This window comes from Archocentrus centrarchus, unplaced genomic scaffold (assembly GCF_007364275.1).
Source record: "Archocentrus centrarchus isolate MPI-CPG fArcCen1 unplaced genomic scaffold, fArcCen1 scaffold_33_ctg1, whole genome shotgun sequence".
Lineage (NCBI taxonomy): Eukaryota > Metazoa > Chordata > Actinopteri > Cichliformes > Cichlidae > Archocentrus > Archocentrus centrarchus.
Genome location: NW_022060261.1, coordinates 3,240,088 through 3,312,176, shown reverse-complemented (window position 1 = coordinate 3,312,176; position 72,089 = coordinate 3,240,088). Strand labels below are relative to the sequence as shown.

General features: G+C 42.6%; 1 protein-coding gene across 1 annotated transcript; it reads right to left on the bottom strand.

Annotated features, from left to right (window-relative positions):
- Positions 1 to 13,398: 13,398 nt before the first annotated feature.
- On the bottom strand, positions 13,399 to 33,186 carry LOC115776570 (alpha-2,8-sialyltransferase 8F-like). The gene is made up of 7 exons (XM_030724294.1): positions 33,086 to 33,186; positions 20,517 to 20,567; positions 20,338 to 20,412; positions 14,891 to 15,035; positions 14,178 to 14,290; positions 14,011 to 14,103; positions 13,399 to 13,933 (listed from the first exon to the last, which is right to left on the bottom strand). Exons 1-7 carry the CDS (start codon positions 33,184 to 33,186, stop codon positions 13,456 to 13,458), a joined length of 1,056 nt encoding a protein of 351 aa, XP_030580154.1. The 3' UTR covers positions 13,399 to 13,455.
- Positions 33,187 to 72,089: the final 38,903 nt, after the last annotated feature.

Sequence of the window (72,089 nt, the reverse complement as noted above, 5' to 3'; positions counted from 1 at the left end):
TATTTTTATTTTATTTATTCTTGCCAGATCTGACAGGTAGGGAAAGAAAAAGAGATAAAGAAGAAAAAAAAGAAGATAAAAGTTGCACATACGTACACATACACACACACACTCTTAAGGCCTTTACACAGCGGACGCGTAAATTCCGTGCGAATGTTTCGTGCGTTAAAAATATTTTTCGGACTCGCCTGTACTTAATGCCATTCACACCAACCGCGTCATTTCACAGGACAAATTTGCGGCATTTATTTTTTCGGATCAAGCTTGATTTTTCTGACTTTCATAAGCGAACAAACAGGTCTGACCAATCAGAGTGCTGCATTTAGCAACATGTGAGGTCAAAGCTCAAAACGCGCACCGATGTACTGAATATACAGTGATGTGGGAACAAAAAAATCATAATAGTTTTGAATATCTGCTGATGCAGCAGTGATTGTGTCCATATTTCTATTTGTAGGCTGCAAAAATTTCAAATTCTGCAGCCATTTCACTTCAGAACGACTAAGGATGTATTTGATGATTGGCTAAATGGGAATTTTAGATTAATTATTGATAACAGTTTGATTAGAGCTTTTTCACACAGTTACAACTGTGTACGTGCATATTATTGGATCTAGGTAATATAATGCATTTGATTGACCTGATAACTATCTAATAGTAGCCAAATGTTGCATTAACCATTTGAAACTTGCCTTTTCACAAATAAACTGAGTATGAACATGGTGTGGTATGCTTGTAACAACCTGCTTATAATATTCTTGGAGATATGTAAATATACCTGTATAGTGTTGCTTATGTTGTGTATCACTTTAATTTGTATAGATCATGCAAACTATTAAAAAAACGGGCACTAAATGATATTATTTCAATCTGTATGGATTGCTAAATTTACAAGGTGCATCTAAAGGGACGATGGGTTGAACCACATATACTGATGTAGATGAGCACATTTTTTAAAGCGTGGATGGCGTGACTCCGGTGAAAATCTGTCATTCTTCACGAGTAAATTCAACAACGTGAAACTCTGCAGCTACAAACAAACATCGTGCACACGAGTGTCTGCTGTGCGCGCTGCTGCAGGTTCACGCTCTTGTGAGGAAACTGAATTTTACACCTGTGAACAAACTGATTTTTGAGCGTTTTGGCGGAGCCCATGTAGCCTAAAGTAATTGGTCACTTTGATGGATAGTTCAGGTTACTGCATTAGAGCGAGGCATACAGTGGCCCAGAGGTCACAGGTCAAACACAAAAGCCACAACACAAATACAAAGGCCTTTTGCATTTGTGTTGTGGCTTTTGTATTTGACCTGACACCTCTGGGCCACCGTAGAGTTACACCATGGCAGCTGCTTTAAACTGGATTTGCTCACAGTCTGGAGAATAAAGTTTCCAGAATTATCAGTAGTTATTGTTTTCTGTAAAGTGACTTATTGCATAACACCATCTTTTTAATGTGATTAAAAAAAGTGAAATAATTTTGAGAATTTGAAAATGGACCTTGAAAGTGCTTAAAGGTGCTTGAAACGGACCCTGGAAAAGCTGTAAAATCTGTGTGTGTGTGTGTGTGTGTGTGTGTGTGTGTGTGTGTGTGTGTGTGTGTGTGTGTGTGTGTGTGTGTGTGTGTGTGCAAGGTTGCCGCGGAGTAGTAAAAGGTAGTAAACAGAATTTGACTTGGTAGTAAATTTTTCATCACCCCTTCAATATATTTTGACTTTTCCATTGATGCAGACTTTTTGTTTTAAGTTCGTTTAATTATAAGATCTGTATAGAAATATAACCACTCAGCAAGACCTGAGCTGACGTTGTTGACGAGCGGTTCCACTGTCCAATCTGCGTTGCGCATGCGCGGAGTCATTTTGCACCTCGTCATGGGAAAATGTAGTGTTCACAACTTTGGCTCGATGACCCGGCAAAGACTGGCTTAACCCTCCGGAGTGCACGAACGCGCTGGCGCGTCAAAATGACATCGCTCATTTTAGATGACGTAGCATCGGGACACTGCTGCCATAAATCGAGAGTGCAGACTTCAAAATTACGTTGATAGGCCAAGTAGAAAAATCAACCAATCAGAAAATTATGCGGTAACACGATGCATTTGGGTGCATTTGGCTGCTGAGGAGCAGGTGGAAAAGTCGTAAAAGAGACATTATTAGCAAGTTTTGCCTGTGATGGGCCCCTCAGTCTTGTGGAGGACAGAAACTGTATTTTGAGGCGGCATAAATAATTTGTGTAGCATCTTAATGTGAGCTCCTCCGTGAAACGCCACCTTATCGTGGTGGAGGGGTTTGTGTGTCCCGTGATCCCAGGAGCTATGTTGCCCGGGGGCTTGTCCCCCTGGTAGGGTCTCCCATGGCAAATTGGTCCTGGGTGAGGGTCCAGATAAAGAGCGGTTCAGGAGACCCCTATGTCTTTAAAAGCAAGAGAACAGTTTACCCTGCCCGGGATAGGGTTACTGGGGCCCCACCCTGGAGCCAGGCCTGGGGAGGGAGCTCGAGGGAGAGCGTCTGGTGGCCGGGCATTAGCCCGTGGTGCTCGGCCGGGCGCAGCCTGAAGAGGTTACATGGGCCCGCCCTCCTGTAGGCCCACCACCCACAGGAGGTGTCGTAGGGGTCGGGTGCAGTGTGTGTCGGGCGGTGGCCGAGGGCGGAGGCCCTGGCGGACCGATCCCCGGCTATCGAGACTGGCTATTGGGACATGGAATGTCACCTCTCTGGTGGGGAAGGAGCCTGAGCTAGTGCGTGAGGTTGAGAGATACCAGCTAGATATAGTTGGGCTCACCTCAACGCATGGCCTGGGCTCTGGAACCAGTCTCCAGGAGAAGGGCTGGACTCTGTTCCAGTCTGGAGTTGCCCTCGGTGAGAGGCGGCGAGCTGGGGTGGGTATTCTTGTATCCCCCCGGCTTGCTGCCTGTACGTCGGAGTTTTCACCGGTGGACGAGAGGGTAGTTTCCCTGCGCCTTCGGGCTGGGGAACGGGTCCTGACTGTTGTTTGCGCTTATGCGCCGAATGACAGTTCAGAGTACCCACCCTTTTTGGAGTCGCTGGGCAGGGTGCTGGAGAGTGCTCCATCTGGTGACTCCATAGTCTTGCTGGGAGACTTCGACGCTCACGTGGGCAATGACAGTGAGGTCTGGAGGGGAGTGATTGGGAGGAACGGCCTGCCCGATCTGAATGGTGTCTTGTTATTGGACTTCTGTGCAAACCACAGTTTGTCCATAACAAACACCATGTTCAAACATAAGGATGTCCATAAGTGCACATGGCACCAGGACACCCTAGGTCGCAGGTCGATGATCGATTTTGTAATCGTATCATCAGATCTGCAGCCGTATGTTCTGGACACTCGGGTGAAGAGAGGAGCTGAGCTGTCAACTGATCACCACCTGGTGGTGAGTTGAATCAGGTGGCGGGGAAAGATGCTGGACAGACCTGGTGCACCTAAACGTATTGTGAGGGTGTGCTGGGAATGCCTGGCAGAAGCCCCAGTCCGGGAGATCTTCAACTCCCACCTCCGGCAGAACTTCGACAGCATTCCGAGGGAGGCTGAGGACATTGAGTCCGAATGGACCATGTTCTGCACCTTCATTGTTGAGGCTGCTGCTCAGAGCTGTAGCTGCAAGGTGGTTGGTGCCTGTCGTGGTGGTAACCCCCGAACCAGATGGTGGTCACCGGAGGTGAAGGGAGCCATCAAGCTGAAGAAAGAGTCCTATTGGGCTTGGTTAGCCTGTGGGACTCCGGAGGCAGCTGACAGGTATCGACAGGCCAAGCGGAATGCAGCTCGGGCAGTGGCCGAAGCAAAAACTCGGGTGTGGGAGGAGTTCGGTGAGGCTATGGAAAAAGACTTTCGGACGGCATCGAAGCGATTCTGGGAAACCGTCAGGTAACTCAGGAGAGGAAAGCAGTGCTTCACTCACACTGTTTATAGTGCGGGGGGGGGGGGGGGGGGGGGGGGGGGGGGGGGGGGGGGGGGGGGGGGGGGGGGGGGGGGGGGGGGGGGGGGGGGGGGGGGGGGGGGGGGGTGCTGCTGACTTCAACTGAGGCTTTAGTCAGGCGGTGGAAGGAATACTTCGAGGACCTCCTGAATCCCACTGACACGCCTTCTGTAGTGGAAGCAGAGTCTGGGGACGAGGGGGATGACCTGGCCATCACTGGGGGTGAGGTCACTGAGGCAGTTAAACAACTCCTTGGTGACGGGGCCCCTGGGGTGGACAAGATTCGCCCTGAGTTCCTGAAGGCTCTGGATGTTGTAGGGCTGTCTTGGTTGACACACCTCTGCAATATCGCGTGGAGATCTGGGGCAGTGCCACTGGATTGGCAGACTGGGGTGGTGGTCCCCATCTTTAAGAAGGGAGACCGGAGGGTGTGCTCCACCTTTCGAGGGATCACACTCCTCAGCCTCCCCGGTAAGGTCTATGCCAGGGTGCTGGAAAGGAGGGTCCGTCTGTTAGTTGAACCTCATTTCCTGTGGGTGTTGGACTCCGTCAGGGCTGCCCTTTGTCACCGATTTTGTTCATAATTTTTATGGACAGAATTTCTAGGTGTAGCCAGGTGGCGGAAGGCTTCTTCCTTGGTGGCCTCAGAGTCTCATCTCTGCTCTTTGCAGATGATGCGGTCCCCCTGTTCATCAGGGGGTGGCCTCCAGCTCACAGTGGAACGGTTCGCAGCGAGTGTGAAACGGCCGGCATGAGAATCAGCACCTCTAAGTCTGAGGCCATGGTCCTCAGCCGGAAAAGGGTGGAGTGCCCTCTCCAGCTCAGGAACGAGTTCTTGCCCCAAGTGGAAGAGTTCAAGTATCTCGGGGTCTTGTTCACGAGTGATGGGAGAAGGGAGCGGGAGATTGACAGATGGATCGGGGCTGCTTCTGTAGTGTAAAAGCGAAGCTCTCGATTTACCAGTCGATCTACGTTCCAACCCTCACCTATGGTCACGAGCTTTGGGTAGTGACCGAAAGAATAAGATCGCGAATACAAGTGGCAGAAATGAGTTTCCTTTGAAGGGTGGCTGGCCTCTCCCTTTGAGATAAGGTGAGGAGTGCAGCTATCTGGGCGGGGCTCAGAGTAGAGCCACTGCTCCTCCACATCGAAAGGAGCCAGTTGAGGTGGCTCGGGCATCTGATTAGGATGCCTCCTGGCCGCCTCTTGGGTGAGGTGTTCCGGGCATGTCCCACCGGGAGGAGGCCCCATGGTAGACCCAGGACACGCTGGACAGATTATATCTCTCGGCTGGCCTGGGAAAGAAAAGAAAGAGCTTTATTTGTCACATACATTTACATGCAGTGAAATTCATTCTCTGCATTTAACCCATCACACACATGGAGTATGTAGTACACACAGCACAGCATGGAGCAGGGGGCAGCCAAAGGGCGCCCGGGGAGCAACCTGGGGGGGTGGGCTTGCTCAGGGACCCACAGTGATGCCAGCCCGAGGATTTGAACCAGGGTCCTCTCAGTGACGAACCCTCTTCTTCTCCCCTAGGCCACCACTCCCCCCGGATGAGCTAGAGGAGGTGGCTGGGGGGAGGGAAGCCTGGGCTTCTCTGCTTAGGCTCCTGCCCCCGCGACCCGGCCCCGGATAAGCAGAAGAAAATGGATGGATGGATGGATCTTAATGTGAGTCCTGATTGCTCTGCAAATAGTTGTACACAAAAACACCTGAGGCCTTTCCTGCATTTTAATGTGAATAGTTGTATTTAACTTTATTATTTACTATATTTTTACACAAGTTTTGCAAATTTACAACTTTTATTTGCATTTTAATTGTAAAAATAATTCATTAAGCATGTTTCTGATTATTACAGTAAAAAAAAAATCTAACTTTGTTCTACTCTGATTTTATGTTTTTATGTGATTGTAAGTCCAATGTGTTAATACAGTATGTCAAAATGAAAAATAACTATACAGCCACACACATGAGGTCGTGCTGAAAAACAATTATACCAAACAAGGCAGGGTAAACCAATTCTAAGGTCAACTATGAAGCTAAAAACAAAAGTAGTCAAAAATGGCCAAATATACCCTGGTCCCCAGAGGGTTAAGCTGGTCATGGGGAATGATCGAGAGGCGTTTTGTAAAGTGTGCAGAAAAAAATATAAATTTGACCTGAAACGGTTTGTCAAATCACACCGAGCATCCACCATTTACCAGCAGCGGATTCGCACGTGGGGAGCAGATCCCTATTTTGTTTTTTGGTGCTACACAAAGCACTGCGACTGCAACTCCAAGGTCAGCTATGAGCACAAGTATCACTGTCACACCTCAGCAACAAACCAGTATTCCAATATTTTATTGGGAAATAAATAATCGGCTTGTGAAACTTGAATTTCGTTGCATTTTGTTTGTTCTTAAAAAAACAAATTTAGATAGATAGATTCAACTCATTGTCACTGTGCGAACAAGGCACACAACGAAATGATCCAGAGACGAGCATCTGCGGTCATGCAGCCAGAGCCCGGCACTACCATTAGGCAATGTGGTTTAAGTGTATTGCCCAAGGACACATCGCAACACAGGGACAGGGACTCAAATCGGCAACCCACCGGCTGCAAGACAGGTGCCTACCTACTGCGCCACTTTTTGAAATGTGTTTGGAATATTAATGTTTATGAGGTCTTAGTCAAGACAAAGTCACAGTTACACTTTCAAGTAAGTGGGATACAGTTTTGTCTTTGGTGAGAGATGGGCGATCATTGTACATGGCTCAGTGCTGTGAATCCACCGCTACCCCAAAAAAGGCTGCTGCTCAATTTCGTCCAGGTAGTAAAAATATTTTAGAGGTAGTAAAAATAGGTAGAAAAAGGCAGTAAATTTAACTCTAGGATTCTTGTATAAACTCTGGTGTGTGTGTGTGTGTGTGTGTGCGTATGTTTATAATACCTTGTGGGGACAATTTTCCTGACATATACTACGTTGTGGGGACCAATTGCTCCTTGTGGGGACTGGAACCTTGTCCCCACAAGGGGAAACCCTGTTTTTGGGTCAGGGGTCAGAGTTAGGGCTAAGGTATGAATTGAGTTTAGGTTAGGGTTAGGGTTAGGTATGTGATGGTTAGGGTTAGGAAAAGGGTAAAGGTAAGGTTTAGGCTGTAGAAATGAATGGAAGTCAATGAAAATTCCCCACAAAGATAGCAAAACACACGTTATGAAGTTTACAGGAGAAACAAACCTCTGAGAGGCAGAAGAAGAAATCTGTAAATGAATGACTTTAATTATTGATGTTAAAGTTCATCAGTGAACTAAAGTGTCTCAAATCTTCCAGAATAATCGAGTGCATTCAAACATTAATGTGACCTTTAGGGTCAGCTGCTCTCAGGCTGTTTGTACTGATGTGTGACAGCAGGACGCTCTGACCCCTCACAGGCCTCTCACACTGGGACGGGGTCAGAGGTCACATTTGTCCTCCATCTTGTCTGCAAGTGAAAGTGAAACTGCTGAGCTCATCCTCCATCTTGTGTCTCCGTGAAGGGAGAGACTGATCCCAGGTCAGTTACACATATACTTTTATAGGACAGCTGTAAACAAGATAATCAATCCCTTCATATGAACTTCCTCATATGTGGCGTCTCCAAATGCTGAAGGCACAAACTCAGCAGGAGACTCGATCAGAAAGCTAACCTGCTGTTCAGAGTGTCTGAAGCTGAAGCCACTGTTCCAGCTGCTGTAGCATTTACCTGCTGTGTTTCCTCCTTTTACACAAACAGCTCAGAGTGGATGTTCTCTGATTGGTGGGAATGCAGAGTGCAGATGATTGGCTCCAGCCTGAGGACCACAAACTGAAGCTCAGATGGCTGCAGAGGATCAATTCCCTCCCTGTCAACCAACCAGCCACATCAGTAACTGTACCCTGTAGTAGTGATGGCAAAGTGGAAACTGCTGCTTATAGCAGACTATCAGTCATTATCACCTGAGTACAAATTGCTGAAGCTAACATCTGCTAGTTTCTTGCTAGTTTCTTATATGAATGGGTGAATGCAAAGATGTTGTACAAACACTTTGAGCGCTCACTTAGAGTAGAAAAGCACTATATAAGAACTAGTCCTTGTCTGTGTTTTTTCTTGGACACACAACACTGGTACTGCGACGGCTACTACTACTACTGCTCCTGCACAGGGTGCTTGGTGGGACAGACAGCTGTGAGGACACCTGGGACCTGCAGGTTGGGGGGTTGGGGGTAACAGCCTCATGTTGTAAAAAATCCACCATCCAAGTGCTGCAGGTGACAAAGAGTCATAAACCACCCCCTCTTTACTACCTTTTAGAAATGTTTGAGTTTTCCTTAGAGACAGAGCAACATCACTCTTTAAAAAAGGGGGGATTTCAGAGCTGCTGATAGGTGCAGCAGCCTTCATGGACACATGGGTCAACTCTGTTTTTGGCTTTGAGTGCTGAGATGTGACAGTTTTAATAGTGAAAGAAACCAAGGGTCACTGGATTTGTTGATGTGCAGTATCAAGTCTTTTCTAAACTCAGAGAAGGTATATAATGAATCTGATGACTAAATTAATTCATGTTAAACTAAGCAATATGTTTATTAACAAATCCTGCCGGGTTTGACGGTTGATGGGAAATAATATGGGGCCTCTTGGCCGGGGCATGTTTTGTAAATGAGAACTGGTTCTCAGACATTTTAGCTGCTAAAACAAAGGTTTAAAAACATATTGAGCCTTTTTCCTGTGCAGAGTAACAGGAGTCCTCTCACAGTTAGCACACATGAGCCAGTTTCACTGCCATGGAGTCATATGCAAACTCCTGCATATGTACAGGAGAGAAAAGAAGAGTTAGTGAATGCTTGTTATCCACAAAGACCTGCACACAAATGTGAAAGACACTGTGTTTGCAAAGCTAATGTCAACTTCTGAGAACTATAAGGCAGGAAGTTTCTGCTATCAACATTTCATATTGTTAATCCTGAATTTTTCTTGGTCAGGACATTTACACCCCCAGAGAGAGGGTCTGTTACTGCACACACATTTGGAAAATCATATAGTTTGACTATTAAATATATCATTAGAGCAGAATTCAAATTTGGGTTGCTGCAGCAAAATCATTAAAGAAAAATACACATCACAATATGACTGTGTTTTCATTTGAAAATATAAAATATAGAAATTTTAGATGTAAAGAATAACACAAGCTTAAAATGTTAAAGATCAAATTATCCATCCCTGCATTTTACTAGATTCATTAGTATTTTGATCTCAGAGTCTACAGAGGCTGATGTACTGTAGCTTATTAGAAATACTGGATTGTAGCAGGAGAAATGGTATATTTGACAACACTGACATCACACTAAGCCACTCCCCCTGTATTTGTTGGTGTTTATTTGGCCCCTTTATAAGCTTGATGCATAATTCAATGAAAAGGGTCCATGAGATGCTTCACACTGTCTATCAGATGATAAAAGCACACTTCCTTTCTGTCCTGCTGATTGTATCTTTATGACCTGAATCACTGTGAATTTAAGAAAAGCACCGTGACTGAAAAGAGGAGCACACATTTGGGTAAACTGTGCTATAACAACATATCGTCAAGTTTTGTGTCTATTGGTTCAGAAAAGAAAAATATAATACAAACTCCTTGAGATTATATAATTGATTTGTGCACTTCGCTCATACAGACATTATATGTGAAAAAGATGGGCTTAAAGATTACACACCTTGTGCTCACTTTGTCCTCCATGTAAGAGGACTGCAAAAACAAAACGTTAGAAAATACATCCAGAAATGTTAGTTAAGCTGTTTATTTTATTCTAAGCTGTAAAATTATTTTCTGTCCACCATTTTGGTGAATAACATTCTCACTTTAAGGTGTCACAGGTGAGGCGCCTGTTGTTGTGATTTGGTGCTACACAAACAAAACTGAGATGAATTGAACCTTATGCTGTCATGGTAGCATGCAGCGACACAACAAGAACAACTCAAATTTCACCACAACCCCCACTAGAGAAGGGCAGTTTAGACAGTTTAATGAGGCTCTGCAACAGTTGTAGTAGTTCAGTTCAATGGTTCAGTGTTACGAAGGTGCTTGTAAAAGCGTAACAACCGGATTTAAAACTGAATCCAATGTAAAGATTCTTGTCCCAAGAGGATATGAAAAATTATATCACAGGATGGATGTGCTTTAAAATGAGCGTTTCTCACTTCATTACAACAGCAAAGTAACACAACAAAGAAAAATGAAAGAATATGGAAGAACAAGTATGACCGCATGCTGCAGAGCAGAATTATCTGCTGACACCGGTCAGGGCTGCTGCTGCTCTCCTCTTATTCAAACGTTGGTGTCTTGGAGCCTCAAATTTTAGCACCCTGATCAACTTTATTTTCATCATCATCCCTCAGCCATCTGTGCTTATCACTGACATGTGTATTATTATCAGAATCAGAGTATTTGTATACTTGTATATTGTCTTATAGTTTTTATACTTATTTGTTTTTTTTTTTTCTGTAAGCACGAAGTACCGCAGCAATTTCCTAATGCTGTGAACCTGTTCACCCATATGGCAATAAAAACCTTCTGATTCTGATTCTGATTCTGATTATAATTACAATGTCACAAAGGGGAGAGAATCAAACATATGCTACATACAATTATTAGTTTTTATAAAAATTACTTATTTCCCAGCATAAGAAAAAACTGACAAATGCAAAAACTGAAGCATAAGACAAAAATGTCTTTTTGAAAATCACGTTTTCTTTTTACAAACAAGCAAAAAAGTTGTCACACATTTTAAAAGCATAAAACGGTAAATAAAGTCTTTATAAAATCAGCCAGTCTTAGAGCAGGTACACACCTTTAATTTTCCCACAGTGCCTCTGTGTCTCCTCCTTTATGGCTTTCAGTTTCAGACACACTATCTCACGATTTCTGTCCTCAGCATCGACTGCTTGTCATTCAAAGACATTTGCTGCCACTGCTCTGCTCCGCTGTGTCTGATCAGATCCAAATGGAGAGGTTTCTGTGCTCAGGTACAAAGGCCTCTGTGCCGGTTTAACAAAAAATATCTTAACCTGTTAACTTGCCGCTCCAAAATCACCAAAAACGCCTGAAAAAGCATACCCAAATGAAATCAGCTGCTGTTCCTGAACTCTTTGGAGTACATGCAAAAGTTTGGTCTCTTTGTGAAGAAGACAAGCTATATTTTTCATTTTTGCAGTCAGAAATGCTGTAACTGTAATGAGTATGTAGCTATTAAGTTTGGAACACAGAAAAATTAGACAGTTTTTGCCTCGCCTAGATTTTTCCTGTTTGTTTTCATGTAACTACACACTGATTGTAGAAGGTATGGACTGGAAAATATAATGAAGCTGTAGAATGAAGTCTTTTTACCATGTATTTCAAATTTTATCAAGATAGCACAAAAATCCACTGTTTTGTAAAGGTTTTTATGCATTGATGTCCAGCTGTGGTCTCACATGTGAGCAGCCTTTGTTATACAAACTTCAAATGGCTGTAACTCCTCAATGCTTCAACATACAGACATCAATGAGGCTCTAATCAAAGATACTACCCTGAGGAATCCTCTGATATACACAAAGTTACTGATAGTGTGAATCAATTACAAGTATAGACATATTTATAAATCAGAGGTTTCCCTAATTTGTAAAAGTCTATTTTCAGTGATTCCTTCACACACACAAAATAAATAAATTGTATATTGATCAAAAGTTACAGTAAATGTAAACACTACATATTCACATAAAATAAAAAACCACAGTCCTCTCAATAGTCCTTCTCTGATACACAACTTACAACCCCCTCCCAAAAAAAACGTACACAAAGCATAAAGCTTTTTGTAAAACTTTAGACACTTACTGTTCAATAAAAGCTCTGAGCCTTTGTCCTCCTCATCCTGCCATAATAAACGTAATAAAGACCCCGTGAAAGCCTCATCGAGACCTGTAACAACCTTCCCTGCCCCCAACACTGCTCTTGTAAATTTCCATATGCAAAGCACACACACATAATATAGGTGGCGTAACAACAGCGTACGGTGATATTTTCTGTGTAATGGGGCACGCCAAGCTCACCATTACATACATATTTACATCTAAACGGCATATAATACGAGGACGAGCTGAGAATAAAACATTACACGTACCATGGATCGCCTTCAGAGTAACAGCTGTTCATTTGTGGGTTTTTGCAGCGATAAAACCGGTCGAATCAGTGACGAAATCCTCTAATAAATAATAATCCAGTTTTGTGAGTCATTGAATAAATATAGTTTGTTTTTGATGTATTCTGACAATCCGTTGATGAGAAAAAGTATTGTAAACACTGTTTACGCACAATGACGCACACACTCTTACTTCCTGCTCAGTTTCACGCACTGAATACGCAGGGAGTTTATGGTTTGATGTGAAAACCCACCCCATAGCGCCATATACCCACGTGTCAGGAATTTTATTGGCTATCTATCTGTGGTTTTGGAATTTGGGTCAGACTCGACCAATCAGAACGATTGGAGAACATTTTGGGACAAGTCCAGAAAAGTCACATGACGCTGTCTGGTTATTATTGGCTCTGGAAAATCCATTTCATAACATGATCGGCCAAATGAGGTGTCAATCCAATTCTGAGGGTCTATTCTGTCATATAAAAGCATCATAAGGGCGAACTGCAGCATTACTGTGACGCTATGAGGCTTCAAAGTCGGAAAGCGCTACAAACGGCCCGCGGGCGGGCCGCTGCCAGGTTACAGGTCAATTTGTACAGGTCAAGGAAGTCCCTTGAGATTAACATCACGGCAGACCTGGCCAAGAAGGCATAAAAGCTGTGTCCAAATTCAGGGGCCACATCCTTCAAAGGAAGGACCCAACCTATGTAGACCGGGTCTTTCACAGCACATGAAAGACCGCAAAGGCCGGGAGTGGCATCTGATTCACTTGCCCTCACCACAACATCGCTCATGTTGCCTAGCAACTGTGACAATGCAAAACACAGCTGTGGAAAAGAAGCTGTTACAGTGGAGACTGAACTTTTGCTCCTTTTTTAAGCTGTTAAAACAAATATCACATATTTCTACATCAAAGAATACAGATGATTGATGTTTGAGCGAATGATTGATTTCCAAATATATTAACAGCTCTCTAGTAATACATTAATGTTGAATAACACTATCACAGTTTGAACGCTGTTGTGTGACGAAGGTACTTCAGAACAAGTTGAGACCAATTTTTCAGAAGGCATTAAAATGCTGAGAACAACGGCCTTACAAAGGCATCCCACTTATGCTGAAATACTTCCAGACTCCAGGTGGAACATCTAGGTAATAAACAGGGTTGAAGATCCAGTTTTTCAGTTAAAAATGTCTTGGCTGCTAGTAGTTATTTTCCATCTTTCCACTAGTCAAAAGTGATAGGTCATTTTATTCAAAAGCATATGAATTGATTTAAGTGATTGGTTTCATCTGAAGGCTACAGAGGTGACACTTTGCTTCGGTGGTGTTGTCTGTCCCTGGGAACTATTTTCCATCTGCTTTACAGTCTCCCAGGTGAAGCCTTATTATCCCTTGAGCGTGCAGCTGCAACAACTGGTCAAATTCAGCCGGCATTGAATGGAAGCCTTTATTAGCTGGTTTGTCATCATAGTAGTGGTTAGTCAGGGCGTAGAGGCCATATGGGTGACTACTGAAGGGCCAGAATCCATACAGGTGCACATTTTCACAAAATTCCAGGGCCATGCTAGCCATCATTAATCCGGTGCTGAGCCGTACTTCCTTCAGGCCCTGAGAGCGCCAGAACTGGGACAGATTCTGAAGGTACCGAGGGTTGAAGAAAACAGGCTGAAGAGGGCTTTCAAAGTCCTCTATTGCATAAACAGCTCGCTGACACACTGCAGTATTTCTACTAAAGGCGAAGGGAGGAAGGAGCAGCAAAGAGCTGCCATACTGGCGAAGACTATCTATGAATGGACGGCGACGTCCTATCAGCGAGCCAAACCTGCACAAAAGAAACAGTTTATTTGAGCAACAATACATACACAATGTAGACTGACAAGGATTCATTTTCTTGCTCACTTATGTAATAAGATGCTCGGATTTGCTGTCACAAGGTTAGTTTTGGTGCCAACATCTTTCTCATATCCATTGTCCAATGGAGGTAGGTTGCACCTGAACAACCAAACAAAGAGCAGTTAGGTGGAATTTCCGCTCTGATTTTGGTTTACGTTGGACACTTTTCTCACCTGACAACAAAGTCAGCCGAATCAATCATTTTTCCACAGCCGCTGTCAGACAGGATCCCACTATTCCCAACAACTGAACAGGTGTCCCATATTTTATTTGAGAAAGGATGTTTCTGGAATAGACAGCAACAGATAACCATTACAAAAACACCAAATTTACACTGTTGCTACTGTCGACTGTTCAAAAAGGAAAGAGAGATTTACTTTTTCAGATGTTTCCTCTTCACAAGTGTTTTCTATTTACTTTTTATGATACACAAGATCAATATTTGTTGCTTCTCTGGTTAAATAATGTTCTTTAATCATTCAGGAGATGAGAGAAATGTGTTTTATGTGACACACAGATTCACATCTTGGTGAGGTCAGTAGTTTATATGTTACTGGTTATGAATGTGGTGTATTTATTAAATATTTACCAGTGGTGCCCTTTATAAGGCAAAGTGAGGCTGTGTTTCTTAATATTTGGAAAAACTTTTAAATGGAAAAGAAACAATCAAACTGTTTCTTTCTAGAAATATGGATTTCAGAGGTTGTTGACTGAGTTCAACCACATTACTTCATACAGTAAACCATACAAGACCGTACATGACCAGACTTATTGAGGACAAAGAGAAATAACATGAAATAATCACTGTGATAAAATAAAACATTTGAGGAACAATCAGAGAAGCAGCACATACTGTATTAGTTTCCATGAATGAAAAATAGTCTACCTTAATAAACATGTTGAACAGGTCCTGATTCACCTCAATAGTCCTCTTCTGTTCCCCATCATAAACAAGCTTCGATCCCACCGGAGTGTTGCTCTGGGTAATGATGGCTTCATCAGACCCATTGCACTTAAGTCTCAGTTCAGCTCTGGGGGAAACATGTACAAACACTTTGTTGAAACAAGGGCTGCGCGATATATATCGTCTACGATAATATCGTAATTGCCATGTTAACGATGAAGAAGCTGACGTTATCGAGTATGCTAATGACTGGGAAAAAAATAACAATAGTCAAGACCACCTAACCTGAGACCAAGACAAGACCAAGACCAGTGCCTGATGCTACATGACACAATAAAATGTGAAACATGATGAAAATCTCTTGGATATTAAACACTCACAGCTGAAATAAATATAACCATCTTTATTTAATACTCCTGGGTGACTGCCATCATTTATTACAGAATGTAAAACAATTATTCATCACAATAGTCTTTACTTTTCTCTGCCTTTCATAAACAATACATAAAGTTATGTTGTTTTAAACCAGCAACAATCTTTATAAAAAAGGGATTCTATTTCAAAACTACATAGCTAAATGTGTAAATACACTGCACCAGGGGAAGAAATACAGACATCGCCAGCCTCGCAGTCTACTGCCTTAATTAATTCCTAGGCGAGGAGGTGGTTTAAATTGAAAAGACTGACACTGATCAAAAGACGGCAGTTTGCGGACTTTGTAAGAAAGCAGATAGCTCGACAGCAAACCTGCTCCATCAACGACGAGTATGAGGAATATGGAAAGTTTCGGGACAACGAAGACAAAACTAAATCAGGTAAGGGCAAAACACATGTTTGGAGCCTCAGATAATATGCTGAAGAGGTCTACCAAAAAGCAGGTTTCTGGTCAGATGAAGGTGTGTAGTTTCTGAGATTTATTTTGCTATAATGTAGGGGGAACCCCCCCGGACAGCCTCTTTTTCAATTTTTTTTTTTTTAATTCTCTCAAGTCTTCTGTATTGAGTGATTGCTGTTGAAAAATCGTTAAAGTTAACATTAAGACTTATATTTTAGGAGCTTGCACTTCTTTTACAAATGTATTTTTAAATAATGCAAAATATCATTTATTATCTTTTGAAACAAAATTACAGAAAATCTAATTTTTATCAATATCACACAACCCTAATTGACACTGGCTGGCTATTTATTATACAAGATGATTAACAGCTATTAACTGGCAACAAATTTATTGCTTTTTCAAATTACAAGACAGCTGGACTAGCACATAATTTCTTGTTATGCCTTTAAATTTGCCTATTTAAAAAATGACAAAAAAAATACATTATTAAAATGGAGCATTAGCCACTTGTTCATATAAAAGCAAGCAAATTACACATTTTTTAAAAATTTTTTAAAGCACGTGTCAGTTTCATTTCTTGTGAAAATTGCAAACCAACCAAGCTTCTATGAACATTACCTCACAGGTGGATAGAGCTGAGCTACAGCAAATCTGCATAAATCTTTGGTATTTTTTACTTGTATTTTGCATTCTTCTTGGGGAAAAAAATGAAAGGCTTTGAAAAGGCTTTTGTTCGGCTGCTTTCAGCACTGCTGGTATTTGTTTAGACTCTTTGGCTCCAGTTGATCTTTCAGAGTTAACTTCAATAGTTACTTCATCCAAACAGCAACATGTTTGTTAGATCCCATTCCTACTAGACTGTTCAAAGAAGTCTTTCCAATTATTGATGCTTCAATCTTAAAAATGATCAATCAGTCTTTATTAGTTGGCTATGTACCACAGACCTTCAAGGTGGCTGTAATTAAACCTCTGCTTAAAAAGCCATCACTTGACCCAGCTGTCTTAGCTAATTATAGGCCAATCTCCAACCTTCCTTTTCTCTCAAAGATTCTTGAAAGAGTAGTTGTAAAACAGCTAACTGATCATCTGCAGAGGAACGGTTTATTTGAAGAGTTTCAGTCAGGTTTCAGAATTCATCACAGTACAGAAACAGCATTAGTGAAGGTTACAAATGATCTTCTTAGAGCCTCTGACAGTGGACTCATCTCTGTTCTTGTCCTGTTGGACCTCAGTGCAGCTTTTGATACTGTTGACCATAACATTTTTTTACAGAGATTAGAGCTTGCTATAGGTATTAAAGGTACTGCACTGCAGTGGTTTGAATCATATTTATCTCATAGACTCCAATTTGTTCATGTAAATGGGGAGTCTTCTTCACACACTAAGGTTAATTATGGAGTTCCACAGGGTTCTGTGCTAGGACCAATTTTATTTACATTATACATGCTTCCCTTAGGCAGTATTATTAGAAAGCACTGCATCAATTTTCATTGTTATGCAGATGATACTCAGCTTTACCTATCAATGAAGCCAGATGACACACATCAATTAGTTAAACTGCAGGAATGTCTTAAAGATATTAAGGCCTGGATGACCTCTAATTTCCTGCTTCTAAATTCAGATAAAACTGAAATTCTTGTTCTCGGCCCCACAAATCTTAGAAACATGGTGTCTAACCAGATACTTACTCTGGATGGCATTACTTTGGCCTCCAGTAACACTGTGAGAAATCTTGGAGTCATTTTTGACCAGGATATGTCCTTCAATGCACATATTAAACAAATATGTAGGACCGCTTTTTTGCATTTGCGCAATATTTCTAAAATTAGAAACATCCTTTCTCAGAGTGATGCTGAAAAGCTAATTCATGCATTTATTACTTCTAGGGTGGACTATTGTAATTCATTATTATCAGGCTGTCCTAAAAGCTCCCTGAAAAGCCTTCAGCTGATCCAAAATGCTGCAGCTAGAGTACTGACAGGGACTAGAAAGAGAGAGCATATTTCTCCCATATTGGCTTCTCTTCATTGGCTCCCTGTTAAATCTAGAATAGAATTTAAAATCCTTCTCCTCACATACAAGGTCTTGAATAATCAGGCACCATCTTATCTCAAAGACCTCATAGTACCATATCACCCCAATAGAGCACTTCACTCTCAGGGGCTCGACACACGGGGAGCGACGTCGCTCGCTCTCCATTCATTTCCTATGGAGCTTGTGCGATGAGGCGACAATCGCTTGCCCTCCTCCAGCTAAGCGACCGGCGACATTCGTGCATGTGAAATTTCGAGCTCGTACACGTAGACGTGCACACGCGACCAGGCGACGCGACACAACAAAGTTGGAAAATGTTCTACTTTTGTCGCTGTCGCGTGGCACTAAACCAATCAGCAAGAGTTTCATTGACTGACCAATGAGCGAAGAGTATGCTACACACTGCAGTCTGCAACCACTTTCAGCAGGAAGGAAAGCATCGTTTTAGCTGTGTTTGACTTTCCTATATTATATGACACTTCACGCAGTGATTATCGAGTTAAACATAAAAGGCAGCCATATGAGAACGTGTTGGTGCAAGACTAACGTTAAACAGACGGATAGAGAGGACTTTTGTGCTAATATAGGATGAACCCGAGGTTGTCTTTTTCTTTTGTAGAGGAGACTTAACAGCAAGATTTCTGTCAGTTCAAATAAAATCTTCAGACTCCTCATCTTTATTGCCGTGTCTGACACGGACTGCTTTGAAAATGTCTAAATCCCTCCAGTTTCATAACCAATCACATTTCTTGGAGACGAGTGACGTAAGAGCGCGATTCGCAAAGCTGCCGTCGCTATCGCGTCCCGTGTGTTCAGTTTCACCCCAGTGGCGATGCGACCCATTCGTCGCTGTCGTTTGTCGCTCCCCGTGTGTCGAGCCCATCAGACTGCTGGCTTACTTGTGGTTCCTAGGATACTTAAGAGTAGAATGGGAGGCAGAGCCTTCAGCTTTCAGGCACCTCTTCTGTGGAACCAGCTTCCAGCTTGGATTCGGGAGACAGACACCCTCTCTATTTTTAAGATTAGGCTTAAAACTTTCCTTTATGATAAAGCTTATAGTTAGGGCTGGATCAGGTGACCCTGAACCATCCCTTAGTTATGCTGCTATAGGCCTAGACTGCTGGGGGGTTCACATAATGCACTGTTTCTCATTCACCTTATTTACTTTGTTTATACTCCACTCTGCATTTAATCATTAATTGATATTAATCTCTGGATCTCTTCCACAGCATGTCTTTCTCTCCCCTCAGCCCAACCGGTCGCGGCAGATGACTGCCCCTCCCTGAGCCTGGTTCTGCTGGAGGTTTCTTCCTGTTAAAAGGGAGTTTTTCCTTTCCACTGTCGCCAAGTGCTTGCTCATAGGGGGTCGTTTTGACTGTTGGGTTTTCTCTGTATTATTGTAGGGTCTTTACCCACAATTCAAAGCGCCTTGAGGCGACAGTTTGTTGTGATTTGGCGCTATATAAATAAAATTGAATTGAATTGAATTGAATACTTACTCTGGATGGCATTACTTTGGCCTCCAGTAACACTGTGAGAAATCTTGGAGTCATTTTTGACCAGGATATGTCCTTCAATGCACATATTAAACAAATATGCAGGACTGCTTTTTTGCATTTGCGCAATATTTCTAAAATTAGAAACATCCTTTCTCAGAGTGATGCTGAAAAGCTAATTCATGCATTTATTACTTCTAGGCTGGACTATTGTAATTCATTATTATCAGGCTGTCCTAAAAGTTCCCTGAAAAGCCTTCAGCTGATCCAAAATGCTGCAGCTAGAGTACTGACAGGGACTAGAAAGAGAGAGCAGATTTCTCCCATATTGGCTTCTCTTCATTGGCTCCCTGTTAAATCTACAATAGAATTTAAAATCCTTCTCCTCACCTACAAGGTCTTGAATAATCAGGCCCCATCTTATCTCAAAGACCTCATAGTACCATATCACCCCAATAGAGCACTTCACTCTCAGACTGCTGGCTTACTTGTGGTTCCTAGGATACTTAAGAGTAGAATGGGAGGCAGAGCCTTCAGCTTTCAGGCCCCTCTTCTGTGGAACCAGCTTCCAGCTTGGATTCGGGAGACAGACACCCTCTCTATTTTTAAGATTAGGCTTAAAACTTTCCTTTATGATAAAGCTTATAGTTAGGGCTGGATCAGGTGACCCTGAACCCTCCCTTAGTTATGCTGCTATAGGCCTAGTCTACTGGGGTGTTCCCATAATGCACTGTTTCTTTGATTCACCTTATTTACTTTGTTTATACTCCACTCTGCATTTATTCATTAGTTATTATTAATCTCTGTCTCCCCCCCCCCAGGAGATGACCCCCCCTCCCTGAGCCTGGTTCTGCTGGAGGTTTCTTCCTGTTAAAGGGAGTTTTTCCCTCCCACTGTCACCAAGTGCTGCTCATAGGGGGTTTTGACTGTTGGGTTTTCTCTGTATTATTGTAGGGTCTTTACCCACAATACAAAGTGCCTTGAGGCAACTGTTTGTTGTGATTTGGCGCTATGTAAATAAAACTGAATTGAACTGAATTGAATTGAAAATTTGTCCTTACCTCAATTTCATGTTATTCTCTTCCTGCTTCATCCAGGTTTGATTGTAACGTTGTTGTATTTTGTCAATGATTTTCCTGTGACACACACATCCAAACAGTCAGTACCATCATACCTGCATGGCTGACATGACTTTTTGATGATGGCATAAGGGAAAAACTATGACATTATGTTTTCTCACTTGCAGCCTTTACAAAGCTTTGCAGGGGCCGGTTGGTAAGTTTTCAAATTACTGGAAAAAGAAAAACAGGTGAGAAAGGTCAGAAAAATGCAGATAAAAGAGATTAAATATTACAACAGCATTTCATTACTGTTGTCGGCTGTTAACACTTCCTAGGTGGATATTCACAACTATGATCGTAAAGTGCTGTGTTACAGTACAGTTCTTAAAGATTCAGCATTGTTGTACTTTCCTTGAGTTTTTCCAATTTGTGCTGTTTTATAATTATATTACAATGTTACTGGGGTATGATTCAATATTTTGTGTTTCGGAGTTTTTCTTTGTTCAGTTTGTTTTTTAGGTTTTTATTATGGTTTCATTTCTCAACTTTGTATTTCTCTATTTATTTATTTCTGTGTTTAGTTTTCCTTGGCAGCCTCATGTCTCTCTGAGTGTCTCCATGCTTGTATTCCTTCTGTGTTCCCCATGCTTCCCTGTGCGTGGTGTCAAGTCTGTGTTTCTGTTTCCTCGTTTTCACACTTCCTGTTGTATTTTGCCTGTCTCCTGTTTGGTATGTGCTGTCTTTAGTTTTGCTTCCTTTGTATTATTAGTAGGGATGTGTTAGGGATTATTTTTTACTCAGTGAATAAAGGACATATGTTTAAGGTAAACTCCAGTAAATTAAATAATTAACAGTGGATCAATCAAATAATAAACAATTAAATAATACATTAGACAGAGAGCAGCTGATCAGAAAGTACTAACTTCTCTCTTTCAGAGCATCTTATCTTGAGGACCGGCCACCGAACGTACAATTAGAACATCGCCAACGTCACCATGTTCTGTCATTAATCTGGACAAGATTTCTCTGTATTGATTAAATTAGAACATCAGGAAGAAGATGTGCCTATGACTGAGAGGAATCTGAGTCATGAAAAACCAGCTGGAACAAGACTGAATGACGAAGGTCAACTCATAGCACCCAGAGATTGTTTCTGCTTAGATAACAACGAGCTGTATGAAGATGTTGTGGTTGGACAGGAACACGGCTCAGAGAGAGAGCACACACAGGCTGTCTCTTCTGAGTCCCCACATGCATGCATACTTTTTCTGATCCTTTAATACATTAAATGTTTTACTTTTTTAATTAAAGTGTTTCAGGTGTCTCCCTTCACAAAAAACCTGTTTACCTGACAGATGCCATGATACCACTTTTTTTATGTCAGATACGATTACATTTGGATATCTGCAGAAACTGATACAAATCTGATCTTTTTGGAAAACAATTGTTTTTAAATGCCTGGATGAATTTTACATAAGTCAACAGTCTCTCACTCAACAATTGCTCTGAAGCCTGCTGCTCCTATGTGAGATGGTGACACATTGGCTTATGGCATGTTGTAAGCATGGAGCACTTTCACTCCACCTGAGCTCACCATCTTTATGACGGCTCCGCCTCTTTGGACAGACTGCATGTAAACAGCTCCCTGCGGCTGATGTGTTATTAGTGTTTATGTTGATATATGTTGGGTGATCAGGACCCTACAACACCGGGCAGAAAGCGTTCTCTCTGAGGCAGAAGGGAAACAAAAGGAACACACACACATATTAAGAAAGCCCTCAAAACATGCGGTTACCCCAACTGGGCCTTCATCAAATCAGCTAAGATGCACAGGAATGAAGGCCAAACACAAACTACAGAGAATAAGAAGGACAAGAGGAACAACATTGTCATCCCTTATGTGGCAGCTTGTCAGAGAAACTCAGAAGAATTTTCTCCAAGCATGACATCTCAGTATACTTCAAACCAAGTCACACCCTAAGACAAAAACTGGTTCATCCCAAGGACAAACCCCCCAAACACAAGATCAGCGATGTAGTGTCTGCTGTCAGTGCAGTGAAGAGTGCTCGGACCTCTACATTGGTGAAACCAAACAGCCTCTTCACAAACGAATGTCACAACATAGAAGAGCCACCTCGACAGGACAAGATTCAGCTGTACATCTGCATCTGAGGGTCAAAGGTCACTCTTTGAGGATACCAATGTTCACATTTTGGACAGGGAAGACAGATGGTTTGAAAAACGAGTAAAAGAAGCATCTATGTCCACTGTGAACAACCATCATTGAACAGAGGAGGTGGATTACGTCACCAACTTTCCCCCGCTTACAGTGCTGTCCTGAGGCCCCTTCCCAGACATCTCAGCCCCCCCTCACACCTTTGTTCCAGTGACCTCAGTACATCACATGAAACAATGGAGCGAAGTCCTAAATTGGTTTCAACTGAAACCACTGATTGAAATGACCCACACCTCCTTCACACCTGGGCACATGTGTTTACACACATGAACAATAGAGGGTCATAACCACCTCCAGGGGACTACGCCCACAGGAGTTTAAATACCTGGGTCTCTCCACCTTTGGTTTGAGAACTGAAGAAGCCTTTGGGATGAGAGGAGGAACATCTTCAAGAAACAAAAAGAAGTCCAGTCGCCTTTTTTCAAGCTCCAGAGACTGTTTTTGGCGTGGTTGCAGCACACAGCAACATTTAATTGTTAATAAAAGGGCAACTTTTGCTGGCAATCTCTCACCATCTTCATCAACATCTTAACAGACGCTACAATATATTCTTTATTAATAAGGGTAAGAACAAGTAATTTCTTCATTTTGTATATAAGCCCTTCATAAATCCTGTGCACCAGTATATTTACCGATATAAGCAAAGAAAAAACATTAAAAAAAAAAAGGAAATCCCTTTTTGACACATCACCGGAAACCTGAAAACTCCGCTGTCACCGTGTTTTGTGTACATACAGCACTCGAACTGCATCCCTTCATATGCTGTGGCATCGCCCGGACCTCTCTTTGGCACCGAGGGGGACAGCACACACACCCCCGGACCTCGATTCGTCCTTTAGCAACTTTTGAGACAGCTGACAGCGAGTTTCTTTGCTCAAAAGTTGGCAACAATGCCGGCCGCCAATCACCAGATTACGCACGAATATCCGGGCCAGCATAAAAGAAAACAGGCCAAATCTGCAGTTTACTGTGTACAGTTTCTATTTTTGGAACAATGTTTCCACTTCTTGTTGAATTTATCTCCGGCGGCTTTGGCTGCTTTCCACACCTGCTGCTCTGCACTCGCAGCTTGTTCCTGTCTAATATCGTCAGTAGAGTCATTTTGTGAATCGATGATGGACTATTTTACAGAATTCAATGAGGCCTTTGAACTGATCTGCCAGACCGGAGGAAATATCACTGCAGACCACAGAATGGTGCAGTGGTGTGGATGCCTCGGCCATCGGCGGTAGACCGACCGACATTTTCTAACTATTTGAAAGCGTCATACGCTGTCATACGCTGTCATACGCTTTGTACGCTTTGTACGCTCTGGAAAACGTTGATATTGGTGAAGCGTCTATAAGTCAGACTAACTTAAACATATCTTTTTTGTACAGGTTGTCATGGAACGCTGTGGCAGGTACGACTGAGGTCCCCAATATGCAGAACACTCCAGACACGAACTTGAACTGAAGTAACAGCTTTATTGCCGGAACTCACAAATACAGACTTGAATGAGGACTAGAACACAGACTAGAACACTGAGGCATACAGCGGGAAGACAAACAATGATGCGACAAGCAGAGGAAACGCAGGACTTAAATACACAAGAGGATAATGAGGGAAGTGGAGACCGGTGAGGAGCACAGCTAAATTTAATGCACTGATGAGACAAGGGGAAGCAAACCTAAACACACTGCACAAGAAAGAAGACATCACCGAAATAGAACAGGAAATAACTTCAGCAGAACAAAAAGAACAGAACTGACCATGACACATATATTAACACTGAACTTGAATTTACTGTTTTATTCCACAAAAGCAAATTATTAGATTGTAGCTATGACAACTTTAAACTTTGCAGAGGTTACTCTGGTCATTTGAGGAAACTGACTGCCTGAAACCTTTTAAGTTGTATCAACAAAATATGACACACACAACTTAAACCAACAACAAACATTTAGTGCATTAAATGCTGTACACTCACAGCTGCATGACATGATGTTTCAATTTTCAAACATTTTGTGGTTCTCAGAGCATGTTTATTCATAATATTCTGTAATGATCATTTTTCAGAAGAAAAACAAACACAGCAGAGGACTCACATTAGTATCAGTTTCAGATCTAAGTCAATCAAACTGAAATCAGACAATAAGCAATGTCTCTATTCAAATGAAATACACACGTGATGCAGAAAAGCATCTTTTCCCATACAGTTTATTCACAACTTTTTAAAATATTAGATTAGATTAGATTCAACTCATTGTCATTGTGCGCACAAGGCACACAACAAAATGATGGTTCCAGATCACTCATCCAGGGACAAGCATCTGCAGGCTTGCAGCCAGAGACCGGCGCTACTGTTAGGCAATTTAAGTGTCTTGCCCAAGGACACAACGCAGCGCAGGGACAGGGGGCTCGAACCTGCAACCTTCCAGCTGCAAGGCAAGCACCTACCCACTGCTCCACTGTCATTTGTATCATATATCATGGGCACAGGATCAGATTGATCAGATTGTTCAGTGTGCCAATCCCACAGGAACCACACCTCCACACAGGTGATGCAGAATAGCAGGTGGAAATCCTGCGAATGGAAATAAAGAGAACATACACAATTTACCTCTCTGCATGATGTGTCCCCACCAGAACAGCTGGCAAATGATGATAAGACAGTCAAGTCTGTCAGCAAACTTGTTTTTTAGAGGTCTGAATGACACGTTCAGTGCCTGAAAGGGCCGAGTCCAGCTCAGCCGACCTCATGGTTAACATTAACTTAATGTCTACAGGTTAACATTTACATGGCCATTCTCTCTTTAAATCAGTGGTTCTCAAATAGTGGGGCGCGCCCCCTTTGGGGGGCGCGGTGCGATACCTGGGGGGGCGCGTGTGACCCTGGGGAACAGGCTTTTTTTTTTTTTTTGGGCCGTACTAGTATAAAGTGTAATTGCGCATCCACTACAGTAGGCGGCAGTGGCGCTGTCATTGTTACAACAGGTTTGCCTTGGTTAGCAGTGTTGAGTCAACAGAAAGCTCCGACTGCGTTCTGTCTATAGCCTCCGTTATTCAACATAACAACCCCCAACATGAAAAAGTTTTTAACAGGGATGAAAAGAAAAGCGGAGAGAGACAAAGATAATGAGACAAAAGAAAGTCACCCGAAAGCTAAGACGAGGAAATACGACGAAGCGTATTTAGCGCTTGGCTTCACTGTCACTACAGTTGGAGAAGAGGAAAGACCGGTGTGTTTGCTGTGTCTAAAAATGCTCGCAGCGGACAGCATGAAGCCAAATAAATTAGCGTGTCACTTAAATACGTTACACTCCAATCACGCCGGTAAGCCGCTAGAGTTTTTTCAGCGAAAACGTGCTGAATATTGCCAACAGTCATCCCGCTTTGTGAAGGCTACTTCAGTAAACCATCGAGCGCTGTTAGCATCATATAAGGTGGCGTATCAAATTGCGCAGTGCAAAAAGCCCCACACCATAGCAGAGGAGCTGATACTGCCTGCAGCATTAGACATGGTCTCTGTCATGCTGGACGACGCCAGTGCAGCAAAACTAAAAACTATCCCTCTGTCCAATGACACTGTCACCAGACGTATAGATGACATTGCTAACGATCTTCATGAACAGCTGGTAGATAAACTCAAAGACAAACGTTTTGCCTTACAATTTGATGAAGCAACTGACAGCAACAAAGACTGTCTGTTTATTGCTTATGTACGTTTTGACTTGTCAAACTCCCTGTGTGAGGATCTACTTTTTTGTAAATATGTCAGAGACAGAACCACAGCTGAAGAGCTATTCAAAATTCTGGACTCCTTTTTGACTGAGAATGGGCTAAAGTGGGAGAACTGCATTGGTGTTTGCAGTGATGGTGCACAAACCATGGCAGGGAAGAGAAAAGGACTTAGGGCACTCATCGAGACAGCCTCACCTCATGCTGAGTGGACACACTGTATTATACACAGAGAAGCACTTGCATCCAGGCAACTTTCCCCTGAATTAAGTGAGGTTATGACTGATATCATAGGTGTAGTCAATTTTATAAAGACTAGACCACTAAAAACAAGAGTCTTCTCTGCCATCTGTGAGGAGATGGGAGCCGAACATCAAGCTGTGCTCTATCACAGTGAAGCAAGGTGGTTGTCACGAGGAAAAGTCTTGTCCCGAGTTTTTGAGCTCAGAGAGCAAATAAGAGTGTTTTTGGAGCAGGAGCACAAGTATGAAGTGGCAGAAAAATTTTGTGATGAGAACTTCCTGGGAAAACTGGCCTACCTGAGTGACATATTTGGAAAGCTAAATGAACTGAATCTACAGCTTCAAGGGAAAGATAAACACCTCCCTCAGGTCACAGACAAGATTAGCTCTTTCACCCGAAAGCTTGCAATGTGGGGCAGGCAACTTGATGAAGGAAACACCGATTCATTTGAGAACCTGCATGAGTTTGTGGACACTAATGACTATGATGCTATCTCAGTGATTCCACACATTAAGCAGCATATTTCGTCACTGATTGGATTCTTTAAAAAGTACTTCCCTGAAAACAGTTCCCAGTATGACTGGGTGAGAGACCCTTTCAGTGCACCAGCTCCAACTGGTTTCAGCTCTGCAGAAGAGGAGCAGTTCATTGACATGACGTCTGACTCCACATTGAGACTGAGGTTCACATCACAGACACTCAGTGCATTCTGGCTGAGTGTAGAGAGGCAGTATCCACTCTTAGGGGAGAAAGCTATAAGCATTCTGCTTCCTTTTTCAACATCTTACCTTTGTGAGATTGGCTTCTCTGCTGTTGCTGCACTGAAGACCAAGTACAGGTCCCAGCTAAACATTGAGCAGGAGCTGAGAGTTGCACTATCATGCTTCGAACCTCGCTTCGAAAAGCTGTGCACTGCAAAACGTGCTCATTGTAGCCATTAAACCTGACTTCCTCCTCATTTTGGTCAAAAAAGAAAGAAAAAATGAGCACAAAATGTTTAATTCATTTTTGTTTTGTAGGTTCAAGTGTTTTATATATTGTGCTCCTGAGTTAATGTTGCTGAACTGAATATAAATTAGTTATTATTTTTTTAGTTTTTGTAGTTTATTAGTTATTATAATTATTAAATATTATTTATTGATTTGATTTAATTTTGCAATGGTGCAATTAGTTGGTCAAACATGTTTACAGTTTAAACAAGGATTTATTTATTTTTAATTTCAGGCAATGATGCACAAAATCTTTTCTGTTGCAGACTTAAAACACGATTTAATAAAGTTATTCTTTGTAAGTTTGACCATATGTCTTTCTTTTTTTCTTTTCTTTAATGTTAATAAGGATAAAATGTTATGCAGAGATGGATAGTCACGGTGGGGAGTGGGGGGCGCGAATAGTTTTCTTCTTGCTAGGGGGGGCGTAACAGAAAATAATTGAGAAGCACTGCTTTAAATGAACGGCAGAGGGCAGGCAGGAGCGGTGAGGCAGAGTTTCTCCTGCACTTTTAAAATCTACCGTTACTCTAACATAGAGTTCGTTTAATTTTAGGTGTTAGCTAACACTCAACAAACTGGTTAGAACTTTAACATAATCTGCACGAATCCCAAACTGACCTCATTTAGCGCAACTGCACTCATTAATGATTGCAGAGCGACTGTAAACATTACATCCATCCATCCATCCATCCATTTTCTTCCGCTTATCCGGGGCCGGGTCGCGGGGGCAGAAGCCTAAGCAGAGAAGCCCAAGCTTCCCTCTCCCCAGCCACCTCCTCCAGCTCATCCGGAGGGACCCCAAGGCGTTCCCAGGCCAGCCGAGATACATAATCTCTCCAGCGTGTCCTGGGTCTACCACGGGGCCTCATCCCGGCTTCTGCAGTGATGCGGACGCTGCACCGGTCCGTCGTGGTGAAGAGGGAGCTTAGCGTAAAAGCGAAGCTCTCGATTTACCGGTCGATCTACGTTCCTACCCTCACCTATGGTCACGAGCTTTGGGTAGTGACCGAAAGAATAAGATCGCGAATACAAGCGGCAGAAATGAGTTTCCTTCGAAGGGTGGCTGGCCTCTCCCTTAGAGATAAGGTGAGGAGTGCGGCCATCCGGGAGGGGCTCAGAGTAGAGCCGCTGCTCCTCCACATCGAAAGGAGCCAGTTGAGGTGGCTCGGGCATCTGATTAGGATGCCTCCTGGCCGCCTCCTGGGTGAGGGGTGAGGTGTAAACATTACATTTTGAAAATAATCTACACCACTAAAGACCTGGGCCACCTGTAAGCTAATGCTAATGCTAACTCGCTAAATTAGTAATGCCGCAGTGGAATAATTCAGTGTAAAATAAATAACAATAATCGCTGCATGCACAGCAGGGATAAACTAACAGAACAACGTTACCTTAAATTGAGGACAACTTCAAGCAAACATGCAGCAGTGCAGCTGTTGGCAGGAGCTCGGGTCCAGGGTAGCGCAGACAGGTAGAACAGACCCTGCAGCGTGCACACAGTAGTGGTGGGCAGATCGATCCAAATATTGATAATATCGATACCAACATTGTAATGAGATGGATACTTTAGCTTCAGTTTCTCTCTTGTATGCAGTGCTGCGGTTTCATCAAAGATGCCAGTGGTGATGTGTCGTTCTGTGTCGAGGCTTCGAAGCGCGTTTCGAGGATTGTGCGAAGCCTTGCAAGCTGGCCGTACCACGTGACTGATTCAGGAAACGATTCAAGGGTTTGGTGTGCGATTCGAAATACAACAGATCCCCCCTCACAGATTATGGTTTTGACGACTGTGTTGGTTTGCAGTCAGTTTGAGCTGCTTCTTTTTTGGTGATGAACCAGCCAGAAAGAGGAGATTTTCCCAGTTTGGGAACATTTTCAGCTGATCCTAATAATGAGCGCGCATAGTAACAAATTATTACTCCAGCTTCATCTGTGCCCTGTGAAAGGGTATTTTCTGAAGCAGGTGAAATCGTTTCAAACCAAAGAAAACGCCTGAAGCTCAGCTCTGTGACTGTTATTTCTAAATAAAAATCAGTGAGTAAAATGTCCCTACTGAGCACACTTACCAACCAAGTAACACAATCACATCACAACTCTCTCCCCAATTTATTTCCACTTTCCCTCTTGACCCCAACATTGTGTCATAAAGACAGACACCATATTAGTTAGTTCAGGATTTATTTATTGTCATCACAAAAACCATTTATTCTGTTCAAAGCTTCACGCATGTGATTATAATCAGTCTGTTTTACATTGACTGCCCACTTGATGGCGCAATAGAGCAAATGAAGCACCATGAAGCTTCGAGCCATGGGTTCGCTGATTGGATGGAAAGCTTCAAAGCTTCATGAAGCTTCATCTCACCATCACTAGATGTCAGCTGACTGTCTAAGTGCTGCACCCGTCACAGCACAGAGCAGGCACACTTTGCTCCTCCCCTCCCCGCAGTGTTTTGACATTTTAACAGGGGTGTCAGTCTCAGTCACAGGATGGGCCAAAATTGAAGACACATTCTGAGTCGCGGGCCGAACAGGATTAAAAATAAATATTTAAATCAGTAAAATGAATTTGAACAGCCAGAATACAGCAGCTTTTTCCTCAACACACTAAATAAAATATAAAATTATATTATTCTTCAAAAATCACATCAGGAAAAACGAAAATATTTCAAACTGATGAAAAGTTGCAAATGTTTCAGGTAAAAACTGTAATGTGAATTTCTGCGCTTCACAGTTGGAAAAACGCTGCATAAACTGCGCAGTGTGTCCGTTTATCAGCAACAAGCGCCGCTGCAAACATAGCGGTGTAGACTCGTAATCACGCGGTCCTTTCCTCTCACAGCCACCTTTCATCCCGGAGCCCTGCTGAGGCTTTTTCTTCACTTTCTATGAACTGACAGATTTCCTCAGGCAGCTCATCGCACCTGTGTAATAAGGCGCGTCACCAAATTCAGAAACTATTTACTCCAGAAAAGACTGAAACTGCTGTGATTTAAACCTCTTACAGAGTTCGCTGTCTGTGTTTCAGTGTTTATGACGTGTTCTGTCTTCAGGACTTTGCTGCAGCGTTTCCTGCTGTGTGACGCAGTGACGCACTGTCAGCTCACCTGTGCAGGTCTCCCTCTGCATGTTCTCCCGTATCTGTCCCACCAATCCGCTCTTTTCCCCGCAGCGCAAGTGAGGAAAAGCGACAGATGGTTTACATCCGATGTCAGCGTTCAGGTCCTCTGCCTCCCACCTATTGGAAAATCCCTGCTTTCCACTTTTCCTTTGGTCATTTTTGGGGGTCAGGCAGCTTAAATGTCACTGTAAAAAGTTCTGACAGATGTTTTATCCGCTGATCACTGATCAATCGGCAACACGGAAAACAGCTTAGCGCACAGTTCTTGGCCTGCCGGCAGCTGTTGCAGTGCATTGTGGGATTTGTAGTATAAGTGGTGGGAGCGCCATTTACCCGCGGGCTGTTTTTAATAGCTATATGAAATAATCTCGCTGGGCCTATAAAATTAGATCGTGGGCCGGATGTGCCCGCGGGCCTTGAGCCTGACACATGTGCGTTATATCATCTCATGACATGTAACGTATTTTACTTGGGAAAAAAGGAATTTGCTTTAAATATGTTATAATGCTGTGGAGGGATAACTTTGTACAGCTTGTTTATTTACGAAAAAAAAAACCAGAAAATTTGTGAATGAAGGGATATTTCTATTTCATTTTTATATTATACTTTCTGAACACTCTACCTGAAAAAAGTTTCAGTTTGTTCTTGCTTCATCATTTTGTACATTAAAAAAACATAATAATACAGACATCATCATGTATGAGAAAAATTATTTTGTTACTGTTCGAATGTTTCAGAACAAAAACTTTTATTTTGATAAGGTTTTTTCTAATAACCTATAAACTTTGTCCAATTCTATCCTGGGTTTTAACTAATTAATGATGGAAAGGAGCTACTTGGAAATAAATTACCAATACTTAAAATACTCAACAAATTAAAGTGCCCTCAAAACAACTGAGTTAGAACTTCAACAATTCATTTTTAACTCTATTTAATTTATGGGAATGAGTGGCTCCAACCTTTCTGGCAGATTAAGTTAATGAACTTACTTCTTTTATTAAAACATACTGCTGGGTTTTACAGTGTACATGGTGTGCTTACATTAGTGGAGTAGAATGTGGTGACAGTTGGAAGTGTTGCTCAGAGAGTAAACTGCACCCAGTTCCTTATAGTAGACTTGCAGATACAGAAGTGAAACTGAACAGAAGGTGATGTAAAGGTTGTATGGTTATCTTATATATAGTTGTGGGAGGAATTAAAATAGTCAGGTAATGTGAGAACGAGGTAGGAGAGAGAGCGTCGTGCAGGAATTTGTTTTGTTACATAAGAGGCGTGTTTTGACCCCTATACCACAAAAACTGAACGGCCGTACCCTCCACTGCAGGTCACCAGTGAGTCGCAGGGCCTGATCTTGCCATAACTAACCAAAGGTGAGGCAGTGAAGGAAAAACTCCTTCAATAAAAATAAATAAATTGCAGGAACCAACCATGACATTATCATTTTCATTTCTCTTGGTTCTCAGTGTGTTTAATCTATGTTGAATTTTCAGAGCTGCTGTGAAAACATGTACACTTGCTAAGATATAATTTTACACGTTGAGTAAATATATATATATATATATATATATGTAATGTATATGTAATTATATATACATTTACAGTGTGTCTGCCCCATTTCTCCTCCCACTTTCCGGTCTGTTTCCAAAACTATGGAATAAAGCTGCATATATATGTATATTACATTACTGAAGCACAGAGACAGAGAAAAGGGAAATCTAAAGCCATTTAAGACATAACTTTTAACAGTGTGAGTTTCTCTAAACAGAACCATAAATGCATCAAGTGCTTGGAGATTTCATGGTGGTCATGGTGCAGTTTGTTAATGTTTAATGATCACTTTTAAAGCAGAACCTTGAACAGAGTGGAAAGTGATAACAGTGTGCACTAAGCTTATTACACTAAACTACTTCAGTATTTATTTAATATTTGGGGAAAATAACAAAGCTGTGCTTATTACTACTTTGTATCTAGCACAACATCAGGGCTTTTTAAAGCTTCAGGTACGAGCAGCCTGGCCTTGTTGTAGAGAGAAAACACATTTGAATGAGTATTGTACAGTATTGTACAGTATTGTACAGTATTGTACAGTATACTTGAAGAATGTGGGCAGTTATTTTTACTGAAAGTGTCTAAACGTTAAGAAAAAATGAAATGCTGCTGAATAATTATTAGAAGTTTGGACACACGGTTGTTTTTCAGTGTGTGTGAAAAGTTTGATTTTATGACTCACTGCTGTAAACTGAACTACCCAACAGTACACTTCTTCAAAACATCATAACAGAAATAATGAACAAATGTTTAACTTGTGATGCTTGAGCTTCACGTTCATAAATCTGTACTTCATTTCACAGGGTGGTCCTGCTACTCATACATGCTCATCATCATATTTCTTGGAGCCTTAGTTTTTGCTCCATAGGAACAAAGTTAGTTATGCACTCACTTGTAGTCCGACGTGTCCCAGATGAACATGGTCATCAGACTCCCCAGACAGAGGAGAATGATCATGAACGAGAAGAAAAACATCAGGAGCTGCCCCCTCATACCTCTCCCCTCCTGGTAGTCTCACCCTTTTCTCTCTCTCCCCCTCCTTGTCCTGCTTTTACTTTTCACAGCACTTTTTTTTTTCTGTCCTGTCCTGCTGCCTGTATTCTCAGGTTTCTCCACTCAGATTGCTCTGCCTCACTGCACCTCACACTACACTCAGTGATGACTGTTTCTTTTTGCTTCATGTCTGTTTGCTGTTCTGCACACCCATCACTCCCACCTCCCTCATTTCCTGCCTGGCTTGTCTAACCCGTCCATGGTGAAGTTTGGCAGCAAACAACAGTCATTTACCAGAAATTTTCCTCCACTGAAAAGAGAAGACACTATATGATGTCATTGTCTAATTTGCATGTTTGCTCAATTGCATGTAGTTGCTATCAAGACTGTAGGAGAGAGGACTAACATCCTTTCAATACCCCACTGCCTCACCTGTTATCAAGAAACTACAGTTAATCTTAATCTTCTTCTTATTAAATGGTTTTATTCTTTTTTAACAAACAGATCACATCTTGTTGGAGTTAACACTACTCTGTCAGAGCCAAGGTCCTTCAGTACTGGGGTTCCCCAAGGCTGTGTTACCTCTCCTGTCCTCTTTACTATTTATACAAATGACTTCATCAGCGGCTGCACGGGGAATTATGTTTTTAAATTCTCCGATAACACTGCTATTCTCAGCTCGCTGCATGAGGATAAGGACCCCTCATCATATTTTAATGTGGTTCAGTCTTTTGTTCAATGGTGTGAGGACCACCACCTCATTATTAATGCTAGGAAAACAAAAGAGATGCTGATTGACCCCAAGCCTTTAAGTGATAGCTTTCTGCTTTTTATCCATTCTTTCATCTGTATATATCTGTATATATTGCACTTGCTTTATTATTTATTTATTTTTATTTTCTACTTTTACTTTCCTAATATACTAGTTCTTAAATTTTATTTTAACTTAGTTGCTTATTTCAATTGTTTGTAAAGCAGTCGCAAGTAAGAATTTCATTGCTCAGCATAACCACAGTGTTTTGCGGTGTACATGACAATAAACTTCTTGAATCTTGAATCTTGACTGAACAGGAACTAGAACAGGTCTGTTCTTACAGATATCTGGGTGTTTGACTAGATAATCCGTTCAAGTGGGAAATTCATGTTAATGTATCGTGCTCCAGCCTGCAGCAGAGACTGTATTTTTTACACAGACTAAGAGTCTTGAGGTCAATCAGAAACTTGTGTTTTTATTCTATCAAGAATCAAGAAGACTTTATTGTCATATATATGTAAACATATAATGAAAACATATAATGAAATTTGCGTTCCAGAACACTCCTCCAAGAAATACAAAAAAAACAGAAGCAAACAGGGGGGACAGGTGTCCTGAGGTCATGCAGCTGACTCGCAGCGCTACCTTTAGCAGAAGAACAGAAAGAGATACACTGGGATAGGTAGGCTCAAAAAAATCATCTCATACTGTATTCATTATAAACACCGTACGAGGTTCCAAAAAACACCTCAGCAAAAGCATATTTGCACATTTAAAGCCAGGATAGCAATATGGTGGGTAAGGTCAGGGTCAGGAGGGGATGCAGACGGAGACGAGAGGGTGGGGGCATTGTGGAGCCAGATGCCAGCTCCTAGCCAAAACAGTTCGCTGATAGTGATGGAAGTTCATCAGCGGCCGTGGTGCACCAGATCCAGCTTCACAGATCACAGAGAGGGCTGAGGGGGAGAGCGACCGTCACACATAGTCCTGCAGAGATATGATTACCAGCCCAAGGCCGGCTAGGGAGCCGAATTCCTGATAATGCAGATGTTGTTTTGGAACAGGCTGCTTGTTTTTTCCAACAGCCTTCAGTCTCACTGGGGAACCATTCAGTAAATCCAATATTACAAATTCATTAGTTACCGTCCTCACCGTGCAGAACCGAGCCTTATCTCCAGGTCGAACCCCTCTCGCCTGCGAGCACGTTCTCAGCTGGGCTACCATCCGCTTTACGGCTCAGGTCCAACAGGCTTTGAGTCTGAGTTTGTACGGCTCTGCACAGCCCATCCACCTGGGTCTGCAGCCTCTGCAGATGTCGAACTGCCGCCCAGATTTTCTTGATTTCCCGGCAAATCAGGTATCCTCCGAGCCCAAACAGAAAAGATACCGCTACCAAATAGCCGAATATGTAGATGTCTTCCACGTCTTCAACCTCGAGGGCTGAGAAGCACACAGGTCTCCACGAGCTCCAAGAATCGATGACGTATCCAACCGGGTCTGTTCCACTCGGACACGCAGGCTCCCCTTTCCCCGATCAATGGTGTTGAGGGCCCAGTTTGCCAGATCCATGTTGCTCTCAATCTTATTCTTATTCGGACAGTGTGTGAGAGACGCTCTCACAGCAAGCAGGAGAGATGGGGAGGGCAGGGAGAGATATAGAATATGACCGTCTCTGTCAAGAGCAGGAAGAGAAGGCTGTATTGGAAATTATTATCAGGTTTGGAATGTCAGCGTGCCATGGTAATCTCTCCGTGCAACTAAAATCTAAACATAGTTACATGGTACAACCTGCATTGAAGGTGACAGGAAGGACTATTTACTACTCCTTGCTGTCTATCCATGAAGAGTCTGTCCTCAGAGGGTGCTGTCTGTCTGCGCCCACATCCTTATCTCACAATATGAGCTGTTCAGATGGTTCATTCTTTCCTACATCAATCAGATTGTTAAATAAAGCAGGCATATAGTGGTTTGTCATGTTTCTGATGTTCTGGCCTGATTTACTGGTCTGTTCACTCGCTGGAATGTATATGGGAATGTGTAATATGTGTTTTCTTATTGAGCAATATGTGATCTTCACATGATTTTTGTTGTTTGTAGTGTATTTAACTGTGGAAGCAGATTGTTTAGCTTTCACTGTCCAAGACAAATTTTCCCATGGGGACAATAAAGTATCTATGTATCTAAAGTATCTATCTATCTATCTATCTTAAAAGAGTGACAAAGAAGAAGTCAAGTGATGTAATTCTTGTCCTAACAAAGCAGAAAATAACATAAATGTTAGGGTGATTTAACGCTGGTTTACACTGCTGTATTTTAGCATATCGCAGCATTAGTATAAAAGAGCCTGAACCATCACAATAGTGTGTTCTAGCTAAGTGGACTTATTGTACCTTGTAAAGTAAAATATTAGATTATTTTATGTGACATTTGTCAGCGTTTTGCTGTTTTTCCTCTCAGGGTATGTAAGCATCAGAAAAGCTCCCCGCTGTCTGTCTGCAGTGGCTCAGTCTTCACAAAGTCTCACACCCCTTTGGCAAAACGGCTTGAGTTCATGGTAAGGTACATTTTATTCATTTCAAAGATCAAGTTTTTTTTTTATTACACAAAATACATAGCAGGTGTTATACACACATAACACAGCTGATACACAGCTTGTGCATTAATGTCATAGTTTGCTTTTAGTTTCATTTCAGTCAAGTCAACAACAGGTCATGCCTTTATTATACAAAGCTGTACAATGTCATGTGACTTAAGATTAAGATTAAGCTTAAGATAGTGTTTATTTGTCACATGCAGTTATACACAGTACAATGCACAGTGAAATGTATTTTGTACCTGCAACCATATATACACACACATATAAATAAGAAGAATAAAAATTAAAAAAAAGTAATTCACACTATACACTATACTCTATATACTATACACTATACACACTTTTATAAATTATAATATTTACACTGTGCAATAATGGTCCAGTTAGGGCTCAGAGTTGAGCAGACGGATGGCTTGTGGGTAAAAACTCTTCTTCAACCTTTCAGTCTTAGCCCTCAGGCAGCGGTAACGCCGGCCTGATGGAGCAGGGAGAAGAGAGAGAGTGTCCGGGGGTGGCTGGGCTGTTTTAGGATCTTCATGGCCCTCAGCCTGCACTGCTTGGTGTAAATGTCCTGCAGGTTGGGGAGGGTGGTTCTGATGGTCCGTTCAGCTGAACGAACCACCCTTTTTAGGGCCATGAAGTCCTGCTTGGTGCAGTTTCCCATCCAGGTGGTGATGCTCCCACGCATGATGCTCTCGATGGTGCAGGTGTAAAAGTTCCTGAGCACCTTGAGTGGGAGCTTGAAGTCTCTCAGCCGCCTGAGGAGGTAGAGACGCTGTCTGGCCTTCTTCACAGTGATGTTTATGTGATGAGTCCAGGACAGGTCCTGTGAGATGGTCACTCCCAGGTATTTGAAAGTGTCCACTCTTTCCACCTCAGCACCACTGATGACAAGTGGATGGTAGTCCCTCTGCTGCTTCCTGCTGAAGTCCACGATCAGTTCCTTTGTTTTGCTGACGTTGAGCAGGAGGTGGTTCTCCTGGCACCAGTTCTCCAGGCGGGAGACCTCTCTCCTGTAGGCTGTCTCCTCATTGTGAGAGATTAGTCCCACAACAGCAGTGTCGTCAGCAAACTTGATGATGACGTTGAACTCTGACGTGGCCTCGCAGTCATGGGTGTACAGTGAGTACAGCAGAGGGCTGAGCACACAGCCTTGGGGGGATCCAGTGTTGAGGGTGAGGGAGGATGAGGTGAGGTGACCCACTCGTACCACCTGTGGTCTGCTGGTCAGGAAGCTGTGAACCCACCTGCACAGGGATGGGCCTGGGCCCAGGTCCAGCAGCTTAGAGACCAGCCTGGAGGGAACTATGGTGTTGAATGCTGAGCTGTAATCTACAAACAGCACTCTCACATAGTTCCCCTTACCAGTGTCTATGTGTGAAAGGGTCTTGTGGAGGAGGAAGGATATGGCGTCGTCTGTGGATCTGTCTGGCCGGTATGCAAACTGTAGTGGGTCGAGGGTGGTGGGCAGTGAGGAGGTGATGAATGTCTTGATGAGTCTCTCAAAACACTTCATCACCACAGAGGTGAGTGCTATGGGCCTGAAGTCATTGGGGCTGCTGGGGTGTGGTTTCTTTGGGACAGGGACTATGATGGACTTTTTAAAGCAGGTGGGAATCACACACAGTTTCAGTGAGAGGTTGAATATCAGTGTAAACACAGGTGCCAGCTGGTCAGCGCAGGTCTTAAGGACACGTCCACTAATACCGTCTGGTCCAGCCGCTTTCCTGGTGTTTACACGTCTAAACGCCCTCCTCACGTCGCGCTCCGTCACAGTGAGTGTCTCCGCCCCTCCGGCCGGGAGCGCAGCGGGCTGTCGGCTTCCCGACTCAAAGTGCGCAAAGAAGATGTTGAGTTCATCAGCCAGAGAAGCGTCGGCACTCACCGGGTGTGTGTGTGGTGCTTTGTAGTCCGTGATGGTGCGTAGTCCCTGCCACAGTCCCCTGGGGTCAGACTGTTGTAGTTGCTGTTCCAGTCTGCGGCCGTAGCGATGTTTGGCCTCTTTCACCGCTCTGCGGACGTTGTATGATGCAACCTTGTAGTCCTCCATGTTCCCAGAGGCGAGGCCGGAGTTGTAGGCAACGGTGCGGGACCTCAGGGCGTCGCGGACAGATTTATCCACCCACGGCTTCTGGTTGGGAAAAGTCCTGATGGTCCTCCTAAGTGAAGTGTCTTCAACAACTTTCCCAATAAATCCCACAACAGTTTCCGTAAACTCCTCGATGTCTCCGCCCGCGCTGCTGCGAAACATGTCCCAGTCGGTTGAATCCAACGCACCCTGCAGAGCGGCCTCTGTTTGATCAGACCACCGTGTCACTTCTCTCACAGCAGGGGGTTCCTGCCTGAGCCGTTGTTTGTATTTCGGCATGAGAAGCACAGAGGTGTGGTCAGACTTCCCAAAAGGCGGAAGAGGCTTTGCTTTGTAGCCATCTTTGAATGGAGAATAGCAGTGGTCTAGGGTCCTCTCTCCTCTGGTGGGGCAGTCGATGTGTTGAATCAACTCCGGTATCAGCTTTTTCAAGTTTGCACTGTTAAAGTCCCCGGCTACGATGAGAGCCGCATCACGCTGGTTAGCCTGATAGGTGGAAATAGCCTCATGTAGCTCGGATAGTGCAGACTTAGGATACTTAATGACTTATTCTTCAGGTTTTCACAAGGTTTGCAGCTGAAACAACAACTATGATCACTGGACAACAACACTCAGAAAGGTTTTTGCATTACATGCTAATCATCTGTGACTGTAATTCATTTGGTGTTTAAAGTCGCAACTTATACAGTTGAACACATTAGGGATATACACTCTGTGACACATGCAATGCACAGACATTGATTGTTAGTGCTTGGAAACATACAAACACACTTTATCTCTAAACTTCTGCAGACATTATTCATTTAACAAATTTCATTGTAAGAAATTGTCACAAGTCAACTTTCTGATGTGAAATTTTGTACATTTAAAGCTGTGCACTGCTGCTGTTAATGGAATGAGAACTGGTGGCCGTGATTGATTTGTTGTTATTGATAAGAGCATATTTGCCCACAAACGAAAGACAGGCTGTATTTCTTTATACTATAACCTTACTATACATTTATTAATTTTGCTAAAATCAGTTTAAGCATTCAGATTTCCCAAAAAAAATTCTTACGTGCACAACGCTAAAACTATTAATCATTGAACTTACTGCAAATGCTTGAAACGGTTACAAATGGTGTGTTGTTCCTACTTTTGGAGCCACCACATTTAGGACTAAAATGAGAAGTATGTTGATTTCCACAGTGCTGACCACATATTCTTCTATAGTCCAGACTTCAGTATAAAAACAACATACAAACAGTGGTATGCAAAACTTTGGGCACCCGATAACTTTCATGATTTCCCTTTAGAAATCATTGGTTGTTTGGATCAGCAATTTCAGTTAAATATATCATAGCAGATGAACACAGTGATATTTGAGAAGTGAAATGAAGTTTACAGGATTTACAGAAAGTGTGCAATAATTATCGAAACAAAATTAGGAAGGTGCATACGTTTGGGCACCCCAACGGAAAAATGACATCCATATTTAGTAGATCCTCCGTTCGCAGAAATAACAGCCTCTAAACGCTTCCTATAGCTTCCAATGAGAGTCTGGATTCTGGTTGAAGGTATTTTCTACCATTCTTCTTTCTAAAACATCTCCAGTTCAGTCAGGTTTGATGGTTTACAGAGCACAAACATCTTGCATTACAGTGGGTATGGAAAGTATTCAGACCCCTTTAAATTTTTCACTCTTTGTTTCATTGCAGCCATTTGCTAAAATCAAAAAAGTTCATTTTATTTCTCATTAATGTTCACTCAGCACCCCATCTGGACAGAAAAAAACAGAAATGTAGAAATGTTTGCAATTTTTTAAAAAAAGAAAAACTGAAATATCACATGGTCATAAGTATTCAGACCCTTTGCTGTGACACTCATATTTAACTCACATGCTGTCAATTTCTTCTGATCCTCCTTGAGATGGTTCTACTCCTTCACTGGAGTGCAGCTGTGTTTAATCAAACTGATTGGACTTGATTAGGAAAGGCACACACCTGTCTATATAAGACCTCACAGCTCACAGTGCAGTCAGAGCAAATGAGAATCATGAGGTCGAAGAAACTGCCCAAGGAGCTCAGAGACAGAATTGTGGCACAGATCTGACCAAGGTTACAAAAGGATTTATGCAGCACTCAATGTTCCTTAGAGCACAGTGGCCTCCATAATCCTTAAATGGAAGAAGTTTTGGACGACCAGAACTCTTCCTGGCCGTCCAGCCAAACTGAGCAATCATGGAAGAAGAGCCTTGGTGAGAGAGGAACCCAAAGATCACTGTGGGTGAGCTCCAGAGATGCAGTAGGGAGATGGGAGAAAGTTCAACAAAGTCAACTATCACTGCAGCCCTCCACCAGTCGGGGCTTTAGGGCAGAGTGGCCCGATGGAAGCCTCTCCTCAGTGCAAGACATATGAAAGCCTGCATAGAGTTCACCAAAAAACACATGAAGGACTCCCAGACTATGAGAAATAAGATTCTCTGGTCTGATGAGAGAAACATTGAACTTTTTGGTATTGAATCTAAGCGGTACGTGTGGAGAACAACAGGCACTGCTCATCACCCGCCCAATACAATCCCTACAGTGAAACATGGTGGTGGCAGCATCATGCTATGGGGGTGTTTTTCAGCTGCAGGGACAGAACAACTGGTTGCAATTGAAGGAAAGATGAATGCGGCCAAGTACAGAGATATCCTGGAAGAAAACCTCTTCCAGAGTGCTCAGGACCTCAGACTGGGCCAAAGGTTCACCTTCCAACAAGACAATGACCCTAAGCACACAGCTAAAATGACAAAGGAGTGGCTTCACAACAACTCTGTGACCATTCTTGACTGGCCCAGCAAGAGCCCTGACCTAAACCCAACTGAGCATCTCTGGAGAGACCTGAAAATGGCTGTCCACCAACGTTCACCAACGTTCACCATCCAACCTGAGGAACTGGAGAGGATCTGCAAGAAAGAATGGCAGAGGATCCCAAATCCAGGTGTGGAAAACTATTTACATCATTCCCTAGAAGACTCATGGCTGTACTAGCTGAAAAGGGTGTTTCTACTCAGTACTGAGCAAAGGGCCTGAATACTTATGACCATGTGACATTTCAGTTTTTCTTTTTTAATAAATTTGCAAAAATTTCTATATTTCTGTTTTTTTTTTAATTTTCAGGTCTGGGGACTGAGAAGGCTGTTCCAGAACGTTGTACTTGTTCCTCTGCATGAACGCCTCAGTAGATTCTGAGCAGTGTTTAGGGTCGTTGTCTTGTTGAAGTGTCCAGCCCCAGTGGAGCTTCAACTTTGTCACTGATTCTTGAACATTGTTCTCAAGAATCTGCTGATATTGACTGGAATCCATGCGACCCTCAACTTTAACAAGATTCCCAGTACCTGCACTGGCCCCACAGCCCCACAGCATGATGGTACCCACAGTAACATTTGGTGGTGGTTCCAAGTGTTTGTCCTGGAGTGCTGTGTTCTTTTTCCACCATGCATACCGACCCCTTGTTATGTCCAAATAACTCAATTTTAGTTTTTATCAGTCCACAGCACCTTATTCCAAATTGAAGCTGGTTTGTCCAAATGTGCTTTAGCGACTCTGTTTGTGGTGTGTGTGCAGAAAAGGCTTTTGCATTACTCTTCCATACACTCATAACCCAGATATTGGTGTTGGTTCTCACTGCGGTATTGTATCACTTCCTGTTCCTGTTTTGGAGCACAGTTGTGTTTTGCTGTCTGTTAGCTGTTAAATCTGTATAACTCGATTTATCTGGATAACAACATATTTTAGTGTAATCTTCACCTACTTTAGCTAGAGCACACTCTTTGCTGAATCACCTGTATTCACAATATTAACTAGAACTGTGCCTGTGGTCTTCCATTTCCTCACTATGTTCCTCACAGTGGAAACTGACAGCTGAAATCTCTGAGAGAGCTTTTTGGATCCTTCCCCTAAACCAGGATGTTGAACAATCTTTGTTTTCAGCTCATCTGAGAGTTGTTTTGAGGCTCCCATGTTGCCACTCTTCAGAGGAGATGCAAAGAGGAGAAACACTTGCAATTGGCCACCTTAACCCTTTCTCATAATTGGATTCACCTGTGTATGTAGGTCAAGGGTCAATGAGCTTACAGAACAAATTTTGTGTTCCAACAATTAGTGCTAAAGGTATTGAAATCAATAAAACCACAAGGGTGCCCAAACATATGCACCTTCCTAATTTTGTTTAAATAATTATTGCACAATTTCTGTAAATCCTATAAACTTCATTTCACATCTCAAATATCACTGTGTTCATCTGCTATATGATAGATTTAACTGAAACTGCTGATCCCAACAACCAGTGATTGATAAAGGAAAATCACTGTAGCTGCATGGCAAAAACTAACATTCAGATTATTTGCTATTAGGCTCCATCTATTCACTTACTATTCACTTACTTTTGCTTATCCTGTTGGGGGTCGCAGGGGGGTGGGGGGGCTGGAGCCTATACCGGCTGACATAGGACATAAGGTGAGAGGCGGGGTACACCCTGTACAGATTGCCAGCCTGTCGCAGGGCCAACACAGAGAGACAGACAACCATTCACACCTATGGGCAATTTAGAGTGACCAATTAACCTAACCCCAGTAAGTGCATGTCTTAAGTGGAATCGAACCCAGGCCTCCCAGATTCTAACTGTGCCACCGTGCTGCCCCTGTCTATCACCATTCAGTTAAAAATACAGATAGATGTTTTTTTTTTTTTTTGTTCCATGTTGCCAAGCCCTTCTGCATACCTATTAAGCTGAGCATCTGAAGTCTAAACAGTCTCTCACAACTCAATGACATTCTTAAGACTGTAACATCAGGAATAAATCATACCTCAAACATTTTAAGAGAAACTGAGCCTCACTGATATCACTTCAAATTAACGTAATTTCACCCTGAATTCAAACAAAATAAAATCAGTTTATAATGGTTTTCTGTTAACAAGTTTTTTCTATTATAATATTTAAAATGAGGACTTTTAAATGGTGGTTCTTCTGGAGAAATGTGGCACTCTGAGCTTTCTGTGGAAGTTGCTGTGCCACATTCCAGCTGCCAGGATTATATCAAACTAACAGTACCTGCATTCCTAACTTGATGTGCCACAGCATGTTTCAGTGTTCCTGCTCACTGCTCAGGAATGCTGCTGTCAGTTTCCAAATCAAAGACCCTGTGCAGATTCCACGCTCTGCTCTGAACTGTTCCTGGTGTAGTTTAATCTATGCTGAGGATCAAACACACAACACTGCACTGCTGAAGGTCCACAGATCATATCATGAGGAAGTTAGTATAAACCCAGTCAGTAAGATGCTGTATTGGCTCTTAGGATATCTGCACAGATCCCTTATTATCTTATCATTTCGTAGAACATTTACATTTACTTTAATGTTTAGGTAGCTGCTCTGCACTGTGTTGGCACTGAAGAGCATAACAATGAAGGAATTAGATCCTTAAACTTAGTTACAGCACTTTCAGAAAGACTTCTGCTGTAATAAAACTTATTCCCCACTGCTGTGTAATCCATCCTCACTGCGTACGACTTTGGATACTGTGGCTCCTCTGAAAAGGAAAGCTTCAAATCAGAAGTGCCTGACTCCGTGGTATAATTCACAAACGCACAGCTTAAAGCAGATAACCCGAAAGCTGGAGAGGGAATGGTGTCTCACTAAATTAGAAGATGCTCATTTAGCCTGGAAAAAGAGTTTGTTGCTCTATAAAAAAGCCCTCCGTAAAGCTAGGACATCTTACTACTCATCATTAATTGAAGAAAATAAGAACAACCCCAGGTTTCTTTTCAGCACTGTAGCCACAGCTAACGGATCATCTGCCCCCTGGCGCTGGGGAGGGATCTGTGTTGTCCCGGCAGAGCCGGCCCAAACCTTGAAGGGGCCCTAAGCAAAATTTGATTTGGTGAGGGCCCCCCCCCCCCTCATACCACTTCATTGTCCCCTGAGCCTAACCATTATTAATGCTGCAAGGTTGAAGCTGAATATTAATATTTTGGGATGCATCGCTGTTTCAGTCTCAGCCCACTGAAAAACCATGTATTTCAATATGATAAAAATTGTAAAACTGGAGATTTTTGCATAACTGACCAAATGCACCTAATTACAGACTAGTAAATAAACCATTTGTAATATATAAATAATAATTATGCAGCACACAGAATTGCCGAGCATCAATAGAATAATATCAAACACAAATGGTCAACAATTGGGCCCAGTACTGTAAATGTTATTATGCTGCTATACCATAAAATGACATGGTGGCACCCAAAGAGCACAAATGGGGCATAAAAGTGAGGTCCACTAGTCTATCCATGCAACCTGACCACAGAGTGAAAACAACAAAACGCTGTTACCACAGGAACAGTGATTGAACCTGGATAAACCAAACAGCTCAAAAATGCAGTTCTCACTGAACATGCATGAATAAAACCAAGATATGCAAAGCTAATATGTCCTTTCCACTGAACCTTGTAAAACTGAACAACTCTGACATATAAGAGTCATGATTCTGCAGTGTGGCAGGCAGGATAAGGACCCAAACACAGGACTCAGGAGGGAAAGCATGAACTCAGAAATAAACAACTTTGTTTCTGGATGCACATCAATTCAATTCAATTCAATTCAACTCAATTCAATTTTATTTATATAGCGCCAAATCACAACAAACAGTTCCCTCAAGGTGCTTTGTATTGTGGGTAAAGAACCTACAATAATACAGAGAAAACCCAACAGTCAAAACGACCCCCTATGAGCAGCACTTGGTGACAGTGGGAAGGAAAAACTCCCTTTAAGAGGAAGAAACCTCCAGCAGAACCAGGCTCAGGGAGGGGGGGTCATCTGCTGAGGGGGGAGAGAGAGAGATTAATAATAACTAATGATTAATGCAGAGTGGAGTATAAACAAAGTAAATAAGGTGAATGAAAAGAAATGCTCAGTGCATTATGTGAACCCCCCAGCAGCCTAGGCCTATAGCAGCAAAATTAAGGGATGGTTCAGGGTCACCTGATCCAGCCCTAAATATAAGCTTTATCATAAAGGAAAGTTTTAAGCCTAATCTTAAAAATAGAGAGGGTGTCTGTCTCCTGAATCCAAGCTGGAAGCTGGTTCCACAGAAGAGGCGCCTGAAAGCTGAAGGCTCTGCCTCCCATTCTACTCTTAAGTATCCGAGGAACCACAAGTAAGCCAGCAGTCTGAGAGCGAAGTGCTCTGTTGGGGTGATACGGTACTATGAGGTCTTTGAGATAAGATGGGCCTGATTATTCAAGACCTTGTAGGTGAGGAGAAGGATTTTAAATTCTATTCTAGATTTAACAGGGAGCCAATGAAGAGAAGCCAATATGGGAGAAATATGCTCTCTCTTCTAGTCCCTGTCAGTACTCTAGCTGCAGCATTTTGGATCAGCTGAAGGCTTTTCAGGGAGCTTTTAGGACAGCCTGATAATAATGAATTACAATAATCCAGCCTAGAAGCAATAAATGCATGGATTAGCTTTTCAGCATCACTCTGAGAAAGGATGTTTCTAATTTTAGAAATATTGTTCAAATGCAAAAAAGCGGTCCTACATATTTGTTTAATATGTGCATTGAAGGACATATCCTGGTCAAAAATGACTCCAAGATTTCTCACAGTGTTACTGGAGGCCAAAGTAATGCCATCCAGAGTAAGTATCTGGTTAGACACCATGTTTCTAAGATTTGTGGGGCCGAGAACAAGAATTTCAGTTTTATCTGAATTTTGAAGCAGGAAATTAGAGGTCATCCAGTCCTTAATGTCTTTAAGACATTCCTGCAGTTTAATTAATTGATGTGTGTCATCTGGCTTCATTGATAGGTAAAGCTGAGTATCATCTGCATAACAATGAAAATTGATGCAGTGCTTTCTAATAATACTGCCTAAGGGAAGCATGTATAATGTAAATAAAATTGGTCCTAGCACAGAACCCTGTGGAACTCCATAATTAACCTTAGTGTGTGAAGAAGACTCCCCATTTACATGAACAAATTGGAGTCTATGAGATAAATATGATTCAAACCACTGCAGTACCTTTAATACCTATAGTACGCTCTAATCTCTGTAAAAAAATGTTATGGTCAACAGTATCAAAAGCTGCACTGAGGTCCAACAGGACAAGCACAGAGATGAGTCCACTGTCAGAGGCTGTAACCGTTCCTCTGCAGATGATGAGTTAGCTGTTTTACAACTACTCTTTCAAGAATCTTTGAGAGAAAAGGAAGGTTGGAGATTGGCCTATAATTAGCTAAGACAGCTGGGTCAGTGATGGCTTTTTAAGTAGAGGTTTAATTACAGCCACCTTGAAGGTCTGTGGTACATAGCCAACTAATAATGACAGATTGATCATTTTTAGGATTGAAGCATCAATAATTGGAAAGACTTCTTTGAACAGTCTAGTCGGAATGGGATCTAATAAACATGTTGCTGGTTTGGAGGAAGTAACTATTGAAGTTAACTCTGTAAGATCAACTGGAGCCAAAGAGTCTAAACAAATACCAGCAGTGCTGAAAGCAGCCGAACATGAAGAATAATCTTTGAGATGGTTATGAATAATTTTTTCTCTAATGTCTAAAATTTTATTTGTAAAGAAATCCATGAAGTCACTACTAGTTAACGTGAAAGGAATACTCGGCTCTACAGAGCTCTGACTCTTTGTCAGCCTGGCTACTGAGGGAATTGATTATTGCAGATTTATGAAATTTAAGGCTCATTGCGGGGATGCACTGTTCTGATCAGGGAAAGAAGGTTAAGCAGTCTGAGGGGGATCATTTCTTCCCTGCATACAGCTGAGAGGTGCAAGGCAGGGGAGCAGTGGGGGTAGTATAACTGGTGGAAACTGATAGAAAGAAGAAGTTGGCTGTGAGGGAAAACAATTCCTTATAAGGGCATGTTGCCAGGGGCATAAAAAAGGGACGTGGGAACAGACAGACAGATTGCAGCGTCCATCTGGGATAAAGAAAGTGTAAATGCGGTAAGGGAATATTGTTCTGCAATCTCCAAGCATGCTTGTTTAATTCTGCATTATTTTTGGCCATCATGTATTATGTGTGGTGATTAATAAATTTTAAGAATGAAACTGAAAGTCTGACCTTTACCTTCCTTTATCAACGGACCCGGGGGGAACAGGACGGAGGAATCCTGTTATCCCAACATTTTGGCGGCTCGCCCGGGATAAAGGGAGGAAAGGTAGGACAAATTGGAAAGGACTCTTCAATCAGGCCTTAAAAGAAGCCTTATCGGGCTTATTGGGTCTTGCAGGGTTCAGCAGAAGTTATGCACCAGACTTTGTGAACTCCTCCGAGAAATGGTGAGAGAAAAGGGCATGAGAAATCTTACATCCCCACTACAGTGGACAGTCCCAGCAGAAGAGGCATTCACAAAACTGAAACAATCCTTAGCGGGAGGAGCGGACCTGGCTCGTCCAGATTATGCACTTCCCTTTTTCTCGGATGTTTCTGTACAGGACAACGTGGTCAACGGTGTCCTGTATCAGAAACAAAGGGGGAGAAGGTGTATTCTAATGTATCTAAGCGTGATGCTGAACCCATTAGAAAGAAGGCACCTGGTGTGCACACAACACGCAGCAGGAATAGCAAAATTCATTCAAAAGACAGCACATATAGTGATGGGACACCAGTTGGTGGTCCTAACAACACACAGTGTAGTAGCATTTGTGAACTCACAGATTTTCACACTGGCTCCGCTGAGACAAGGGAGATTGAGTAAGATCTTGGAAGCCCCAAACCTGGTGTTTACACACCAAGGGATCAACGTGGCTGACCAGATCTTAGGGGGGAGAACCACATGACTGCCAAGAGAAGGTCTTGGAAGACCTAAAAATCAGACCAGACCTAGCCAGCGAACCGATAGAGGGCACTGAAAACTGGTACACAGATGGATGCTGCTACAAAGACAAACAGGGAGACCTCCAAGCAGGGTATGCGGTAGTTAGGGAGACAGAGACAGGTTACCAGGTCGTGAGATCAGAGAAGTTAACAGAAAGACCATCAGCTCAGAGAGCAGAGCTCCTAGCAATGATCACAGCACTGCAACATGCAAAGGACAGAGAAATGAACATCTACACTGACTCGGCCTATGTGGCAGGAGCCGTGCATGTGGAACGTAAACAATGGGAAAGAGCGGGATATCGAACAGCTAACATGACCCCTGTAAAACATGCAGAAGAAATGGCGATCTTGGCCCATGCCATCCAGGGACCAACTAAGGTGGCAGTGATAAAATGCAAAGGACATGACAGAGAAGAAAGCAAAGTGCAAAAGGAAATGAGGAAGCTGATCAGCGAGCCAAAGAAGCAGCAGGATACACCCCTAGACATCAAATGATGCTGAGCCACCCACAGGTAAGTGATTTACTCCCAAGAATTGATATGGATATGATTGTCAAAAGAGAGCATCACCTCAGGAGAAGACCGTTTGGAAACAACGAGGAGGCACCGAAACTGAAGGTGTCTGGAGACGACCAGATGGTCGACCTATTCTTCCCCCAGAATTAACATTAGGTTTAATAGGCCAGGACATGTGGGGGCACAACAAGTCATGAGAAACTTGAGCCACTGGTGGCACCCCTACCTGACTGACATGGCAAAGAGATGGGTAAGAGACTGTAAGATTTGTGGGCAGTATAACCCAAAGCCAACGGTGAAACCCCACATGGGAGAGTTCCCATTGCAGGTAAGACCAGGGAAAGAGATTGTGATCGATTACACCGACATGATTGACAGAGTTCGAGGGTATCACTACCTCCTGGTGATGGTCGAATCGATCACAGGATGGCCCGAAGTGTACCCCGCAAAAAATGAAGACAGTAAAACAGTGATCAAATGTCTGATAAATCATTACATACCACAACATGGGTTTCCGAAAAGAATGAGATCTGACAACGGAAGGCATTTTAAAAACAGAGACCTACAGGCAGTGGAATTAGCCTTAGGCTTAAAGCACAAATTCGGCACGGTGTATCATCCAGAATCTCAGGGCAAAGTTGAGCGCATGAACCAGAATTTAAAAACCAAATTGGCTAAAATCTGTGCACAGAGCAAAATTGATTGGGTTACAGCCCTACCAGTGGCATTGTTGCTAGTAAGGAGCTCACTAAATAAAGTAACAGGGTTCACACCATTTGAACTGTTGACAGGTAGACAGTTCCCAGGCCCTACAGCAGCTATTCCTGGGGAAGGGCAATATATAACCAACTTCCAGTACAAATCGTATTTTGATGAACTCAAAGCTTTGTTGTCAGGTTTTGTCTCACAGGTGCATGACAGAGTGACGGGAGGCCAAAAGGGGGAGCCACACACAGCAGAGTGGGTCCTTCTGAAGGTCATTAAGAGGAAGTGGTCAGAGCCCAGGTGGACAGGACCCCACCGGGTGGTTGATAGAACGTCGCATGCTGCGCGCCTACAAGGCAAAGGAGACACCTGGTACCACTGGAGTCAGTGCGCTCCAGCAGAAGAACCAGGAAGAACGGTTCTGGAAATCCAGAGTGCGTTGAAAGGGTCATCTGCTGGCGACCCCAACAAGGCTCCTCCACACACGGGGCAGAATAATCCCCAGGGAGAGCCTCTGGCTGAGGTAGTCCACCCTCAGTCAGCAACGTGATCTCCTCCGGCAGGAGGGGATCTGAAGACAGAAGAGAGAAGATAGAAGATCGACGTAAAAACAATTGCAAGTAGTATCAGAATAACAGATAACCTCACCACACATAACTCATGTCTGGCAAAATGTATGATAACTGGAAATTGATGCTCATGCTTGGAGTATTTAGTATAGGAATTGTTTATAGTATTCATGTGATTGTATTAATATGTGAATGGAAAGATGTGTTACAGGAATGTGAAGACTCCATTGCCCTACTCAAGAACCAGGTTAGGGTCCTGAAAGGAGAAGAGCTGCCCAGACCGCAGCCAGTTACAAGTGGGTTGAAAAGAAACAAACGTGACGTAAACGCCAGCCCGAAGACGGTCGACACATGTCTAATACATTTTGGGGGATTAGAAATTAATTATGTAGAAGGCACACCTCAATCATTCCAATTCGATCTTTGCGACGTAATTGACTGTGGCGGGAGACCAGTAACTTAGCGGGGTTACGATTTATACCTTTGTGCGACCGCAGTAGTACAAGCTGACTGTTCCACAGGGAGCAAACCGTGTGGGCCCTTAGGATGTCTTGGTAGCGTATGCTCGGATTGGGGACAGGTAATAGCATGGACTGGTCCCTTCTGGACACCAGAGTACTCTTATGGTCCCCAGGAGAAGGTGTATCAGATAAAAATTCAGAGAAGCCAGCAAGGGGCATTGGGACAACAGAAGGTGAATCCGGTAATGTTAAGCATTGACCGAATGATGGGGGGTTTCTTTTCTCAGTCCCATTCCAACCCTAAGGTTTTATATTTAATTCTAGGTGTCGATCAGACGGGAACTGACACGCAGGGAATAATCAAAATAAATTTCATTGGAAAACCACAAACTCAAACCCCGCAAGCAAATTCCAATATGAACAAAACTAGGACTGAGATAGAAGCTGTGGTAGATTCCCGAGTCAAAGTAACTGATTATACAAAGCTCACAGCGCAAGAAGCAATAGAGCTCACTACCGAATATGGACAAGGAAACATGTGGCTGGATTGGTTAGTATCTACAGCTCGCGAGCAGAAGATGGAGGACTGCGTAGCCTGCGCCTCAGCCCGCCCACATTTATATACTGAACCTGTTCCACTATATCCGAATGACACATGGGGGTATACGTGCATGTTAGGATTGACTTGAAAAGGGACCCCCTTGAATTGTTCCACGTTGGCAGCGATATTTCCCCCAATTAACAACCGAACTCAACCGGCCCCGTTTGAACCGGTTAAGGGTAACCAAACTTACACCTGCTTCAAGTTTAACTCGACAACTCGAGCTGGAAACCCAGCTTGTCCTAGGACACTGTTGGGTAGTATCGATCCAAATTGGTGCAGTACCAGGCTAGGCGGGGATGAAATTGGAACATGGGCTAGAAATGGGTTGTATTATTATTGTGGGGGCAGGCGACTGACTGTAAGGATTCCAAAAAACTACGATGGCATTTGTGCAATGGTTCGATTGGCCACCCCGCTGTTGTTATTGGGGGAGAGAGTAACTCCGCTTAAGGTAGGTCCGCAAAGCGCGGCGCAAGTTCTGACCCGTCGACGTCGCCGACATATTCTCAACAAACGGGATTTAGTAACCGAATTCATGGGAAATGGAAACCCAACATATATGGATGCAATTGTCGTACCGCGGGGCGTTCCAAATGAATTTAAATTGATAGATCAAGTGGCTGCCGGGTTCGAAAATATTCCAATCATTTCGGCATTTTTTCCAATCACCAAACAAAAATGTGGATCGCATAAATTATATTCACTACAATGTTTTGAGACTAGCAAATTTGACTCGGGATGCCGTAGAGGGCCTGGCGGAACAACTAGCCCCCACGTTGCTAATGGCAGTACAAAATCGCATGGCTTTGGACATGTTGTTGGCAGAAAAAGGCGCAGTGTGCGCCATGTTCGGTGACATGTGTTGCACGTTTATACCAAATAATACGGCTCCGGATGGCTCAGTAACTAGGGCCCTGGAGGGTTTCAGGACACTGTCCAAACTATGCACGATCATTCGAGGTTAGAGAATCCGGTGGATGAATGGTTCAATAAGGTGTTTGGGCAATGGAAGGGTTTCATCATTTCTTTGTTGATATCAGTGGCTACTTTTCTGGGAATTGTGGTCACTTGTGGATGCTGTTGCGTGCCCTGCATCCGGCTTCTCTGTATTCGGTGTATTACCAGAACCATTGAAGGAGGGTTTAAGGACCCACCTCCAGCATATCAGATGCCGTTATTGGGAATGGATTCAGAGGAGCTGGAGTGGGAGCCCGCAGGAGCACCTATAACTGGTTGTGAGCTCTAGAAGAGCTCAAAAGGGGGAATTGAGGGAATTGATTATTGCTGATTTATGAAAGGCAAGGCTTATTGTGGAGGTGCATTATTTTGATCAGGGAAAGAAGGTTAAGAAGTCTAAAGGGGAATATTTCTCCCACTGCATACAGCAGGCAGGGGAGCAGTGGGGGTCGTAAAACTGGCGGAAAGTTGGCTGCGAGGGAAAACAATTCCTTATAAGAGCATGTCCCAGGGGCATAAAAAAGAGATGCGTGAACAGACAGACAGATTGCAGCCAGCGTTCATTTGGGATGAGGAAAGTGTAAACGCGGTAAGGGAATATTAAATTGCAATCTCCAAGCATGCTTGTTTAATTCTGCATTATTTTTGGCCCTCATGTATTATGTGTGGTGATTAATACATTTTTATGAATGAAACTGAAAGTCTAACTTTACCGTCCTTCATTAACGAGCCCGGGGGGGAGGAATGGGACAAAGGAAGCCTGTTATCCAACAAGTGAATGATATATCGATTCACTGATCCACACCACCAGGATCTACAGCAATGATACTGGAATGTCATTCGGACTGGAGAAGTGTAGTCGGATGTAACTAAGAGAGGAAAAATAGTCAGAACTGAGGGGATTACACTACCAGAAGGCAACATTGCAGACATTGAGGACAGCTACAAGTACCTTGGAATCCCACAGGCAAATGGGAACCACGAAGAGGCCGCTAGGAAAGCTGCAAACTCCAAGTACCTGCAGAGGGTAAGGCAAGTCCTGAGGAGTCAGTTGAATGGGAAGAACAGGATCCAGGCTATCAACACCTATGCCCTGCCAGTTGTCAGATACCCTGCTGGGATAATAAGCTGGAAGCCACTGATGTTAAGACAAGAAAGCTCCTTACCATGCATGGAGGGTTTCACCCCAAATCCAGCACCCTGAGACTGTACGCTAAGCAGAAGGAAGGAGGCCGAGGACTAGTGAGTGTCAGAACCACTGTCCTAGATGAAACAATGAAGATCAACGAATACATCAGGAAGATGGCCACAAAGGATCATGTGCTTAGTGAGTACCTCAGGCAGCAGAAACCTGAGAAAGAAGAGGATGAAGAACAGGAACCAGAACCCTGTGGAACTCCATATAAAAGTGGGGCAGATGAAGAAGTTGAGCCTCCAAAACTGACTCTCAAACTTCTCTCAGACAGGTATGACTTAAACCACTTCAAAGCTATGCCTTTTAGCCCCACACAGTGCTCAAGGCGAGAAATGAGAATAGTGTGGTCAACAGTGTCAAAGGCAGCTGTGAGATCTAAAAGCATTAAAATAACAGAATCCTCAGAGTCTGAGGCCAATAAAATATCATTAAAAACTCTTGAAAGAGCTGATTCTGTGCTGTGAAATGCCTTAAAACCAGACTGAAACACTTCAAGGTTGGAATTGCAGAAGAACCACTTTCGCTAAAATCTTAGAAATAAATGGGAGTTTAGAGATTGGGCGAAAATTGGAAAGCACTGACATGTCAAGATTTGCTTTTTTTTCATTGTTTTAAATACAAGGGAACAACACCACAAACAAGACTACTGTTTATAACAGACTATATATTAGGCTGCCCGCCGGGCCCGGCCAAGCAGCACGGTGGCACAGTGGTTAGCACTGCTGCCTCACAGTTAGAATCATCCAGGAAGGGCTGCGTGTATCCAAGCCTGTACAGGTGTGCTGTGGGATACCTGTGCACTCCTGCCTCTTCAGCACCATGTGACAGGATTTTCTTCAAAGAGATAAGAGAGCTTATTCCCAAACCGAGAAATTGACTGAGGACAGGCACAGTGAAAAAAATATTATAGCTAATAAAAGTTAATGAAGTCACCATCACCTCACTGACTGAAATCATTCATATCTTTGACACTGATAGACCTCTGTTACCATCACACACACACACACACACACACACATCAATGAATGAGTGAATGATGATGATTTTTTTTCTTATCTCAGCTGTGGTTATTCCCATGCTGACACTGAGGCGTCAGAAACAGCTGAGATGACATTAAAGGTTTTGACCGGTAGGGTGGGGGGTTGGTGTGCTCACGAAGCCTCAGAAATGAGCCTGTTTCTGACCCTCAGAGCTTCATGTGGCTTCATCTGCCCACCAGTGAGCACATAGCTAAACATTGAAATATGTATTACAGTTGTGACTGACTGAGACAGAGAACAAAAGTTTAATGCTTATAAATAATAAATAAAAGGGAAAACACTAACAAGAGGCGGCTGTAGAGAAGCTATAGAGCTTATGTTGGAGGAGGAAATATGTTTGGCACAACAGATCATTCAGACCATAATCCTGATTATAAGCTGCCTGACAGGCTTTAAAAAAAGACCTTTGCACAGGGATGAATCCAGTTCATCTTCATTTTAATGGTCCTGAAGTGCACGCTCTGAACTGCTGTCTTCACACCTGAATACAGACATTGACATCAGACTGACCTAATTATAAAAACAGTGCTGTTAAGACAGACTCAACAAATCCAGACAGACAGACAGATGGACTCGGACTCTGTTTTCCAGCTGTTTCCAGCTGAGGACAGCAGATACATCACTGCTCTTACAGGATCTCAGTCTGCCAGACTCTGCATGATGGAAAAGTTACTGTAAGTTTCAGCTCACTCTCAGGTGTGCCAGCAGGAGAGCAGGTCCAATAAAGCTGCATCCTGAGGTTCCTCACAGAGCATTAAAGGCAGCCAGACTTTGCTCAGACAGGTTTTACATTGACCAGAACCCTGGGTCAGCATGATGGAGTGTTTAATATTGATGCACTGAAGCTAATCTGGATATTTATTGGGAATCGGTAGCAGTGATTAATCATTTTACTTAACTGGGCACGTAATGATCCCTCACAGAAGCTCATATTTATGCTGTGTCATTATTTATTTAACAAAAATTTAGACAAAATTGTCAAATTGGAGTCACTCAGAAACAGACTTCATAGGCAGAAAGAAAAAGCACAGCTTTATTGGTGGTTAGTGTGCAGCCCAAAAATCCATGAACAAGAAACACAAACAGACACTCTGACAGTGAACAGAGGAAATGCAGGACTATCAATACTCTCACAACCACAGAGAGGCCAATGAATAGGCTGCTGTTAGCTGGAAGGTTAATCAGAGTTGTCTAGTTGTGGTGTTTGGGTGAGGCCAAAAACAAAGACAATAATCCAGGGCTCTTCAACTCCAGGCCTCGAGGGCCGGTGTCCTGCAGGTTTTAGATGTGTCTCTGCTTCAACACACCTGAGTCAAATATAGAAGTCATCAGCAGGACTCTGGAGAACTTGACTGCATACTGAGGAGGTAATTCAGCCATTTGATTCAGGTGTGTTGGATCAGGGACACATCTAAAACCTGCAGGACACCGAGGCCTGGATTTGAAGACCCCTGCAATAATCAGTCAGTCTCTCTTTGTGTGGCTTTGCTAACTCGCTCACAGACTCAGAGCTCGAACCTCGAAGTCAAAGCCTCAAATGCAGCAGGAAGTGAGGGTGAAGCAGGAAATCTGCTGTCAGAAACAAACTTAGAAAATGTTCATCTGCGTCAAAGAAAGTAACAAAAAACCCATGATGACTGTCACATGAGCCTGGTTATATTTGGTTCTGTGGAGATCATTGAAGAACAGGACCAATAAAACCTTGTCTAGACTTTAGCTCTTCTGTTATGACGCACTTATTTCTGATCATCCTAAAGTCCAGCCCACCAACGTCACAATGGCGTGACTTCCTTACATTGAATCTGAAGTGTTCAGTTAGAGCAAGCAGCTAAAAACAAATCTGATCTCAAAGTTGGTGACTTTGAGCTTTAGTTTAAGCTTTAGTTTAAGCTCAGTGGTTTAAAGTGGGTCTGTTACTCACTAAAACAGCAGATCATCAGAACTAGGAACAAAGAAATGGCTGCTGAGTCACTCTGCTGCTGGCTGTTTGTCGCCGTCCTCATGTTTGTCTCTGCAGGTGAGCTTCATCCAGAGTGTAGCTGTCATGATCCTGGGCTGCTGACCCAGTGCGCCTGATGTTTCTGTGAGCTGTGGTTTGAGTTATGAGTGAGGATTTTAACTCATCATAGTTTTATGTTATACTTATCTGTATTGTTTCCCGTGTCTTCCTCTCCTGTCATTGTTCTTCTGTCTGTTTTGTCTCATGTCTTGTGTTTAGTTTGTCTTCTCTGTGGTTCCCTCTGTGTGTGTGTTTACATTTCCTCTGTGTCAGTCTGTGTGTACCATGATTAGTCAGTTCCTGTTTTATTGTGGCAGTCTTGTATTTCCTGTACTTAGTGTTTAGTTTTGCTTTTCCTCGTCTCGTCTCTGAAATTACATTCAGCTGTGCTCCCACCTGTTGTCACTCCCCTCGTTAACAGGTGTGTATTTATGGTTTGTGTTCTTGTTAGTTCACATTGATGTCCACTGTTCCGGTTGTGCGCCTCATGTTTTATGTCCAAGTGAAGTCACGTTGGTTTTAGAGTTCTTTGTACTCAGTAAATAAAGCTCAAGTTAAAATGAAGCATTTCCTGTCGGTGTTCTGCACTGAGGTCCTCAGCCTGCCTGCCACAGCAGAGCGTGACAGTATCTGCCTCTGAGAGAAACGGACTGGTTACATGTTAGTAACATTTCTCTATGAGTTATTTTCACATGTATTCTGTGTGTGTGTGTGTGTGTGTGTGTGTGTAACTAGGGCTGTACTTTAGTCTCTTCTACTCAGTGTTAAAGTCATCCCTCTGGTCCAGTTCAGAACAGCTCTCTGATCCTCATCCTGAATCTGATCTTTTGCTCAACAGACCCTCAGCACCACTAAAAAATATCTTGTACCATCTGTAGCTGCTGTAGAAATGGACAGTTACACTTTGACCTTTAACCTCTCTGCTCTGTGTTTCCTCTTTCAGAGCAGACAAACATCACAGCTGAGTTTGGACAGAACGTCACTCTGCCATTTCGAGCTCCAAACAGCAACAGCATCGTAGTTGTGAAGTACAACAGAACTGACCTGGAGTCAGAATATGTCTTTTTGTACCAGGATGGTCACTTTGTTCCAGATGAGCAGCATCCATCTTATGAGACCAGGGTGGATCTGCAGGACGAACAGATGAAGGGTGGAGACGTGTCTGTGATCCTGAAGAACGTGAAAATGAACGACACTGGAACATACCAGTGTCATGTTGCCCACAGAGAACCCAACCAGCAGAGAGAGCCATGTTGAAGCTCCTCAGCACCATCTACCTGAGAGTTGTAGCTCCTCCAGGTGAGTGAGCAGAGTTCAGTGTGTCTGTGATCACACAAAACATTCAGTTTCAGGCTTTTGGAATTTCATGAAAAATGTCTCTTCCATTGAGTTCAATAGTTTATATTTGTTTCCTCTCAGTATTCCTGAGTTAATGCAGGAGACTCAGCTGTTACTCACAGCTAACATCATGATTTCATTTAGTGTCATCAGCAGGGAGCAGCAATAAAGGTCTTCATCACCATCATCTTCAGTCTTTGTGTAATAAAGAATCCCATGTTTACCTGCTGCAGGTGTTTCTCTTCTTTCACTCTGTGTGTAAAGCTTTCATTGATGTATTTATGAATATGATTTAAAGGCTGCAGGCCTGAGTGTTACGTGTTCCTGCTTGTTTACAGCCTATGACTGAATTCTGCATGATCAGCACTGATTGGTTGATTATTCTCTGGATGACCAACATGGCTCGATTCGATTTCTGATCGATTCTCATTGGGTTACTGAATAAAATATACCACAAATGGGCTGTTTGCATTAAATCTTTAATGTAAAGTAGAGCAAAATTAAAACTGGTATAAATAAGAATTCCTCTTTCAAAATTAATACTATTAATATTGTAATAATAATTTAGGCAGAGAACAACATACAGAGACACTGGATTTATATATAATATTATATTTATATATAATATAATTTAATTTATACTCTGAGACTTGAAATCTTTTCAGAGGAACTCAGTATGACAACAGACATCAAAGCCCAGCTCAGGTAAGGTTCAGCTGCACCCGATCACTGCAAAAATGAACATCAGCGCATGCTGTTTCACAACACACCACTGCAAACCAAACGGACCGCCACACTACCGGTCTCCACCGCAAAACACCACAGAGGGAGAGGGGGATCGTCCCTCACAGTTGGGGGTGGGCCTGAGAAGGTGCTGCATTTTAACCATTAGAAGCCATATGTTTCCTCTTCTTTGGATCCATTAGGCAGTAAGGAAGGAGGAGGATCAGCCTCTTTATCAGGACACCTCATCGGCAAGACTGGAGCCATGTTCTTCAAAAGAAGAGGAACAGGAAGTCCAGGATGCATGTAACCCAGAGCTGCGGGGTCTGGATGCAGTACAGCCCTCAACAAGTGGTGGTGACAGTGAGGTGCAAATGGGCCAGCCTGTGGGCCCCTGTAGAACTTCTAATGTTTCAGGTGGTCCAGGCCATCAAGGCGGCAAGCATGGACGGCCCCATCGGGAGAGGAGAGCTCCTGTTTGGACGGGAGATTATGATGTGACAATTTGACTTGAGGACGAGTCCTTTTTTTAATGGAAGGGGAGAGTGTGATGAACAGTAGGACCTTTGGGGCTGCAGAGGACTTGATGAGGAGTAACTGAACTCACCTGTGGAGGAGGAGCTAAAAGGGAACAGCTGTAGAGATGAGGGAGATGCTTCCCTGGTTCTGTGTTGTTGCTGGGCACCAGGTGGGAGGGTGTCGTTGTTGTGCCAAAAAGTGATCGTCTGCCAAAAGGTGATTTCAGTATTTGCCAAAAAATGATTCCCTGTATTTAAACAGCTGTAAATGACTTGTTGACCTATAATCAGTGAAGCATATTTCAAACATATCTCTCATGAATGATATCAGGTCATTGTGAGTCAGAAACAGCATTTCTATCACAAGGTAGAAGCTGCACTCAGTTTTTGGCAAAGTGACTTTTATATATTTGTTTTTTTTAAGGTAAAAACTGTCTGACATTAAAAATGTCTTTTTAAACAGAAATCTGTCTCAGAGCTGCAGAAATCACAACAAATATAACATCACAGATCTATAAAGATATTTGAAAAAGCTCTGGATTGATTATAATGTAGGTACAATAACACAGACTCCTAAAGATTGTTGAAAAACAGGTTATTTCTGCATTTTATATATAAGCCCTTCATAAATCATGCTGACTGCACTCTGTTTACCAATATAAGCAAAGACATTACACATAAAAACACACAGAAACATCAGAATCACTTTATGGCAGACGATCACTTTTTGGCACAACTCCGTTCGCAGCTGCCGGCGGTGAAGACAGTTAAGTAGGAGAGCTGCTCCTGTGAGAGGAGGAGAGCCTAGTTGCCTCTTCTAGGTAGCTAGTGATCGGAGGTTAGACGTGCCCTTCCAGCCAGACGTTGGTTCTCAGTTCCCATCCCTGTGCCCAGCTGCTGTTTCGAGTAAAAGGCTTTTTTGTTTTAAAATGAAGTGTTATGGGCCTCTGGAACCTGCCTGCAACACCTGTGTGACTGTCTCACAATTAAAACAGCAGAACCCAAGCAGTAATCCATTCATGGATGGAGCTAAAATAAGCTAACCCTATCAATATTTTCAAATATCTCATTGTTTTCTATTATTTTTCTTTGCCTTTGCTGTAATGTTCTGGTGTTATTTTCTAGGACCATGTTCATCATTTTAGTTTCGATCCCGTCCACCGTGTGTTGGTAATGTTTCAGTTCTGCAATACAAACCGTAAAATACTGTAAATACTGTTTAGAAATACAAAGTAGGAATACATTTCCCAAATACTTGAAACTGTGACGGCCCCCGCCTGTTTCCAATCTCCAGGTGCTTCAGGCCTTTGGTGGGCTCGTCAGTGCCAAACAGAAACACCTGGGCTCTGTGTTCCAGGGTATAAATCAGAGGCAGGAGCTTCTCCTGGGTGCTGTGCTCCAGCCTGCTGCCAACATGTTTTCTCTTACCTTTGATTTCCTTTAGGTTTTGTTATTTGCTGCATTCACAACACTTACAAACATCTCTACACACATGCACTACACCACTGATTTACTGACTCCACACCTCATCTGCCTTTAGTTCTGTTGTTTAAGTTTGTTTAATAAAACCTTTGTAATTGTCAGATGGTGTGCCCACCCTTTTTGTCATGGCCTTATGAGCCAGGTTGTAACATGTCCACCATGCAACTAACAGTAACCAGATAAAAACTAGTAAAAGAATATATTCTTCATTACCAAGTAAAGTTGTCTCATTTATGTAGATCAGGAAAGTGTAATTTGGAGTTTGTAGTAAATCTACATTTGTATACAGTGAGATCATTTTGAAGCCCTTTGATGATGATGATGCTGTTTAGTGATGACTGATGATCAGAGAGGTTATGTTGGTGTGGAGATCATTGAAGAACTGAACCTGATAAACTCTCAGAGCTGCTGCAGAGTCTCTGCTTTAGTGATGATGCACTTATTTATTATTGTCCAGCCCAAAGTGCCAAACGTGACTCATTAAGATGCCACTGAATCTGAAATAAGAGAACTCTGTCAGACCTGTTCTCTCAGTGAGTGACTTTAGCTTTTTATTAGCTTCATTTAAACTCTGACTTTAATGTGATCAGGTTTAAACTCAGGTTCTATTACTCAGTGAAAATACCAGCAGACTCACTTTAGATCAGTCTGTGTCACATAAGCAGAAATCATAAATGTCTCTGCAGGTGAGATGTTTGCTTGTTTGGTTTCTGGAAGAAGATGAATCATCAGTCTGAGTCACATGAACGTGTCTTGTCGAGGCTGATCTGTAGTTTCTGTGATTTCCATTTAATCTCTGACATCACTGACACAGAGCCTGTTTTACATGTGTGACAACTCTGAGTGTAAGCACTGTAAAACTACCGCGCTGCTCCATCAGCCATCATTTATTCTCCTACACATCGAGCACAAGAACATTTTCTTCTTCATGGGCCTTAACAACACAATTGTACCCTCTGTAGTTCAATTGCATATAATAGATTTTGTTAAATATTTTTAAATCCTAAATGTTACAGATGAAATGCACTTTATTTAAGCTTACTTAAACAAATATGAAATACAAAATGAAAACTAATATATGACATACACCACTCAAAAATTTATAAGCTCTACAAAATGGTGCTTACACTTCTGTAATACTTTCACTGTGCATAGTGTGTGTGTGTGTGTGTGTGTGTGTGTGTGTGTGTGTGTGTGTGTGTGTGTGTGTGTGTGTGTGTGTGTCAGTGTGGTGTGTTGTAGTGTCAGGAGTCAGTATGCAGCAGTAATGGGTGAAGCTCGGTGCAACACTGAAACAAAGTATCGAGGTTTAAGCGCTCTAACAGCCTCCACAGTGCCACCTGCTGGACACTTTTCTGACAATGACGCACACAAACGGCATTTCTAAATAAGGGAACTGATTGTCTCAGACTGTCAACATGTTAGCGCATGTTTTTCATTTTGAGCAAATTCTGTTTTCTCCCTCAGTTAACTTACTGTTTGTTCCTTAGTAATTCCGTGTAATCCACAGCAAACCAGTGTATGAAATTAAATATACTGACTGCTGTGTTCATACTCTAATAACCACGCAGGTGTCAGCTGTTTGGGGGCTGAGTGGGCTTCGTTTTTGTTACCTCCTCAAACCTGGAAAAAAGAGGGAACAAACAGGAAGCGTCCCGTCACGACAGGCGTCAGGTTAGGCACACAGAGCCACGGTCATGTGGAGTGGGTGTTTTTGAACCACACGTGCGCTGCAGAGATTCGACACAGCATCGAGAGGACAGCGAGCTGGACACAGTCAGTTTTTAATTTTTTAATTCTGGGATTCACTGAAAACTCCAGTTTTAGAACAAAGTCAGTGCAGGATCAGCAGAGCACGAAGACAAAGAAATGTCTGCTGGAACCGCGTCCCTCTGCTGGATTTACCTGCTGGTCGGAGTCTTCGTGTTTGTCTCCGCAGGTGAGATTTACCTGTAAGAAACCGAATTAGTTTGTCCAAACTTTTGACTGGGACTGTATTTCTATTTAATAAAAGTTTCAGACAGTGAACTGGGCAGAATAAAAAAAATAAATAAATAAAAATGTCCCTCGATAAAAATAAATAAATAAATAAAATAAAATAAGAGTGCTAAGGACATTCGTTTTGAGAAGTGCAGTACGTGTGACCAGGGTTCGTACGGATGCTGGAAACCCTTGAAAATGGTTGGATATTAATGTAGTGTTTTCAAGGTTTGAAAAGTGCTTGAAATTGTAACCGTGTGTGTGTGTGTGTGAGTGAGATAGTTCGCTTATGAGCAGGGCTGGACTGGCAATCGGGCGTACCGGGCATTTGGCCCGCTGGGCCGACAGTCCTCAGGGGCCGATGCCGCTAGATTTTTTTTTTTCCCTTTTTTTTTTTCTAAGAGACGGCCCACAATTTAGAGGGGGCGGCCCATTGGCCCATCTTCAATACAGAAAGTGGACAGAACCAATCAGGATATAGGATGAAAGCGGCCCCACCCTTTCTCTGTGTGGTGCTCAACACTGAACCTACTCCTGCTGGTAGTTTCAGTGTTGAGCGCATGTGTTAAAGGAGAGGCAATATGGAGAAACCCAAACGGCAGAAAGGGGGTGAAGAGAAGTTACGTGTGAAGAAATTGAAGAGTGTCTCTGTAGATGCTACAAAATGTGTAAAGATCACAGACATGTTTGCTGCTGCAGCCTCCACGTCCTCTGTAACAGCAATGCTGCAGCAACAGCAGCTGTAGGCAGAGCCGGCCAGAGGCATAGGCGACATATGCGGCTGCATAGGGCCCCCTAACCACCAGGGGCCCCCCCAAGCTCACCCACATTTGTCATGAAACTTTTTTTGTTTGTTTTAATTTTTTACAAATGCCAATTTCCTAAAAGAAAGAAGAGACTATTCTAACTGTCCAGATTTGTACACTTGTAACAACACTAATTTAATGAGTAGGCTACACTCTAATATTTCTGTCTCAGAGTGATGCTGAAAAGCTAATTCATGCATTTATCACTTCTAGGCTGGATTATTGTTATTCATTATTATCAGGCTGTCCTAAAAGCTCCCTGAAAAGCCTTCAGCTGATCCAAAATGCTGCAGCTAGAGTACTGACAGGGACTAGAAAGAGAGAGCAGATTTCTCCCATATTGGCTTCTTTTCATTGGCTCATAGTACCGTATCACCCCAATAGAGCACTTCTCTCTCAGACTGCTGGCTTACTTGTGGTTCCTAGGATACTTAAGAGTAGAATGGGAGGCAGAGCCTTCAGCTTTCAGGCCCCTCTTCTGTGGAACCAGCTCCCAGCTTGGATTCAGGAGACAGACACCCTCTCTATTTTTAAGATTAGGATGAATGATGGGTTTTCTCTGTATTTATTGTGGGGTCTTTACACTATAAAGTGCCTTGAGATGTCTGTTTGTTGTGAGTTGGTACTGTATAAATAAAATGTAACTGAATTGAAAAATTGAATTGAAAAGGCTGAAACTGTAATATATCCTAAAAAAAAAATTAATAATCAACTTTAACCCTCCAGCATTAATAACAATTAATTTCAGGGGACAATGAAGTGGTATGAAGGGGGCCCCAAATCAAATCTTGCTTGAGCAATGGCGATTGATTAATATCAATATTTCAATATTTATTTACATTTGCATACTTCCCCAAATCTGGGAGCCACGGCACCTTAAATCTGATAAAATAGCAAACGGTCAAGGCCGAGAAGTGTTGGATGAGCAGCAAGTGTCCATTTTAGGCTGCATCACAGCATTTTAGATATTTAGGTTAAAGGTGTGTTGAAAGGCTGCACAGTAGTTTGAATTTGTAGCCTCTGTGCTGGTTAAACATGTTTTAAAAAGCCCTCAAGCAGGTGAAATAACAGATTTTAAAAAGCTAAATGTTACATCAAAGCTTTGCAATTTAAGCATTACTAAAGTAAGTAAAAAAAAAAAGTACAAAAATATTATTAGCAAAAGGTATGCCCACACTGAATAAGAGGAAAACAGCGTCAAATGCTTCTAAGACATAGTTGCGGGCCGATCTAAGCCAAAAATGCCAGGGCCGATTTTTTGTCCCAGTCCAGCCCTGCTTATAAGAAAGAATGAGTCGGAAAATCTACCGGAATCTCGCCAGTATGTGCGGTTCAAGCCGTGGTGTCTTTAGGTGCACCTCGTAAATTGAGCAATCTATACTTTAACAGACTTAAATAATATAATTTAGTTCCCTTTTTTAATAGTTTGCATACAAACTAAAGTGATACACAACATGAGCAACACTATACAGGTATATTTACATATCTCCAAGAATATCATAACCAGGTTGTTACAAGCATACAGCACCATGTTCATACTCATACTAGTTCATTTGTGAAAAGGTAAGTTTCAAATGGTTAATGCAACATTTGGCTACTATTAAATAATTATCAGATAAGTCAAATGCATTATGATACAATAATATGTACGTACATGGTTGTAACTGTGTGAAAAAGTCTAATCAAACTGTTATCAATAATTAACCTAAAATTCCTGTTCAGCCAATCCTTAAGTACACCCTTAGTCATTCTCAAGTGAAATGGCTGCAGACATTTAAAAATGTGCAGCCTACAAATAGAAATATGGACACAATCACTGCTGCATCAGCAGATATTCAAAAATACATAGAAATTAGACATCAAATTGTTTTCTGAAAACTCCACCATATCCTCATTAAACATGTCCACTGCACCTGAGACCATTTTCAAGTCAAACAGCTGTAGGAATATGAAATTATGACAAACTGAAATCAAAATATGACCACAGTCACTGCTGTTTAAGCAGACATTCAAAAAAACATTTAAAAAAATTGCCACCATGTTCCTGCCCACTGATGCCAATTTTTCACTCTTGCACGCTGATAGAAACAATGAAACCCAGAAACAATTCATGGTTAATAACAGGCTCAGGAGATGGCATCCAGCCATCCTCACCAGCAAACAGAGCCTAATCTGTACATGTTTACAGTTCCATTCTTCATGGTACTGACACACAGTTTGGGTGATACCATTTAGTGCAATTACTACACTGGACCATTACCTCTTTATAATGTGAGGCCCTGCAGAGACGGCACACCTCTACTTCAACAGTTCCCCTTTCAGGCTTTGCCTGTACAGGTGTGTGATGGGAAACTGGAGCCTGTCTCCCAATCAATGCACGGTACACTGTCTGTCTCAGGGTTTTCTTTAAATTCACACTCCTCTGACCTGAATCCCTCAAAGAGGACAGCTGCAAAAGCCAGAGCAAAAAGTCCACAACTGCTGGAAGACTTTTGCATCTGTACAGTGGGGTCATCTGATCAGAAATGTGGGTGTTTGTGGATGAATTAACCATGATACCCATTGCTCTGTATTGTGACTGATGTGTGTGTTGAGGCTGTTATAGATGCATTTCACTGGAGACACAGAAGATGTTGCTTTGTCATTAATATTGACTACCTGGACAAATGGTCCTTGGGGTGTCCAACCACACCTCCCTGGTGAAGAGTCTGATAATAAAGGCATGACTGAAAACCATCTAAATGTGGAAACTTGTGAGCGATGTGAAAACAAACTGTGTCAGTCTCATCAGTGCTCAGCCACGGTGGGGAGTGGAGGATGCTCAGTCGTTGGTCACTGGAAATGTAAACTTCTCTTGCAGTTTGGTGGTTTGGATCAGCTGTTCTGGTGAGTTATTTCTCCAGAGTGGGCTGTGGTTCCTTTGTCTGTCCTTTATGGGGCTTCTTCATTTTCTGTTAAAGAAACACTGTATACACAGTTCAAACTGATGCTAGCTTCAAATAAGTATCCCTCCCTCATTTGACCTGTACGCCACCCAGAGGTGGGAAGTAACGAAGTACAAATATTCGTTACTGTACTTAAGTAGATTTTTCAGGTATCTGTACTTTACTTAAGTATTTATTTTTCTGAGTACTTTTTACTTTTACTCCCTACATTTTTACACAAGTATCTGTACTTTCTACTTCTTACATTTTCAAAACAGACTCGTTACTTTTTAACACGTCAGAGAGAAGTTTGCGTTTCCGGTCAGTGCGCCGTCAGTCATCAAGCGATCTGAGCCGGAGGAATATTAACATATAAGAGACAATCATACTGGCGTATCCTCCATCACCGGGGCTTATCGGGTACAAAGGGATTAAATACACAAACCCATGTAATTAATGTCTCATTTATAGCGCTATAATCAGGGGTCACAGCGGGCCGGACCGAGTCTGTAAGTTGCGCTGTGGCACATAAACAGCTTAGCTAGCGCTACTGAAGAGGAGCGAGCATGAAGGGAGTAACGTGTGGCAGGTAAATGCAACGTTTCTAAATGCTCAACAAATATCAGCAAACACACAAAGTGTGTGCAGTTTGTCACACAGTGTGTCTGCTAGCTAAAAGAAGAGCTGCTGTATTTCAGGGAGAGCAAAGAGAGAGAAGTTCACTCAGAGATGGAGAAAGAGGACAGGAGAGGAAGAAGAGAGGTTAGATTTAAAGGTAAGGACTGGAAAACAAACTGAAGTATGCTGACTGTGTAATTCAAAGATTGGATGAAAATACTGCAGTTTAGTACGTAATAAACAGGTTATCTTGTTGTACTGTATTTACAGTAAAGCTCTGTGTTGGACTGGAGCACAGTGTTTGTGTTCATGGTCAGAGTTACAGGTTACATCAGTGCAGCAGAGATGAGTTTGAATCAAAGCTGCTGATGCTGAGATTCATTCATTGAATCCAACATTTCTACAGCCTGTATGCTGTCAGTGTAGGGGATGGAGATCAGCTCAGAGAGCTGTGAAATACTGGGTTACATCTTTGTGAGTTCACTTCATCCACACAGAGCAGTAAACCTCAGAGCAGCAGCAGCAGGTCAGCTGATCACAGCCTGCACACCAACATCATTTACTGCAGCTACAATAGAAAGCTGTGATTCTTCTCCCCATGCAGAGCCACTACAGCTGATCTTAGGGTTCCTCCACCTTCTGAATCCCACTGTAACCCCTGAGTATCCTCATGTTGGTGTTTAGGTGGAGGCACAGTCACCTTCTACTATGGAGGACACAGAGAATAGAGCTGTGTTTAAATTCCCTTTAACAGTTTGTGATTCAAGCTGAGTGCATTCATTAGAATTAAAATTTAGATGGAATAACGTGTGTTCTCATGTATTATTTTATATATTACAATAATATATAAGGTTCAGTTAGCTTTACACAAAAATAGCAGGTAGAAACGTCCTCCAAAGAGCTACTTTTACTTTCTTACTTTGAGTAAATTTCAGAGCCTGTCCTTTTTTACTTTTACTTAAGTAAAGAAGTTGAACCAGTACTTCGACTTTTACCAAAGTATTTTTTAACACAAGTACTTGTACTTCTACTTAAGTACAGAATGTCAGTACTTTTGCCACCTCTGACGCCACCAGTCATGGCTCACAGTACTCCACATAGTGTTTTACAAGTGTCTGCCTCATGAATGTGTCACATGCATTATTTCTCTATTGTCACTAACCCATTGTTGCCAAAAGGTCATGAAGTCCTCCTAAGTCGTGGTGGCACACTTTGAAAATGAAAGAATACCTACTGTGGATAACAGAACAATATTGACCTTCTGCATCCCGTCCAGGTGGCTGTTCTCCACAGTCGAATTCAGTGGCCACTGTTGGTGTTTGGTGGTGAGGGGATGGCAGGCTTTTTGTTGTACCCTGATTCACTTAAAGTAAACAAATCAGTTATGGCTAATTATTACAGATGTTATTCCCAAACCTATTTCATACACCACATCTTTCTTCTTCTTGAAGTGGAACAGTCTCTCAGGGGAGGTAACACAGATTCCTCTGTTGATGTCTCCACCTCTCCATTAAGACCCGGGGCTGCTTTGAAATTGAATGAACATGACTGCTGAAGCAGTTGAGACGCATTCAGCAGCTCCCTCACTGGAGTTTACACAGATTGAAGAGTGGGTGCCCTTCCTGGCTAAACCTTCGCATTTAACTCAGCTCAGGACCGGCACCAAGAGTGCAGAGTTGTGACTTCCTGGGGACACAACTTACCCAAGGTAAAATGTAATGTGAAAATGCCAGACTAATGTCATGGTAATGTGTGGAAAGTGTAAGCAGTGAGTAGTTGGACAGACAGACCCACAACACAGCAGTGTCAAATTGTATAAACACGTTTACAACACCACAAATCACAACAAGAAAAAAACTAAAAGTTCCACCTTATTCTGAAGCCTAAGAGCAAGCTGTACACACATGCAGACTACGAACAGAAGTCCTGTTCTGAACCTTTGCTTCTTCGGCCCTCCTTGAAGGCATCATTTAGGCTTGCATGTTTTGTGAATCTCCCAACTGTGGGACCAATAAAGGCCACACACCCCAGGAAGTCACAGTCAAATTAACTGGAGTGATTGTCATACTTTTCTGTTAGTAGTACGTTGTGCATCAGAGAATTCCCTTAAAAGGGCAGTGTGTGTGTGTGTGTGTGTGTGTGTGTCCCTGTAAATGTTGACAAAGTCGTTGAGTCAGTGAGTCGTTTTCTGTGAAACTGGATTCTTTTTAGGTCCCACTGACTTTTCTCCATAATGCCTTGGGTCCTGTTGTCATCAGATGTTCTATATAAAAAGAATTATTATGGAAAATAGTATTTTGTGGTCTCCATAAGTATACGTCACTCGGCCGTTTTTCCTTGAAATTTTGGCAAATTTTGCAGAAGAGTTCTGGTAAGGGGGTAACAGTCCCTGTCTGCCAAGGTCACCTGAAACATAGAATACAATCACATATCAAATCCCTGTGAAGTATTCTGAACCTATCTGGAAGATAATCATTTGTTACAAGCAGGCAAATGACTAAAGGCCCTAAACAGCAGCATAGACCATCTCGCTGACACTAGGTTTACCCAAAGGAAACAAATTTACTAGAGCCCACTACATGAAACTGATTCCTGAGTGAATGCCATTTATTTATTCATTCATTACTTGTTTCCAAAATCTAACTAATTAATTTCAGCAGGGATTCATACAACAGCACAGCAGGTACAACGTGACAGCACAATGCCCTGAAGGGCAACAGTGGTGGTGCAAAAAAATAAACCAAACTGCATGAATGAAATTGTGAAAACATAAAAGGAAGTATTGAGAGAATCATTGTTGTTAATCACTGTCACATTGACAATAAGGACAGATTATATGGAAATACTTTAATACCAGAAAAGATATAAAGATGCAACATGCTGACCTGAACGAATGATATTCTGACCATCCTTAACCCGGAAGTAGGACATTCATATTTCACAATCATTTCAGATCTACGATCATTAGGCCAAGAATATGAAGCATTTTGGAGACTGACACCCTAAAGAAAAAGAGCAGTGTTAACTGACCCAACATCATACTTGTCCACAGTGCTGCTTGAAGCAAGTAGTAAGTGGTCAGTGTGGAGATGAATGTTCTGGAGCAGTATACATCGGCATCTCCTTCTGTGTCGAGGGGTGCTGAGATCATGACATCCATAAAGTGTTCCATGAAGGTGTCCTGTGAGAGGAAAATATAGGCAATGTTTGGCTCTAAATATAGTGAGAAACATTTCAAGTGATGTACACTATTATGCCAAGAAGAATATCACCCTTCCAACTGTAATTATCCTAAAAAGCCTGAGGACAATGTGTCATGACACGGCTGTGTGGCAGGCAGGAAGGAGGACCCCAATGCAGGATACGCTGGGCAGAGGTTTAGACTTAAAATCCACTTTATTTACAGAGCTGAACAAAAAGCCAGACTAGACAGAGCTAGAGGCAACAAAAGCAGCACAAAAATAAGCTTCACTAGATTTCTGGGAAACAGGGTAAACAAACAGGGAGCACACAGCAAGAAGACAAAGACGACAACACAACAACAGGCAGAGAAAACACAGGACTTAAATACACAGGAGGGCTAATGAGGGAGGTGGAAACAGGTGGGAACACAGGTGACGCTAATAACATTGACGAGACAAGGGGACGCAAAACTGAACATAATACACAAGGACCAGACGCCTATCAAAATAAAACAGGAAGTAAGACGAGGGAACAAAGACGCAGAATACTGGGAGAACACAAGGAACTAGAAATAAACGAAACCCCACAACCAAAAGAAACCCAGAACAGACAAAATTAAGCAAAAACAAAACACGGGGTCCACAGGACCCCCGACGTGACACATTGCAATATTCCTCAGGGGTAGCATAAACATAAAAATGAACTGTCACTGTCAAATCTTTGTTTGGATACATTTGTTGAGATCCCTGTCTGCAAAACAGTTTCTGCTGTAATGTATCAGATAAAAAATGAAATAAAAATGTGAAATTTCAACATACCTCATGGTCCTCAGGCTCAGTGCTGTGGTCATCAACTGCTCTGTCTCAGCCAAGCCTGGAGATCATGAAAATGCAGCTAAACATTGTGTGAGCTGCAGGGCCTTGAAAATAGCACAGTGGTACTCAGAAGTATTCTGTCAAATTCAGAAAGTGACCCTGCTGATGTCAGCAGCCCAAACATGTGCATAGCAGGCTCGTAGTGTTCAGGGGCACCGAGGAAAGAATGGAGTAAAATAACCATCATGAAAATGCTGGTGATGTGAAGACATTGAGGAGATTTTCTTTTGCCTCTACACAGAAAGAACATATTCTTAGTATATAATTTGTGTGTGAACCAAATGGCTGAATTACCTCCTCAGTATGAAGTCAAGTTCTCCAGAGTCCTGCTAATGACTTCTATATTTGACTCAGGTGTGTTGAAGCAGAGACACATCTAAAACCTGCAGGACACCGGCCCTCGAGGCTGGATTTGAGGATCCCTGGTGTGAACATTTGCAGAAGTTTGGGATTGGGGTATACATTGCATTATTACTGTGTGACATGTTATTATTATTGGGCATTTGGGCAGGATTGTATTATTATTATTATTATTTATATAGTGTCAGATACTCCCTCTGGACACCTTCATGGCCAAAAATGCATCATTGACTTCCATTGAAATCACAGTTTTGGATCTGATAGTTGCAGTATAAAACCATGCATTCTGTAATGTTAGCATTTCATTTAGAAGAAAAGTAACTGATGCTAGTAAACTGCCAGAAGCATCTTCTTTCTCTCCACAGGTGCCACTGATACAGCCAGGAGACTGGGTGCTGGTCAAGGTCATCAAACGGAAGTGCTGGTCAAACCCGAGGTGGGACGGTCCATATCAAGTTCTACTGACCACACCAACAGCAGTGAAGATCGCTGAAAGATCTACGTGGATTCATCTGAGTCACTGCAAGAAGGTGGAGCCACTTACTTCAGAGTAAAGGTGGAAGTCTGGTTACAAAGGGGGAAATTCCTTATAGTGGTTTTTTCGTCTCAACCCAGTGAAGACAACAACTGATCCCTACTCCTTTAGAATGGCGCCCTTCTGCAGCTTCATAATTATTTTCAGCGTGAGCACACTGCTAATTTTAGGAGGAACATCTTCATTAAATTACACCCAGTACCCACATGAATAT

Excerpts from the sequence above, each read along its gene's own strand:
- LOC115776570 (XM_030724294.1), bottom strand. The coding sequence starts at position 33,186 with ATGAGGGGGCAGCTCCTGATGTTTTTCTTCTCGTTCATGATCATTCTC. Across the intron at positions 20,568-33,085 it reads TGGGACACGTCGGACTACAA|TAATTTGAAAACTTACCAAC; the intron begins GTGAGTGCATAA and ends TTCTTTTTCCAG. Across the intron at positions 14,291-14,890 it reads TGTTCAACATGTTTATTAAG|AAACATCCTTTCTCAAATAA; the intron begins GTAGACTATTTT and ends TGTCTATTCCAG.